This window comes from Camellia sinensis, chromosome 1, assembly GCF_055761805.1.
Source record: "Camellia sinensis isolate YWXY chromosome 1, ASM5576180v1, whole genome shotgun sequence".
Taxonomy (NCBI): domain Eukaryota; kingdom Viridiplantae; phylum Streptophyta; class Magnoliopsida; order Ericales; family Theaceae; genus Camellia; species Camellia sinensis.
This window is the reverse complement of record NC_138961.1, coordinates 228719818-228791906: the sequence shown is the minus strand read 5'-3', so window position 1 is coordinate 228791906 and position 72089 is coordinate 228719818. Positions and strand designations below refer to the sequence as shown.

The 72089-nt window shown below is 37.6% G+C and overlaps 3 protein-coding genes across 3 annotated transcripts; 2 read left to right on the top strand and 1 right to left on the bottom strand.

Moving 5' to 3' along the window:
* Positions 1-11599: 11599 nt before the first annotated feature.
* On the bottom strand, positions 11600-14979 carry LOC114322412 (uncharacterized). Its single transcript, XM_028269713.2, has 4 exons — positions 14884-14979; positions 14076-14265; positions 13915-13978; positions 11600-12316 (listed from the first exon to the last, which is right to left on the bottom strand). Exons 2-4 carry the CDS (start codon positions 14255-14257, stop codon positions 12017-12019), a joined length of 546 nt encoding a protein of 181 aa, XP_028125514.1. The 5' UTR covers positions 14258-14265; positions 14884-14979; the 3' UTR covers positions 11600-12016.
* A 42393-nt stretch (positions 14980-57372) lies between these two features.
* LOC114322411 (alpha/beta-Hydrolases superfamily protein) lies at positions 57373-65316 on the top strand. Its single transcript, XM_028269712.2, has 9 exons — positions 57373-57664; positions 57797-57987; positions 59168-59197; positions 60169-60295; positions 60380-60526; positions 62058-62188; positions 62274-62411; positions 62604-62702; positions 64838-65316. Exons 1-9 carry the CDS (start codon positions 57616-57618, stop codon positions 65063-65065), a joined length of 1140 nt encoding a protein of 379 aa, XP_028125513.2. The 5' UTR covers positions 57373-57615; the 3' UTR covers positions 65066-65316.
* Positions 65317-67900: 2584 nt separating this feature from the next.
* ABA4 (abscisic acid (aba)-deficient 4) lies at positions 67901-71130 on the top strand. Its single transcript, XM_028269711.2, has 6 exons — positions 67901-68319; positions 69001-69217; positions 69805-69905; positions 70338-70466; positions 70597-70685; positions 70828-71130. Exons 1-6 carry the CDS (start codon positions 68275-68277, stop codon positions 70973-70975), a joined length of 729 nt encoding a protein of 242 aa, XP_028125512.2. The 5' UTR covers positions 67901-68274; the 3' UTR covers positions 70976-71130.
* Positions 71131-72089: the final 959 nt, after the last annotated feature.

Sequence of the window (72089 nt, the reverse complement as noted above, 5' to 3'; positions counted from 1 at the left end):
GTTAGCTCTTGTTTTGTCAAAGCCAACCATTATGCCTCACCTCGAGGTTCCAAGTCTGTCCAAGCCACGGCGGTTTTGGGGTGTTGTGACAACCCTCACCACTGATTAGTGCTAATCTATGATTAAGCATGTTAAGTGACTGATTGACTGAAATTCTGACTGATTGATTGAGTGTATTAGTTTAAATGCATTTCTATCCGTTTGTCATTGATTTATCTGCTCATGTTTTAAGTTTCGAACTGTAAATTGAAGGCCTTATCGGCGGCCGAATCTGAAATTGATTAGTGTTTTGTGTTAATTAGAATTAATGTGATTTTATGGTAAATTTAGTTGAAATTTGATTTGGTATGATTAAATTAGATTAAATGAAGTTAAAATGCATCAACTTGAGTTATTTACCAAAATGCCACTTAGTGGGCCACTTTGTTAAACCTTGTCTAGAGCTTGATTTCATGTCATTTGCTCATCTTTGAGAGACCAAAACCGTAGGAGAGAGTGAGAGAAGAGAAGTTTGGTTTCATCTAGAGAATTACTTGGAGAACTTGAAGAATTGAAGTGTAGATTGCACATTTGAGCTTCCATTCTTGAACTTGAATACTTAAGGTAGAGCTTTTACCTTCTTGTTTATGAATTGAGTTGATTCTTGCATGGTTTAGAAGAATGTTGAAGTCTAGAGCCAAGTTATGGCTTTAAATGTGGAATAGTGAGCTTGAATCATGCATGCATGTTTACATTCTTGAATTTTGAGGTTGTTTTCATAGAATCCTCATATGCATGTCCATATTTGGGTTATAGTTCATGAATCCATCATGTTTTTGAGCGAATTGACTCATTTGGTCATGTATTGGAAGCTTTGATTTCATTTGAACACATGCATGTTGCATGTTCATCATGTTCATGAAGTTTTGTTGAAATTGCGTTTTAATTGAACTACCTTTAGGCCTTGATTTTGCAAATTGATCTTTGAAACATGTCATATTATGAGTTTTAAAGTGTTTTCCAAAAAATTAGCTCAAAATGATCGAATTTGATGCTTTAAATGTCGAGTTTCATGCTTGGAGACAAATCTGGAAATTCCAGATTTTGGATCCACGCTCAAGCACGGAACTCCACGCTCGAGCGTACACTCTAAGTTCATGCAGTCCACTAGAGCGGGAAAAGTAACGCTCGAGTGTGAAATGCGTGTATCCAGTACTTTGCATGTGTTTACAGTCCGCTCGAGCAAAGGAATGCACGCTCGAGCGAGGACTTGTGTCTCACGCTCGAGCGGGGGTCGAGCGCCCGTCGAGCGTGAATTTTATGCATCCAGTACTTTTGCAGTCCGCTCGAGCGAGGAAAGTCACGCTCGAGCAAAGCTCCTTTGTCTGCATGTCCGCTCGAGCGTAGAAAGCCACGCTCGAGCGAGACCCCTGTTTTCTGAAAATTTCGAAAAGTGTTTTAAAGTACATCTTTGCATCCTCATTTCATCCTAGGCATTCCTAGACCTTGTTTAAGGCATCTTAATGAGGATAATGCTATAGAACCACACCGAGTCAAGATAGGGACTAAGTCATTGATTCCCAAGTGTGTAACTTAGTGTGTGTTCGTTCTGTAACTGTGTAGGGTTGGCATCCGAGGACGCTCACTAGCCTGTCTATAGCCCAGAACTCTGTGAGTAACAATGTTGTAAAGATATATTCAACCATGAATATTTTCTGAATGATCGACTGTAATTCTTTCTGAAATGATATTTCTTACTGAATGAATACTTGTCCTATTTGCAAATTGTATTCGTGGCATCCATAGCAATTTACTGTTACTGTACTGTACTGCTCCTGTCACAGAGATCTCTGTTGGTTCCCATGTTTAGAACCACTGCTGTTTACTGATATGACGGCCATCAACTGACTGTTCGGTCTGTTAAGACCTACTATACTATTTGCTATTGGATGTACCACTTATGACTGCTATGATCGAATAACTGATGTACTGTTCAAATGACTGTTTTAAATACTGAAAGGACATTCATTCCTAACCTCTTTACACAGATGTTATTCACTGGGCTTTAGCTTATTGTTTATATATATATGCAGGTGTCCAAGCACCGGATCGGAGCTAGGAGCGTTGGGTTTAACTCCCTTTTGTCAAACTAACCACTGTGCCTCACTGAGACGTTCCAAGTCCTTCAAGCTAGGGCTTTTTGGGGTGTTTTAGATTCCCCCTTTCTGTTTCTGTTTTGTATAGACTGTATGAGACTTGTACTGTACTGTTATGGTAGGGATTTGGTCTCTAACCTGAATGCCTGTATATGATGTATGCATATACTGTTATGGTTTGAATGTGAATATGTTATGAAAGTCTTTTTGCATATAGACTGTCGCAGCTCATTGGACATCTTTTATTACTATTTTGGCTTCCGCCAGCCCCTGTACTCTGTATTACTGTCTTTACTGTTAAGCAGGCCTTCGGTAATCACGGATTACTGGCCGGTTACGGTGCTAAACCCATAGGGGCAGGTTTGGGTCGTGACAGAGTGGTATCAGAGCGATACTAAACCACGAGTTATACCGCACACACGTGTCCAAATGAGCTATAGGATGTCCTAGAAAAGTGAATAGAGCATTGCATGAGCATAAAAAAATGTGTGTGGTCATGACATGAATATATATGTTAATGTGCTAATATGTTAAGTATGCAACTGCCTATGTTTATTATTGCCATAATTGCCTATATTGAAATGGAGAATGCGAGAACTACTGATAAAACTGAATCATCTGACGCCAGAATGGCGAGATTGGAAAGAACAGTTGAAATGCTAACTGAGGCCTTAAGGCTACAACAGAACCAACAGCCCCCACCTCCTTCGGTACAGCCGGAACCGAATATGAATGATGATATAATTGCTTTAACGCAGAAGTTCAGTAAAATGAATCCACCGTCATTCTAATAAGGCCTTGAACCATTAAAGGCTGAAGCATGGGTCCTAGAGACCGAGAAATTGTTTGAAGTCTTTCCGTGTTCTGAAGCACACAAAGTGCTACTGGCTACCTTCACCTTACAAAAAGAGGCCAGATGGTGGTGGATGCTAGTCCGCGACACCAATACTGCCATGAATTAGGCTCAGTTTAAGGAAGCCTTCTTTGAGAAATACTTCCCTCAATGTGTCAGGGACCACAAAGTGACTGAGTTTGAACAACTGAAACAAGGCACTATGTCCGTAGCAGAGTACGAATCGAAATTCACTGAACTCGCCAGATATGTACCACCCATGGTGGATACCGATTACAAAAAGGCCAGGAAGTTTGAAGGCGGCCTTAATGTTGAAATCCTTGACAGAATCAATGTTCTGAAACTACTGAAATATGTAGATGTTCTTGATCGAGCGATAATGGCTGAGTCGAACGTCGAGGCATTAAAACAGACTGAAACACCAGTGACTGAATGGCACGGTAAGAGACGAGGCTTCAAGTTTAAGAAAGGCCGGAACAGTTCATTGAATAAAAAGCAAAATACAGGGTCAACAACCAGTTCCAGTCAGGGGAGTGGTTCCATACCGCCCTGTTCTGAATGTGGTAAGAAACATAAAGGGGTTTGTTATAAAATTTCAGGTGCTTGTTATAGGTGTGGCAAGGTGGGCCACATGGTCAAAGATTGCCTTTCTGCTCCTCAGGGCAATAGTAAAGCTGCACCAAGCGTAGCAGTATCAACTGCTCCACCAAAACCCAACCCCAAAGCTACTGGAAAAGAGCCTATGAGGCAAGGCCGAGTGTTTGCACTCGTACCGGGAGATGTACAGAAAACCGAGACCGTTGTGTCAAGTATACTCGCAATTTGTGCTCAAAATGCATATGTTCTGATTGATTCGGGGTCTACACATTCATATGTATCACATGCTTTTTCACGAAAATTAAATAGACCATGGAACCTATGAACTATCTGTTAGCTGTATCTTCACCTGTTAGAGGATCTATGACTTGTGCTTATATGTACCCTGCATATGAAATTATTGTTGAGGATGTTCATTTGTACATTGATTTATTGCCTCTGAATATTGATCACTTTGATGTGATATTAGGAATGGACTGGTTAGCAAAATATCATGTTACCATAGACTGTGTAACGAAACAAGTTGTTTTCCGTCCACCCGGACTGCCTGAATTTGTGTTCAATGGAGTTGGAGTAGTACCTCCCCCATATCTGATTTCGTCTATGAAAGCATTTAAACTGATTAAGAAGGTAAAACTAATGTGAACAGTATTCCTATAGTCAGAGAATTCCCAGATGTTTTTCCAGATTGCCAGGGGATTTGATTGATAGGGAGATTGAGTTCACCATTGATGTGATTCCGGGTACACGGCCAGTATCTAAAGCTTCTTACAGAATGGCACCGACTGAATTGAAAGAGTTGAAAGTTCAGCTGCAAGAACTGTTAGATAAGAAGTTCATCAGGCCCAGTACTTCACCGTTGGGCGCGCCGATCTTATTTGTGAAAAAGAAAGACGGCTCATTGAGACTCTGCATTGACTACCGTGAACTGAACAAGGTAACAGTGAAAAATAAATATTCATTGCCTCGTATTGATGATTTATTTGACCAGTTATAGAGTGCCCAAGTGTTCTCCAAAATTGACCTTAGATCTGGATACCACCAGTTAAAATTCAAGACAGGGGACATTGAAAAGACTGTCTTTCGAACGAGGTATGGACATTATGAATTCTTAGTTATGCCTTTCGGAGTTACCAATGCACCTGCTACATTTATGGACCTTATGAACGGAATTTTCAAACCATACCTTGATGAATTTGTAGTCGTTTTCATAGATGACATTTTGATTTATTCCAAAAGCACGGAAGAATATGAACATCATTTGAGAACTGCCCTACAGACCCTAAGAGAACAGAAACTGTATGCTAAACTGACAAAATGTGAATTTTGGCCTGACAATGTTATGTTTTTGGGACATGTAATCAGAAAGGATGGAATTTCAGTTGATCTGCAGAAAGTTGAAGCAGTAGTGAATTGGCCTAGACCGACAAATGTTACCGAAGTCCAAAGTTTTCTAGGCTTAGCCGGGTATTACAAAAGGTTTGTCAAAGACTTCTCCAAAATTGCCCTATCACTGACTCAATTGACTCAAAAGGGGATATCATTTGACTGGACCGATCAGAGAGAATCAGCTTTTCAAGAATTAAAGACTCGACTTGTGACTGCACCGATTCTTACCCTACCCTCAGGTACAGATGGTTATACTATATTTAGTGATGCTTCTTCTAAGGGTTTGGGATGTGTTTTAATGTAGAATGGTAAAGTTATTACATATGCTTCCCGACAACTGAGACCACATGAAAAGAGCTACCCGACCCATGACTTGAAACTTGCTGCAGTAGTGTTTGCACTGAAAATCTGGCGTCACTACCTTTATGGGGCGACATGTGAGGTGTATACAGACCACAAGAGTTTGAAATACTTCTTCACACAGAAAGAACTGAACATGAGACAACGGAGATGGTTGGAACTGATAAAAGATTATGACTTGCAAATTTTGTACCATCCAGGAAAAGCTAACACCGTTATCGATGCACTGAGTCGGAAATCGATTGAAAATTTAGCCTGTTTACTCACCGAGCAGAAAAAATTGCTATGTGACCTTGAAAAATTTGAAGTTGAGATTGTTTTGCATGAACAAGGTGGAACCTTAGCCGCTATTTCTGCTCAACCGACACTTATCGAAGAAATTAAAGAGAAACAGCAATAGGATGACTTCTTGAAGAAGATCATCGATGAACGAGAATCTAAATCGAGACCGGATTTCAAATTTGAAAACAATGTACTGAAATTTCAGGGAAGATTATGTGTACCGAGTGATTCTGAACTGAAAAGAAGAATTCTGCAAGAGGGCCACAATTCGAAACTGTCTATCCATCCAGGAAATACGAAAATGTACCAAGACTTGAAACTGAATTTCTGGTGGCTGGGAATGAAGAAAGAAATTGCTGATTTTGTATCGAAATGTCTTCATTGCCAACAAGTCAAAGTCGAACATCACCGACCCGCAGGCTTACTGCAACCCTTATCGATACCGGAGTGGAAATGGGAACATATCACTATGGATTTTATTGTTGGTTTACCTCGCTCTAGTAAAAGTATGGATTCAATTTAGGTTATTGTTGATAGACTGACTAAATCTGCTCACTTCTTACCTGTCAAAACAATTTATAATGCGGACAAATTGGCTATAATCTATATTGATGAGATTGTTAGATTGCATGGAGTGCTTGTGTCCATTGTTTTTGATAGGGACTCGAAGTTTACATCGAGATTTTGGCAAAGCCTAAAGACAGCATTGGCTACTGAACTGAGACTGAGTAGTGCATACCATCCTCAGACAGATGGCCAGTCAGAAAGAACTATCCAGACTCTGGAGGATTTACTGAGAATGTGTGTCCTTGATTTTCAGGGAAATTGGGAAAGCCACTTACCGTTGGCTAAATTCACATACAACAACAGTTTTCATTCAAGCATTGGTATGGCGCCTTTCGAGGCTTTATATGGCAGGAAATATCGATCTTCTATCTACTGGGCAGAAGTTGGAGATGGACCTTTGCTTGGGCCTGAGATTGTACAGGAAATCACAGAAAACGTGAAACTGATTCAGCAAAAATTGAAAACCACACAAAGCCGACAGAAAAGTTATGCGGATGTCCGAAGGCGAGACAGAGAATATGAAGTAGGTGATCATGTTTTTGTTAAAGTGACACCGATGAAAGGCCAGACCCATTTTGGGGTCAAAGGCAAGTTAGCGCCGAGATATGTCGGACCGTATGAGATTATTGAAAAGATTAATCCAGTGGCGTATCAAGTAGCGCTTCCTCCTGAAATGGAGCATATGCATAACATGTTCCATATTTCAATGTTAAGGGATTACCTCCGGGATCCCTTTCATGTTATTGAGCCTACCCGTGTAGTGCTAAGTGATGACTACACTTATGAAGAACGGCCTATTCAGATTGTAAACCGACGGATCAAGAAGTTAAGGAACAAAGAGATTCCGTTAGTGAAAGTTGATTGGCAAAACCATGGTAGCGTATATGCCACTTGGGAAAGGGAAGACGATATGATCAAAAGATATCCTGAATTGTTCCCTCTGGATCCGGTATTCTTCCAAAATGAAGGTAATTCGAGCTTGGAGGACCAAACTCTTTGTAAGGAGGGGAGACTGTGACAACCCTCACCACTGATTAGTGCTAATCTATGATTAAGCATGTTAAGTGACTGATTGACTGAAATTCTGACTGATTGATTGAGTGTATTAGTTTAAATGCATTTCTATCTGTTTGTCATTGATTTATCTGTTCATGTTTTAAGTTTCGAACTGTAAATTGAAGGCTTTATCGGCGGCCGAATCTGAAATTGATTAGTGTTTTGTGTTAATTAGAATTAATGTGATTTTATGGTAAATTTAGTTGAAATTTGATTTGGTATGATTAAATTAGATTAAATGAAGTTAAAATGCATCAACTTGAGTTATTTACCAAAATGCAACTTAGTGGGCCACCTTGTTAAACCTTGTCTAGAGCTTGATTTCATGTCATTTGCTCATCTTTGAGAGACCAAAACCGTAGGAGAGAGTGAGAGAAGAGAAGTTTGGTTTCATCTAGAGAATTACTTGGAGAACTTGAAGAATTGAAGTGTAGATTGCACATTTGAGCTTCCATTCTTGAACTTGAATACTTAAGGTAGAGCTTTTACCTTCTTGTTTATGAATTGAGTTGATTCTTGCATGGTTTAGAAGAATGTTGAAGTCTAGAGCCAAGTTATGGCTTTAAATGTGGAATAGTGAGCTTGAATCATGCATGCATGTTTACATTCTTGAATTTTGAGGTTGTTTTCATAGAATCCTCATATGCATGTCCATATTTGGGTTATAGTTCATGAATCCATCATGTTTTTGAGCGAATTGACTCATTTGGTCATGTATTGGAAGCTTTGATTTCATTTGAACACATGCATGTTGCATGTTCATCATGTTCATGAAGTTTTGTTGAAATTGCGTTTTAATTGAACTACCTTTAGGCCTTGATTTTGCAAATTGATCTTTGAAACATGTCATATTATGAGTTTTAAAGTGTTTTCCAAAAAATTAGCTCAAAATGATCGAATTTGATGCTTTAAATGTCGAGTTTCATGCTTGGAGACAAATCTGGAAATTCCAGATTTTGGATCCACGCTCAAGCACGGAACTCCACGCTCGAGCGTACACTCTAAGTTCATGCAGTCCACTAGAGCGGGAAAAGTAACGCTCGAGTGTGAAATGCGTGTATCCAGTACTTTGCATGTGTTTACAGTCCGCTCGAGCAAAGGAATGCACGCTCGAGCGAGGACTTGTGTCTCACGCTCGAGCGGGGGTCGAGCGCCCGTCGAGCGTGAATTTTATGCATCCAGTACTTTTGCAGTCCGCTCGAGCGAGGAAAGTCACGCTCGAGCAAAGCTCCTTTGTCTGCATGTCCGCTCGAGCGTAGAAAGCCACGCTCGAGCGAGACCCCTGTTTTCTGAAAATTTCGAAAAGTGTTTTAAAGTACATCTTTGCATCCTCATTTCATCCTAGGCATTCCTAGACCTTGTTTAAGGCATCTTAATGAGGATAATGCTATAGAACCACACCGAGTCAAGATAGGGACTAAGTCATTGATTCCCAAGTGTGTAACTTAGTGTGTGTTCGTTCTGTAACTGTGTAGGGTTGGCATCCGAGGACGCTCACTAGCCTGTCTATAGCCCAGAACTCTGTGAGTAACAATGTTGTAAAGATATATTCAACCATGAATATTTTCTGAATGATCGACTGTAATTCTTTCTGAAATGATATTTCTTACTGAATGAATACTTGTCCTATTTGCAAATTGTATTCGTGGCATCCATAGCAATTTACTGTTACTGTACTGTACTGCTCCTGTCACAGAGATCTCTGTTGGTTCCCATGTTTAGAACCACTGCTGTTTACTGATATGACGGCCATCAACTGACTGTTCGGTCTGTTAAGACCTACTATACTATTTGCTATTGGATGTACCACTTATGACTGCTATGATCGAATAACTGATGTACTGTTCAAATGACTGTTTTAAATACTGAAAGGACATTCATTCCTAACCTCTTTACACAGATGTTATTCACTGGGCTTTAGCTTATTGTTTATATATATATGCAGGTGTCCAAGCACCGGATCGGAGCTAGGAGCGTTGGGTTTAACTCCCTTTTGTCAAACTAACCAATGTGCCTCACTGAGAGGTTCCAAGTCCTTCAAGCTAGGGCTTTTTGGGGTGTTTTAGATTCCCCCTTTTGGTTTCTGTTTTGTATAGACTGCATGAGACTTGTACTGTACTATTATGGTAGGTATTTGATCCCTAACCTGAATGCTTGTATATGATGTATGTATATACTGTTATGGTTTGAATGTGAATATGTTGTGAAAGTCTTTTTGCATACAGACTGTCACAGCTCATTAGACATCTTTTATTACTGTTTTGGCTTCCGCCAGCCCCTGTACTCTATATTACTGTCTTTACTATTAAGCAGGCCTTCGGTAATCACGGATTACTGTCTTTACTATTAAGATTATCTCGACATCGTCAATGGACACGAGGGACGATAGTTGTTGTCACGTGCGTATGACTTCTCTTTCGGTGGGTCAGGGTCACCAACCCCATAATTTCTGGTAATAGAGATAGAAGGTATCTTCCGTTGGTTCTGGCTACCTGAACGCCGGGGTTGGATGCGCTCACTATGGTTACCCACTCTAGCAACACCTTTCCCCTTGACTTGTCAATTCAGCGCCTTCATCTCTGCCGCCATCCTCCGGATGATGATGTCTTGGTCTCTCAGCTTATGCCCTAGGCACTGAGCGTGAGACTCTCTTCGTTGCCAATGCCCGTCTGGACTTCGTGAATGGTTAGTACTCCTTGCGCGCTTGTCTCGCACATCTTTTGGGGGGTGATGTCGTCAATGGCGGACAATGGAATGTCGTTGTTGTTCATCATGAAAGATGATCGGACGAGCTTGGAGGATAAGGTTTTGCCTGTCGGATTCCCACAGACGGCGCCAATTGTACGGGGAGCAACTATTCTCTTGCTTCCGTACTCTTCGTTGTCCAAGCTCTTCGTTACTCCGAATGATGTTGTTCAACCTAAGAATACAACGACGGTGAGCTACCCGGCGGATGGTTGCCAGAAAACCCCTCCGACGATCAAGTTAGCACACACAAAAAGAAAGAGATGGAGAAAAGAGAGAAAGGGAACAAAGTGGTAGGTGAGCTCTGATCAGAAGATGTCCCAGACCTATGTATGGTGGCGCAGCATCATTTATATAGTTTCTACGCGCGCTTCTGCGTCCATTCCCCTCTGGACGCGTGGACCTGCTCTCCTCTTACGTTTCCCTACGTGTCAGCTAAATACCAAATGACGAAACCGCCAAACGATATTGACGTGTACGAACAGCGGAATCTTCTTCCTGCAGTCCCGTCACACCGTGTAGTATTTCCCACCGAGCTATGCTTAGTGCGACGCCACGCCATCACCTTATGACCATGCTACTTGTCCGGTCTCATCGGTAATTCTTGATTGTGGACTCAACCGAGCTCCTGTTCGGTCGCATCTAGTCTTCCGAGGACAAACTCTGTCCGACTCGCAAGACGCACATTTCTGAGCCGCACTAGTACCTCAAACTTCACAAGACCGGGCTGATATCCCGCCCCAACACAGTCACACACCTGACCGTGCTCAAAACTCGTTCGATCATGTAGGCTTGTTTCTTCCGAGCACGGACTCGATCGAACTACGTCTTCGGTCCTGGATGCTCCCGATATTTGACCGAGTAAAGACCCAAACTCCGGCCCAAATTGGCTCGGCCCATTATCAAGTCATAAATCTCCCTCTCAGGCGTCCTTAATTTCTCGATCATTCTATAATGTTATCCTACCATTTTTCCAGTATTGATATTAGAAACGTGTTCTTAATTTCTCAATTCATTTCGTGATGTCATCCTATCATTTTCCCACTATTGGTTTGGAAACGTGTTTGTAATTTCTGGATTCATTTCGTAATCTCATCCTAACATTTTCTCAGTATTGGTATTGGAAACGTATCCTTAATTTCTCAATTCATTTCATGATATGATCCTTTCATTTTCCCAGTGTTTGAATTAGAAACGTATTTTTTATTTCCCAAATGATTTCGTGATGTTATCCTATCCATTTTTCCATAGATGCGTGTCCTTAATTTCCCGATTCATTCCATTATGGCATCCTACCATTTTTTCAATATCAATATTGGACACGTCTTTAATCTCTCAATGTATTAAATGATCATCCCACCATTTTCCAGCAACCAAAAGTAAGAAAAGCTAAAACCATTTTGATATTGGGAGACTTGTTGTCAAACCACTTTTAGCAAGAAAACACAATTTGGTAAGCCAAAACTTATTTGAAATTTGTCCATTTAAAAACAATTCAGAAAATTTAAGACAAAATTTTGGAGGAAAAATTGAAGCTACTCCCCAATATTGCATCAGATCCATTGACACCGACTATAGCAGAATCTGAACATGACAATATCAGAACACTTGAATATAGGCAAAAACACATCAGGTCCGGACATTGATAAATCACCAAGGTATATTTACATAAAGCCTCTCTATACAGAATTATTTTTCCTGGTGATTGCAAAAAGAAATGTACAGACCGACCCCCTTCTTAATGATCCATCTTATGTTTACAAAATAACCTCTCATCAAGCAACACATGTGACTTTTCTAGATACAAGAGTGTGTGCATTTCTGAACTTCAATTAAACTAATTACAGAGATATAAACAGAGCCCTGAGTCGGTGGCCGAACCATGTCATGTACATTACTAGCTAATAAAACCCCCACCCTCAGTTCCCTTTAAGAGAAGAATGATAACTCCTTTTTCACGTCAAGTTTGCTGTGTTTGTTGAATATAGTGGCATTTAGCTTCCTTATATGTACAGTTTCTTTAATGAAGTTACTATGCCACGGCAGGGATGCTTGAATGTTGGTGGTCCCTATTAAGGCAATCGAAGCCTTCTACTCTAACTGCTGCCGGTTTGAGCCCAAACTTCATTCTTATGCATCCTCCTCCCTTGCAAGCTGAAGATGGAGACGATAAACCAGAAGGAGATCGTGATGCTGATAAAGAAGTAAGTTTTTCATCCCCAAATCGGGCATCTTGGATTAAAGGGTTGGCAGTCCTGCTTGGAGGAGACCCAGAAAAAAATGGGGGGGAAGATGCTAACTGAGTTGCGGATTGTTCTGTACGAAAACCCTCCTGTAAAACCATCAGTGTAAATAAAAGTAGAAATGGAATTTCGATTAAGCCCCAAGATCTAACAATGGGGCTGAAAACAAAAATAAGAGCATATTTGTGTGTTTCATGCCAAATTATGACACTTTAAGATAAAATTTTAGTCTGAGAAACACCAACACTTCTAAAAAAGGAGGCGTGTCATGTCCAATAGTGACACGACATGACACTTGTTGGACACTTCCCAACACCTATCTATCATACACACATCGAAATATGTCTTGCTATTTTTAAAAAACTTATAGATTCAGACCCGCTTTAAACATTTAGGAAATGTGTTTATACAAATTTAAATAAAATATTTTGGAATCCAATAATAAAATAAAAACACTGTAACTTTATACATATTCTCCTCTTTTATAGTTTAAAAATTATTATCTTCGAAATAAATATTCATATATATGATATATAATAAATGTTTATCCTTATATATGTCATATAATGATATAATAAATAAATAAAAAACTACATATTTTACACGTGTTGTGTCCTACATTTTTTTGAAAAAATTTCATGTCAGCATGCCCATGTCCGTGTCATGTTCATGCTGCTTACAATTGAGTCATGAGAATGTTAGAGAAATTCTTATGTTTTGCTAGTATGTGGCTAATTTACTTCGTATATGACAACAAATCCAGCAAGGTGTGTTTTCCAGTGGCAAGAGAGATGGAATGCATGCCAGAAATGATTGAACAAGTGCATGCGTATAGGGTGCGTACATATTTATATATTATACAGCTATGCGCAAGTATAGAAAACTCCTTATCTGTGGTATATACCATCACGAAAGAAAAGCTAGAGGCAATTATTAGGGACAAGACAACTAATGTTTAAGATTTATGAATGAATGCTCAATGTACTAAGTACCTCAGGGGTTGGAGGAACAAGAAATTATTACAATCAAAGTGATAGATAGATAAAATATAACTACTAAACTTTATTTAGCATTAACAATACCAATCCTAAATATCCTCAATCTAGATCAAATGACTCCAAGCAATTCAGTTTCCAATATACAACCAAGCAGCAAATGTGAAGAAATAATAATAATAACAACAATAATAATAATAATAGCATTTGGCTGGAGTTCTAGAAAACTAATAAAAGTAAGCCATAAAACTATTCAGAAAGTCTAAAATGGAAATCACGTCTGCTCTGCTTCATATTCGAACATAAAACATGTCAAACACCCCTCTAAGCAGTTAAACAGCACGCCATCCCTTTCTCAAAACACCTATTAATACGGCCACACCTTTCTTATTATGCAAAAAACAAACTTTTTATGCACACATGCACATATGGCCATGAACAAGGATGTACACAGAGGCAGGCAAGTAGTTCTGCATATAAACCAAACCAAGCCTTAAGTCCCATCAAATGCACATGTTATGAAGTAGTTCTGCATATGTATATAAAAATTTAAAATATAGGATTTTGTCAAAGGCACATGTTATGAAGGATAAAATGATTGTACATTCTATGCTTGTACAATCAAAATCATACAAATATATGTGCACTTAGGACACACATTAACAGCCCTAAAACATAATATGAACTAATACCTTCTTGAGAATGATGTCAAGAAGTTCTGCCCCTGCTTTTGAATCAAATACCTCAGCTTGATGGCTGTTATTCGAAGAAAAAAAATTGAATTCATCTAAACATATAATCAATGTGATTTCAAATAAATGATCATAAAATAGTAAATAAAACATTTAATCACCTCACGTGACATCTTAAAGGCCTCATAGGATTGTTAGTCAAGAGCGCCACTGGCCGAGGTATTGGACAAACAACTGAACCCTTCCAATCAGGAACAGAAACAGAGCCTATAATCTCCTGATTAGGAGACATAAAGGCGTTGCTATGCTGAAAATCACAATAATTCATCTTCAAATACCGCATAAGAACGCCTGTTCATCGTATCAACACAACAGTTTCAGCCATCAAAACCATGGGTGGGTCTATGACCCAAAACCCAAAAATTTCTCCTCACAAAAAGACAATCAATATCACAGAATTAACAAAACCCACCAACTTTCCCAGAAAAAACAAAAACAAGAGAGCTGAAAGGCAACCAAGTAATTATTATATTTTCCCTAGAAAATTTCCTTCCAACCAAACAGGTTCTAATTTAATTAAGCTAAGGAGACAACAAGGGTATAAATAGTGATTTGATTATGGGAAAAAAAAAAATGAATCAAAAGAGTCTCCGTTTATCGAGGGACGAATTGTGAACACAAAACATGAAAGCAAGTTCAGTGGCTATACAATCAGCGAACATACTATTGGAGAGAGAAATGTAGGGCTCTGAGATTTACTAACTATAGGAATTGTGCCAACAAAAAAACAGTATTACCCATATCTACAAGGTCGTATTTACTAACAAAAATTGTCTCTAGAGACCACAATAATCGGACAACAAAGTCGAATTTTACAACTGTTACTTCTCAAATATAGACGATGACAACAATATTATGTATCTATATACAATAGAGAGAGAGAGAGAGAGAGAGAGAGAGAGAGAGAACCTTTTGGCCGGAAATCCTCCGAAGCAAGAAGCGAGTCGGCGCCACAGATAAAAGGGCACGAGATTTCTTGGAGCGAAATTTATTTATTCGGTGGTGCTACCAATTAATTACACCCAATACCCTTTAATTATTTCTACTATTCAATATTTTTTTTATTTCTTTTATTTATTATTTGTATATTTGAATTTTTTTTATTTCTTTTATTTATTTATTTGTATATTTGAATTTTTTTTAACTGTGTAAAAGTAATGTAATTTTATAATCAAAAGGTCTAATGTGTTAATTTATAAATAAAAACGTAAAATAATATTTATTAATAACTTGATATAATTAACTAGAAGAAAAGGTCTAGGAGAGTTTTAAAAAGTCGAAATCAGCCAAACAAGTTTTTTATTTTTAATTTTTAAAATTTTTACAAAAAATATAAGTAAAATATTATAATCATAAATGTTATTAAATAAAAACTTACCAAATAAGATCATAATAATTGACTTCAACCCAACAAGATTACTTTATAAAATCACAATTTCATTTGAGACTAATGTTTAAGTGTGTATGTGCATATTATACATACTTACGTAAATTCAGATAAATATAAATAAGTTATCTTATAAAATCGAGGAAATTTTTATAAATACACGTAAATTAATTCATAAAAATTTAAAAAATTACAATTTACATATATTTGTGAGAACTTACTCAATTCTATAAAACAACTTATATATATTTATAAAAAAAATTATGTAAATACATAGGATATACACCTTAAACACCTAAACAATTCTTACATTTGAACCTTGTTTTGCTAACATAATCATGTAGTCGCAAAAGTCTATGCAAATGCAATGGTAATGTAGCACTGCATTTTCAATTTGATAGTTCCCTCTCCATCTTTTTTTTCTTTTTTCTTTCAATTCTTTTCCTCTGCATCATAATTTTTTTTTCTTCTTATTTAGTAGTATCCCTTTGTGAATATCGACTGCAAATAGAAAACTTGTTGCAAATATGATAACAACCCTTAACAAACATCATAAAATTTTGTTAAAAAATATTGAATTAAAAATAAATGCTTTTTTGTCCTACTTGTATCAATATAGATGACATTAGAAAACTTGTAGCAAGTATAAGGCCTAGCTTGGCATGCAAGTATTTTAGTTAAAAAATCAAAAAAATATTAAAAAAATCAAAAAATTTATAACTTATACCAAAAAGTCAAAAAATTTATTTTTTTCTACTTTTTGCACTTCTTTTTGTAAAAAATCAAAAAGTCATTCAAACATACTAATTTTTTTTATCTCATATTTTAGCCAAAAAGTCAAAAAGTTGCTAAAATATCCATATCCACAAGGTCATTCATAACTTACTGAGAGGGTAATTTATATGAAAATTGGGCCGAGTTGGGCCGTTATGGGCCTCTGTGCGAAGGGCTGAGTAAAAAGGAGATAAAGTTACTCCGGTCTTGAAGAGGTTTAAAGTTACTTCGGTCCCAAGGAGGTTAGCTCGGTTACCATACTAAAACTTATTCCGGTTATGGCGCAGTATGGTTAGCTCGGTCTAAACCTTGCTAAAAGTTAGCTCAGTTTAGACTTACCACGGTTTATACAGGAGGAACTGAGGTAAGGGCAGTAAAAGGACGAACCGAACTAAGGATAGTTCGGTCTGTTCTACGGCTAAGCATAGCCATGCGTACCTCGGCCACATTGGAGTCCGACCATGGTAAAACCATCTCACTTGATTTAAACAGTGAGGAGGGTATTGAAGGATAAGCATTAGCTTTCAGGAGTATGAATCCTAGGAGGACTCTACATGGAGGAGTAAGAGTCCTACTTGGATTGTGCCACACGGAACCTATAAAAGCTCACAAACATCACCTATGGAGAGGTAACACACAACTTTGATTCCTGAATAAACAGAGCTTTTGTCTACTTGTCTATTTTGCTGACTTAGACATCGAAAAGGTTTCCGGCACACACCCGCCGGCTAGCTCACGTTTGTGTTTTCAGGGAGTAAAGCGACGACGTTTGGAGGAGTGCAAACTTGATCAACAGGATTATACGAGAAGGTTTATTTCTTTCTCGTACAATTGGCGCCGTCTGTGGGAATTGCAGACTAGAACAAAACCTCTTGATCAAGCTTTTCCTCTTTAAAAGCAATGGCGCACAACGAAGATTTGCTGCAGTCCGCCATTGACAGACAAACACCAGAGGGGGGTGCAAGGCGCGAAGGCCTACCTTCTATCCCTTCCATGGCAGACTTAGAGCCACAACGACAAAATCCCAGGAGGGATGCAAGGAGGAGGAGGCGGACTAACAACCCCCGTCACTCTCATTCACAAAGTCCTGACAGACAAAGGCGAAGGATTGATCCTTAAGTTTTGGAGGACCGTGTAAAGGAGTAGGACGAATTAATACGACGGATGGCGGCGGACATAGAGATTATGAAACACCAGATGAAGGGAAAAGGAGTGGCGACAGGAGAGGGGCGCAAAAACAAGACGCCCCCTCGCCGCTCAGAAGACCGTGGAAGGCATTCCACACCATCACAAGCAGAGAGTAGAAGTCTCAGGACAGGCGATACTCAGTCCAGAACCTCCAGAACTCGTTACTCCAGGTCTGAGAGAACGAGATCATTGAGGTCTTACACTGAGGGAAGTACCTATCGACCCTCGCACTCGCACCAAACATCATCCAAGCAGACGGAATTGCCAAGATCATCCGATTTGCGGATCATGCTGGAAGAAAAGGCACGATGGAAGGAGGATACTAGGGTGTGCAACCCTCACAGGGTATCTGCCCTTTAGCGGTTGGCTCCTCGGACGCATGGAAGCGTCGAGGTCGGAATGCCGTTACCACGCCCTGTCTACGAACCAACGGACAAAGCGTTAGCAAGGCTGCAGACCTCGCCGTTCGTTCCGGCAATTGAAAGCGCGTCCCTACCTTCAAGTTTCCTTCAGCCCAAATTCACCACGCACGAGGGGAAGACGAACCCCTACATACACCTAAGCCACTTCCGCCAGGTTATGGCGGTATATCGGCGAAACGAGGCTTTGATGTGCATCCTCTTCCCATCAAGCCTTGGTGACCTAGGCTTGACTTGGTTCGAAAAATTTCCAGAAGGCAGTATAGCCTCCTGGGCACAATTGGCGGAGGCGTTCGTCACAAGGTTCAGAACGAACACCAAAACCCCGGTGGAGATTGACCAGATACTCTCCATCGACATGGGCGAAAATGAGACACTAAGATCCTACAATAGTCACTACTGGGAGACATTCAACCAGATTGGGGACTGCCCCACCAATCTCGCCATTGCACAGTACAAAAGAGGCCTTCCAGTCGAGAACAGACTAAGGGACTCAATCACCATGACACCACCCCTCACCATGGAGGCCTTGATGGAAAGAGTGCATCAGCACATCAAGGTGGAAGAGGATGGCGCCCGTGCCAAAACAAAATCTGGCACAACCGCAGTACCAGATAAAAAGACCACAGCAAAGATCAACACGGTAGAACGTCCGAACAAAAACGGACGAGGCAGACGAGACAATGGTGAGGACCAGGATAAAAGATGGCTGAAAGTCCGCACTGCCATAACCACAGTATTCAAGAAACCGATCTACCGGATTCTGAGCGAAATACGCAATGAACCTTTCGTCAGATGGCCAGCTAAGCTAGGAGAAGCACAGAAAGACTACGACGAAAGATCACGATGCACCTTCCACAAAGAAAAGGGGCACCGTACTGAAAATTGCATGCCATTAAGACAGCACCTGGAGGAGTTTGTGGCAGTTGGTCACCTGGATAAATACATTGAAGGAGGGACGCAACCAGCCCCCCAAGACCACAATAACCCCAATGGAATGCCAATTGACGCCCCACCTCAAGGTGTGATCAATGTGATACATGGAGTATTCGAACCTGAGCGTGTATGCAAGCTCAGAGGATCGATCAAGAAGGCTGAGCACTTAAGAAAAGTACTAAGCGCTCAATCTACCACCAAAAAGGGGAGAACAGACCCTACGAACGTCATGTCTTTTTCAGACAAGGACTTGGAAATAATATATTGCCCTCACAACGATGCACTGGTCGTCACCCTCTGCGTCAAGGATTACAACGTCAAGCGAATTTTGATAGACCAAGGTAACTCGTGTGAGATAATGTACTACAACACCTTCAAACAACTGAAATTGGAGAACAAAGACCTGGCACCGGCTGTATCCCCCCTGATCGGATTCAACTCAATGCCAGAATGGCTAGTCGGCAAAATTATCCTGCTAGTCAGGGCAGGAAGTGTGACAAAACAAGTGAAATTTTCGGTGTTAAAGGTCCCTTCCACTTACAACATAATCTTGGGAAGAACATGGCTCCATGCCATGAAATCAGTAGCGTCATCCTATCATCAAGCAATGCGGTTCCCCAATGGAGCCGGAGTAATTGAAGAGGTCTTTGGAGACCAAATTATGTCCAAACAATGCTTTGTCACGGTTAATGGCAGCCGCGCTGCCAAGGGATATGTTCATTCGGTGGAAAAACCTGAGAGCAATGAGTTATTCGCAGATGTTGGCAAAGCAGCTGACCAAAAAGCGGTGGAAGACTTGGTAAAGGTAGGAATAGATGATAAGAACCCGGATAAGTTCTTTTTGCTCGGATCGTCATTGTCCAGCACTGAGAGATTAGAGGTCTTGGAATTCTTGACCTCTAACATCGAAGTGTTCGCCTGGACACCCTACGACATGCCAGGCATTGATCCAAACTTCATCTGTCAGCAACACAATGTCCACCCATCCGCCAGACCAATCATTCAGCGCACTCGCAGATCAGCACTCCACCACGCCGAGATAGTGGCGGAAGAAGTGGGAAATCTGCTAGAGGCAGGAGCTATCAGAGAGGTACACTACCCCAGATGGATTTCCAACACAGTCGTGGTGCCAAAAAAGAATGGCAAATGGCGTGTCTGCGTCGACTATAAGACAGTCAACAAAGCATGCCCAAAGGACAACTTCCTCCTACCACGGATAGATCAATTGGTAGACCTAACGGCGGGGCACAACCGACTTAGCTTTCTGGATGCATACAGAGGCTACCATCAGATTGCCATGTACGAACCAGACCAGGAGGTCACGTCTTTTACCACTCCAAGAGGACTGTATTGCTACAAGGTCATGCCCTTTGGCCTAAAGAATGTAGGGGCAACATTCCAACGGATGGTCACCAAGATGTTTGAACCATTCTTAGGCAAAACAATGGAAGCTTACATCGACGACATGGTGGTCAAGAGCAAGGACAAGAATGACCATCTAAGGGACCTAAGTGAGGTGTTCCAGATTCTGAAGAAACACAAGTTGGGCCTTAATGCATCTAAGTGCGCGTTCGGTGTAGGATCTGGCAAATTTCTGGACTTCCTAGTAACCAACCGGGGTATAGAGGCAGACCCCTCCCAGATCAAAGCTATTCAGGATCTGAAGAGGCCTAACTCAGTAAAAGAGGTACAGCATCTCACCGGCATGGCAGCTGCACTCAACAGATTCATTAGCCGGTCGTCAGACAGACTACGACTATTTTTTCAAGCATTAAAAGCCAAGTTCGAGTGGGACGAAGAATGCGACCGCGCACTGGAAAACTTGAAAGAATACATGTTTTCTCCACCACTGCTTGTCACCCCAATACCTGAAAAAGAACTCTTCTTGTACCTGGCAGTCTCTCAGCACGCAATTAGCGCAGTATTGGTCCGTGCGGAAGGAATCCAACATCTTCCCATCTATTATGTCAGCAAGACATTGCTGGGCGCCGAAACGAGGTACTTGCCACTGGAAAAACTGGCCTTGGCCTTAATGATGGCCTCAAGGAAATTGTCGCACTACTTTCACGCCCACACCATAATCGTCCTCACAACTTTCCCATTAAAAGCTTTGTTTGAGAGGGCGAACTTTTCTAGGCGAATTTTGAAGTGGGCAGTAGAGTTGGGACAATTCGACATTAAGTTTCAACCTAGAACCGCGATAAAGGCCCAAGCTTTGGCAGACTTTGTCGCAGAATTTACCCCGGGAAGTCATCATATCTGCCCAATCGACCTGACTAACATAACCAAACTAGGGGTGGAAGTTGACGCCGGAATAGCACAACCCCTGGTGCAGGATACTCAGTCGGACCCCAAGGCAGACCAGAATAATGAGAGCAAGGAAAAAGCGAACCATGCTACACCCAGCCAAGACTCACCAACAAATAAAGATTTGGTACAGGCAGATAGCAAGGGGCAGATAGTAAGCATGGACCTTAAAGAAAACACCAGCAACATTCTTGACCCCACGACATCATCTGACCCCTTCACTTGCTGGAAGTTATTCGTTGGAGAGATGTGGAAGCTCTTCGTGAACAGAGCATCCAACCGACATGGTGCAGGACTTGGCATAGTCCTCATCTCACCAGACGGCCTGGTTGTGGACCAAGCAATCAACCTTGGCTTCCCAGCATCAAACAACGAAGCGAAGTATGAAGCACTTCTTGCAGGACTCAAATCAGCATTCTACATGCAGGCCACCGAATTAATGGTCTACAGCGACTCACAGCTAGTGGTAAACCAAATTTCTGGCGACTATGAAGCAAAGGATGACAGGATGGCCAAGTACCAAGAATTGGTCAGAACAGAGATCAAGAAATTTGAAGTAGTAAGGATAGAACAGATTGGCAGGAAGGAAAACAGCAGAGCAGACAAACTAATAGGTTTTGCGTCAATGGCAGATACATCCATCCCTCACCCGCTACTAATTGACTACCTACCGAGACCAAGCATTGAGGACCCTGAAGTAGAAGAGGTGTGTTACGCCGAATTAGGCCCCTCATGGATGGATCCCATCATACTGTTCTTAAAAGACGGCGTCTTACCGAAAAAAAAGAAAGAAGCCAACAAAATTAGAGCAAAGTTGCAGCAATTTTGGCTCTCCCCATCTATGGCATTGTACAAAAATCATTCTCAGGGCCTTATCTAAAGTGTGTTCACCCTAGCAAAGTGGAAGCATTCTTGTTCGAAATACACGAAGGGGTGTGCGGAAGCCACCAAGGAGGACGATCGTTAGCTTATAGAGCCATTTCGCAAGGATACTGGTGGCCTTATATGCAAGCAAACTCAGAGAAGTATGTAAAGAAGTGCGAGAAATGTCAAAAGTTCGCACACCAAATACATCAGCCAGCTAGAGAGCTCCTACCACTAACCAGCCCATGGCCCTTCGCAATGTGAGGCTTGGACATAGTAGGACCACTTCCAACAGCACCCGGAAACAGGAAATTCTTTCTCGCAGCAACAGACTACTTCACAAAGTGGGTGGAAGTAGAAGCATTAGCATCAATCAAGGAAAAAGATGTGAAGAAGTTCGTCTGGCAGAATATCATCACACGGTTCGGCATACCTAAAACCCTAATGTCAGACAATGGCACTCAATTCGACGGCAGAATCTTTAAAGGCTTTTGTGAAGAATACAAGATAGAGTTCTATAATTCTACACCGGCATATCCTCAAGCAAGTGGCCAAGCAGAAGCATCAAACAAGGTTGTCTTGGATGGACTGAAGAAAAGGTTAGAGAAGGTAAAAGGCAAGTGGGCGGAGGAACTTCCTCATATTTTATGGGCTTACCGCACCACACCTCGACGATCAACAGGAGAAACACCATTCTCCTTAGCCTACGGCATGGAAGCAGTAATCCCACTGGAAGTTGGCCTCTCCACAATTAGGAGCAAAAATTTTGACCCAGACCTGAATGGAGAAGCCATAGCATTAGAGCTCGACCTCGCCGAAAAAAGAAGAGAAAGAGCACTGGTTCACATTGCCTCATACCAACAAGAGTTATCCAGGAAATACAACAAAACAGTACATCCAAGGAAATTCAAGATCGGAGATTAGGTGCTGCGCAAAGTGATGGGAAACACCTTGGTACTAGGAGATGGCAAGTTAGGGCCTAATTGGGAAGGACCTTACAAAGTGGTCGGATTAGCTGGCGAAGGGGCATACCACCTGGAAGAGGAAGACGGCAAAGCCATTCCTAAGCCATGGAGTACTGCCAACCTCAAACTATTTTATTTTTAGCCTTTTTTTTTTCCTATGTAATTTTCCTTTTTCTCAATAAAGCAAAGTCGATTCTTTTCAGCATAGTTGTTTTTTGTAAGAGATTGTATTAGTGAGTTAGGGACATCAAAAGCAAGGTTGGCCGGAATAACCAACACCCCTACTAAGCCCAGGATAAGGATCCAGGCTGCAGGACGTTTGGTCGGAACAACCAAACACTTTACTCTAGGTTGGCTGGAAAAACCAATCTAGAGGTTAACTGGAAAAACCAACACCCCTCTTAAGCCCAGGATAAGGATCCAGGCTGCAGGACGATTGGTCGGAACAACCAAACACTTTACTCTAGGTTGGCTGGAAAAACCAATCTAGAGGTTGGCTGGAAAAACCAACACCCCTCCTAAACCCAGGATAAGGATCTAGGCTGCAGGACGTTTGGTCGGAATAACCAAACATTTTATTCTAAATTGACAAGAATAACCAATTTAGATGTTGGCTGGATTAAACCAACTCTTGGTACTCTTTAGTCGAAGTAAAGATATCGGCTAAAGAGTGGTTGGCTGGATTAAACCAACTCTTGGTACTCTTTAGCCGAAGAAAAGACATCGGCTAAAGAGTAGTTGGCTGGACTAAACCAACTCTTGGTACTCTTTAGCCGAAGTATAGACATTGGCTAAAGAGTGGTTGGCTGGATTAAACCAACTCTTGGTACTCTTTAGCCGAAGAAAAGACATCGGCTAAAGAGTGGTTGGCTGGACTAAACCAACTCTTGGTATTCTTCAGCCGAAGTAAGGACATCGGCTAAAGAGTGGTTGGCTAGACTAAACCAACTCTTGGTACTCTTTAGCCAAAGAAAAGACATCGGCTAAAGAGTGGTTGACTGGATTAAACCAACTCTTGTACTCTTTAGCCGAAGTAAAGGACATCGGCTAAAGAGTGGTTGGCTGGACTAAACCAACTCTTAGTACTCTTTAGCCGAAGCAAGGACATTGGCTAAAGAGTGGTTAGCTGGACTAAACTAACTCTTAGTACTCTTTAGCCGAAGTAAGGACATCGGCTAAAGAGTAGTTGGCTGGACTAAACCAACTCTTAGTACTCTTTAGCCGAAGTAAGGACATCGGCTAAAGAGTGGTTAGCTGGAAAAAACCAACTTCGAGGTTGGCTGGATTAAACCCTTATTACTCTTCAACCGAAGTAAGGATATCGGCCGAAGTATGGTTGGCTAGATTAAACCAACTCTTATTAATCTTCAGCCGACGTAAGGGTATAAGCTGAAGAGTGGTTGACTGGATTAAACCAACTCTTGGTACTTTTCAGCCGAAGTAAGTGTATCAGCTAAAGAGTGGTTGGCTAGTAAGCTCAGTCAGATTGCTCAGCTAAGACTGGAATAAAGTATCTCGGCCGAAAAATATTGTGTTTCGTTCAAGTTGCAGTTAGAAAGCAAGCACATACAGGAAAGTAAACCGAGATAACAGTTGGAGCAAAAGAATTCATTGAAAAACTCATTACAAGTGCAAGCATACAGATCAAACCGAAATAAGTGTTGAATACAAAAGATGATTTTCATTGATCAAATTCAAAAGCAAGTACAAAAGGGTGGGGCCTCAGCCCGGTTACAATTTGTTCCCAACAAGAAGAGAAAATACTGAATCAGTTAAAAAGATCATCTATTTCAGCGTCAAGATCAGCATCAACATCAACCCGAAGACCGGTTTCAGACGGGATCTCGGCTTCGATCGGAAGTATGTCTCTGTTGGAAGCACGATATCAGTTGGTTGCTCAGTAGTCAAGTCTTCCACTGTAGGCTCCACCCGAGCTAACTGATCGGCAGGATCATTGACAACCGGGGTGTCGTTAGGCTCGGTTTCATCATCATCTAAACCTCAAGGAATTGTTGCTAAAGGGTAGCAGCGTACTCCTCTAGTGAGCTCGGTATAAAGTATGAAGGAGGATTGAATACCTCGGCTTCAGGGCCATGATCGAGCTGCACCACGGCCCCCCTCCAACTGCATTTGAAGAACAAATCCTTAGCTGCCTCACATTGTTGCATATAAAGGGCCTCCCCTTCCTTGAAACCTGCAGCATTCGCATTATCCGCCTTCTTTTTTAGCTCGGCGATCTCTGCATTTTTCTTTCCTTCGAGCTTGGCCAGCTCACGCAGGTACTTGTCCTTCATCACGGTCAGTGCCTTCTGTTTGTCAGCATTAGCCGAGGTAACTAGTCCGGTCAGACGAGCTACCTCGGCCTCTAGCTCGGCTGTCCTTTGTTGGGAGTCTTTTAGCTCGGTGGTTTTTGCTTCAACTTCGGCCATGGCTTGCCTTGCTGTCTTACGAAGCTCCAACACACGCTTGTGCGCAATTTGACTCTTTTGCATGGCCTGAAAAAGAATACAAAGAAACTAATGACAAAACCGAACAGAAAGTTTGAAAAATTAGAGAGACAAGAGGAGCTACTGACCAGGATCATTGATTTTGTTGCCGACCGAATGGCTTTGAGCTCGGTCAACTGCTTGTGATGCTCCATGTCAGGGGGCAGACATATGCTCTTAGCTAGGTTGAAAGCCAGCATATGGTCTTTATCAGCCACCACAGAGTCAGTATCACAAATAGCACGGTTTTGGAAAGTCATTTTTGGAGACCATTTGGAGGAGCTAGCTCGGTCAGTACACTCCAGTTGCAGACTTGGTGGAGGGCTTGGTGGAAGACTGACTTCATCTTCATCAGCAAGGCGTTGCTCGGTTTGGGTAGTCCGGGCGCGTTTGCTGGGGCGTGATGAAGAGGGTTGTTGAGATGGGAGGGCCACTACGGTTTCCTGAATTTGGTTCGGTGGTGGTACCTCGGCTCGGTTTGTTTCGGTAAGAAGGGCCCTTACTCTGTTCCTTTTGGCCATCTCTTGTTCGGCAGTCAAACGGACAAGATTGATCTGGAGCAAAGTGGGGTCCGGTTCAGGGGCGTCCTCTAGCAAAAAGTCTGTTACTCTGGCTTTGCGTCGGCTACTATATCGGTATGTCGGCTCAAAATCCAGAAGCTTGGCCCAACTTCTTTCAGGGTATCGTAGTGCGGCGTGAAGTGTGTCTAGGTTGGGGTAACTGTATAATGACTTAAGGTGGGCTGAATCTGCATAAAGAAGACAACTGTTAGTTCGGTTCAGAAATAGGAAACCGAAATAAAAGAGAAGCAGTCAAAGAAACCGAAGTAATTATACCGGGGGTTCCTTTTTTCCAATTTATACTACGGCCAAGGATCTAGGCTTCGTGATCTTCAAAATTTCCAGATACCCAGAAGAAGTCATCGTTGTTCAAGTCTTTATCCGGTGTGTCCTTTATTATTTTCTCTCGGCGGCGACGTATTCTAAGATAATAAACCCAACCATCTTCTTTCGAGCCTATGGAGTATTGATGGAAGATCTCGGCTAGACCGAGGTTAATGCCAGCACGGCGGTTTAGTTCGGCTATACCATATATTATACGATATGAGTTTGTGGAAAGCTGGGTTGGGCAAATTCTGGTTTGCCTAAGGAATTCACAAAGCAAGGGGTTGAACAGGAAATCTTAGTCTGGTTTCTACTATGGACAGAAGGGTAAAGGGTACAAAACCTTGGTTCCCCCATGGAGTAATATCTTGCTTGGCCAAGGTGAGGTGGACATCGTCAGGGATGTTGTACTCCCTTCGGAATTCGGCCAAACCGCCAAGTGTCTCTACTAAGAATCTATACTTCCCCATTTATGTCTTAAGTTATAAATAAATTAAAGCCGAGTGTTAGATCGGTCAAAGATTTGTGCTGAGTAGCTCAGTTGAGCGCTCAAAGGAGTGCCTGGGCAACCTAGGTCTGCAAAAGTGAAAAAAAAAAAAGAGAACAAAAGTGTTAAGCACAGACCGTTGGACCGTGCTAAAGAGAAATAAAGGCAAGATGCATCAAGTCCTAGCTCGGCTATGTGAAACGCTACGTGTCTTAGCTCGGTTTGTGCGAAGTGCTTTGTTATCCCAGTTTAGGCAAGGTACTCAATAGTTCGGTATGTTCAAAGGGATTTATTATCTCGGTTTGCGCAAGGATTTGTTAGCCCGGTTGAGCTTCTAAGGGCAGCTTTCTTAGTTCGATTTAAAAATTAAGAATGTTGGTTTAGCCCGGTCGGAATTAAGGTTTCCCAGTACACTATTGTACAGCCCAAGTCCAGTTCATTAGCTCGGTTAAGGTGAATATTGTACTTTGGCTTGTTGAGACTATTAGGGTAGCATGAAGTATTAGTTCAGTTGGATAGTCTGCCTAATTCAGCATTAACTACAAACAACTTTCTAGTCCGGTTGCATCATGATTTTGGATCAGTGTTCTACAGGATATTACATGTATTTGAGTGTTCTATTGCTAAGTTTTTCCAGAAATATACAAATCAAGTAGAAAGAAAGTGTTTCGCAAAAACACAAACCTAAAGCTGTGGATTAAACAAATGCGAAAAACAAGGAAAGCAAGGCAAGTTTGAGTAGCTTACCAGGACAAGAGAAGATAAGAGAAACGGCAGCAAAACCACGAAGCTTCTTCGAATACAGATCAAAGAACTCAGCAAGCTCAGAAGCTCAAGAACGAGAGGGAGAGAAGAGGAAGTGAATAGTGCAGTGTTTGATCCAAATAAAGAGTTTTTGTTTTGATGCAAGGGACAAAGGCGGGAACTGTTCAAATTACGCGAGGTACGAGGGCGGCGTGACAGCTGCCTTTAGCCAATTAGAGCATGCCACGTGTCATTAAAATGAGAATCGATTCAGTCACTGTGATTGAAGGGACGTTTTTGACCGGACAAGCTGAGCCCGGTCTGGAATTTAGTTCGGCTGGAAAGGCTTAAGAGTTTTAGCTCGGCTGGAAAGACTAAAGGGGTTTAGTTCAGCTAAAAAGGCTGAAACTTTTTTAGCTCGGCTAGGGACAGGTAATCCCTATCATGCTTTGCAGATGAAATTAAGGGGCAATTGAGAGGGTAATTTATATGAAAATTGGGCCGAGCTGGGCCGTTATGGGCCTCAGTGCGAAGGGCTGAGTAAAAAGGGGATAAAGTTACTCCGGTCTTGAAGAGATTTAAAGTTACTCCGGTCCCAAGAAGGTTAGCTCGGTTACCATACTAAAACTTATACCGGTTATGGCGCAGTATGGTTAGCTCTGTCTAAACCTTGCTAAAAGTTAGCTCGGTTTAGACTTACCACGGTTTGTACAGGAGGAACTGAGGTAAGTGTAGACACCCCATTTTTGACCGACCTTGAGACTCAGACGTCACCAGTTGAGCACTTGGTGATATTGCATAACGTGCTCGTTCAGAAGTTTCAGAGTCTTGGCTGCGAGCCCCGCCTCCGGATTTCCGAACCCTCTTCTGTGCCTTGTCTCGGTTTGCGAACCAGACTCGGTTTTCTCTGTTTCTTTTCCTGAGGGAAGGGAGAGGTCCCGTAGACTATCTCTCAATGCCCGTGGGCTACATTTGGTGGCCGTAGGCCATTTTTCCCATTTCGGAGCCCGGTTTCCGGTTTTCGGAGCCGTCAGGCCGTGTGCCTCGGTTCGGGACCGCCTAACCATCTCCGTTTGCTCTGATTTTTGGAATACATCTTATTTTCTCCCTTTTGAGGGACACTGGGGTCTGAGAAACCCACTTCGTGGCCGAACGCCACTTTCGGTGTTTAACGGGCAGTTTTCGGGGCCCCGAACTGCGTGTTTTGGCCCCCGAACATTCGTTTTGCATCGGTTTTCGTTCATTTTTGGCAGGTACCTCTGTTTTATCACCAGGAAGGTCACTGAAGGGTGGGAGGCTAGTAATTGTTGCAGCAACCAGTTATCTCTCCTCCGGAGCCTCCCGGCGCCCGTTTTTCTGACTTCCGGGCCAATGTTGAACACCCTGGGGTTAGTGTTGTCAACTTTCAACCACATATTTGTGATGTACACACATGGGAGGCCACTAAAAAGTGGTGGCCGGCCATTAATTCAATTTGACCCTTTTGAACCCCTCCTTCCAGGCTAATGTTGAACACCTTGGAGCCATTTTCTTCAAACCCAAACCACATATTTGTGATGTACACACATGGGAGGCCACTAAAAAGTGGTGGCCGGCCATTAATTCAACTTGACCCTTTTGACCCCTAGCTGGCCGGCTAGGGGGGGTGGCTGGCCGGCCACCTGCAGAAAAAGTGATAGGCCGGCCGTGTTCCTTGCATTGTGCACTTTACAGCTGTGGGGCAATATCCCCCAGATATTTTCTGTGTCCGGGGGATATTTTGTGGGGGAGTTTTACCCTCCTTTTCCCCCACCTTTACACCCCTTCTTTGGCCTATATAGCAAGCAAACCTTGTTCTTTGTTGGGGTTAGAAAATTTACTCTTCAAGCTTCCATAGCCAACTCCATCTTCTTCCTCCTCAATTCTTCAAAAAACCCTAACTCCCTAACCATCATTCCTTCTACACCACCAAGCTCTACCACCACCATCTCATTTCCAGCAGCAAGGAAGGATTCTTGAAGGCTAAAGAAGCTGCAAATCCATCCAAGAAGCAACAAAAGTTTGAATCTTCAAGGGTAAGTAACACTTTTACCCTTTTGAACCTTTTTCTTGATCTATTTCTAAGTCCCACTTATTTTTGGTTTCAAGCTCCGGCCCTAACTGAAAAGGGCCATGTTTTGAGCTCATCTTCACTTTTCATTAAGGGCTCAACCCTGTTTGAGCCCTCCATAATATACTTGCTTCATTGATCATCTTGTATGTCATGATTTTGCATGCTATTTTTGGCCCATGAGCAATCTGTTTTTGAGCATGTTATAAACTGATATAAGGCTTATTTTGAGCCCCCCTTTAACATTGGAGAAGGGCTCAACATTGTTTGGTGTCTCTATGTGTCACTTATAGTTATATTCCTTGTTTGGCCCCATTTTTGCATAAATTGGTAGCCCTCTTTTCTTCTGTTTTTGGACCTTGGTCCGAACTGAAAGTGGCCTTGTTTTGGCCTATAATTCATGTTTCATTCACACTTTTTTTCTGTTTGGTGATTATTTTGTATACTTCATGTTTTAGCACCTTTTGAGCCTCATTTTGCATCATATTTTTAGCATGTTTGTATACTGATTTTGAGGCTGCCATATACTGTAAATGTTCATATTTTTGGTCCCTCTTCAATGTTGTAGAAGGAAATTTTTCAGTTTGGGTTTTGCTTATACCACTTGCTTCATTACCCCTCTTTTGGCCCCTATTCTTGCATGCTATTTTTGCCATACCTATACTTGCTGTTTGGCCATGTTTATAACTGTGAAAGTGCATCTTTTGGGACTGTCTAGCTTCTGTCTTTGCATTGCATGTCCATATTGTGCATGTTTGGCATGGCTATAGGCCATTTCGGATGCCTAATGTTGCATTTCGGGACATTTCCTTGCATTTCATGTCATTTCGCTTCATTTCGGGACTGTTTTCCCCCATATTTTGTTGCTGAAATTCCATTGGCATGCTTGCATATCATTTTTGCCATGTTTCATTACATTTTATCATTGCCTCGGTTTGCGTGCCCGTGTGCACGCATTTCGAGGCACTCCGTTTTTATCCGCCGGCATCTTATGTGAGTGTGGCTGAGGCTCTCTCATATTGGTATAAGCCCATTTGTCATTTCCATGTCATTTCATTACATTTTATCATTGCCTCGGTTTGCGTGCCCGTGTGCACGCATTTCGAGGCACTCCATTTTTATCCGCCGGCATCTTATGTGAGTGTGGCTGAGGCTCACTCATGTTAGTATAAGCCCATTTGTCATTTCCATGTCATTTCATTACATTTTATCATTGCCTCGGTTTGCGTGCCCGTGTGCACGCATTTCGAGGCACTCTGTTTTTATCCGCCGGCATCCGATGTGAGTGTGGCTGAGGCTCACTCATGTTGGTATAAGCCCATTTGTCATTTCCATGTCATTTCATTACATTTTATCATTGCCTCGGTTTGCGTGCCCGTGTGCACGCATTTCAAGGCACTTCATTTTCTACCATCGGCATCTTATGTGAGTGTGGCTGAGGCTCTCTCATATTAGTATAAGTCCATGTTGCATTTTCCATGTCATTTTCACCACATTCTGCCATTGCCTCGGTTTGCGTGCCCGCGTGCACGTATTTCGAGACACATATCATTGCCTCGGTTTGCGTGCCCGCGTGCACGTATTTCGAGACACATATCATCGCCTCGGTTTGCGTGCCCGCGTGCACGTATTTCGAGACACATATCATTGCCTCGGTTTGCGTGCCCGCGTGCACATATTTCGAGACACATATCATTGCCTCGGTTTGCATGCCCGCATGCACGCATTTCGAGACACCTCTTTTTCATTACATTCTGCCATTTTCTCAGTTTGCGTGCTCGTGTGCACGCACTTCAAGGTATCTCATTTTCATAACATAGTACATACTAGGTTATATCTTAGATTGCATTCTGTCACTTTCTCGGTTTGCGTGCCTGTGTGCACGCATTTCAAGGCATGTCATTTCCATAGCGTTGTGTATGTCAGGATTGTATATTAGTTGCATTTCATGCATATCATGCATATTGCATTGTGTCCGGAATAGGAGTTAGCCCGGACACGGGAAACGAGGTACATTTCGTACTCCGAGTGACAGAATGTGTCTCAATTCCCCAGTCACCGACACTCCGGATTATCCATGATGGAGTTAGGTTTTAGTCGTAGTTTCATGTGCATTCATCCTATATTGAGTTGTGCATTTCGACTCCTCGGCCATCATGCCTCGGTATGCGTGATTGGTGGCACGAGGATCGAGACATGCATATATCTGTGCAAATACATTGCTATGCCCCTTTCCTGCTCTCTGTTGCAGCAAACCAGGAATCAACAACTTTTTGGGACTTGGCACGTATTTCGAGAACAGGTGTAAACAGAGGCTAATTGGGGCATTCCGGTGGATTTCCGCGCAAGACAATCCGGACATGCATCATCCATCAGAAGCAAGGCAGTCCCTGGCTTGCATGCCAGTTTTATTTGCTTTCTTAGTTAATTCTTTAATTAATTAGGATTTTGTAATATTTTGGACTGTAATATTCTTCTATTCGGGACTGTAATATTGGGACTGTATATTTATTCGGACCCTCTGCGCGAGGGCACAACTGTAATAAGTGTGGGTGAGTGTGATGTATGTCTTCCAACCCCACGTCTTTCTCCCTTTTATTTACCCGCTTACGATGGTTAGATTAGGGCATATTTAAATTAGCATACAGTATGACAGCATGTTTGCATTCATTCATCTGTATTGCATGCACCGGGCTCGGCACATCATACTAACTGCATTGTACTTTCAATTTCAAAATTGAATACATGTTAGTTGCCGCATTCCATATGCCATGTTTAGAATAGCCGAGCCTGCTATAGTTTGTATTCTTGCATGTGTTGCATTAGGCATTTCTGTATACTTAGGATCATGCATGATTTCTAATGTAGTTTCTATTTTGGCTTGGAGTACTCGGTGAGTTTTATGCTTTAGCACATGCGTGTGAGTGAATGCCATGATAGCATGCTTACCATGAGGCAATATGCTTATATGATATAACTGCCTGAATGCCTGTGGGTGAAGGTCGGGTTGTTTAAATTGGAACAAATCATTGACTGTGAGTTTTAAGCCCACTAGATAGTGGCAAAATCATATTTTTCTAAGCCCACCTGAGGGTGGCAAATCCACGTCTTAGTCTACTTGCGGGTAGCACCATCAAACCACTTTCAAATAAACAAAACATGAAATGTTTTGTTCCAATTCGGGCGACCCGGTCTATACTTATATGCTGTGCGTATCACATAGTAACATAGGCTAATAAACCGGAATAAGAACTCACAATGTTTTCAAAAATTGATATCATGGTTAGTAGAGGCCGGTCTATGACCGGGCGAGCGGGGGTGCTCACGAAGTGACCTTCCCCAATCGTACCCAAGTTCCCGAGCCGAGGCAACTTTGGTGATGACGGACACGTGGCCTTTTGGCACCGAGTCAGGGTTTCCTAAATCTCCCAAAATAAAATATTTAGGTGGCGACTCTGTATCTGGCAAAGCAGTCCATGTTTGACGCTTCTTTCAAAAAAATCTGTTTTTCTCAAAACGATTTGCCGGATTTGGACTCTTTGGTTCAGACTTAGAACCGTGACAAATTTGAGAGTCCTGAGCTGTAGTGACCCCAATATGAACGGAACGGGAGCTCACCCTCCCGGGGCGTTCGGGGACGTCTACAGTAAGGGCAGTAAAAGGACGAACCGAACTAATGATAGTTCGGTCTATTCTACAGCTAAGCATAGCCATGCGTACCTCGGCCACATTGGAGTTCGACCATGGTAAAACCATCTCACTTGGTTTAAACAGTGAGGGGAGTGTTGAAGGATAAGCATTATCTTTCAGGAGTATGAATCCTAGAAGGACTCTACATGGAGGAGTAAGAGTCCTACTTGGATTGTGCCACACGGAACCTATAAAAGCTCACAAACATCACCTATGGAGAGGTAAAACACAACTTTGATTCCTGAATACACAGAGCTTTTGTCTACTTGTCTATTTTGCTGACTTAGACATCAGAGAGGTTTCCGGCACACACCCGCTGGCTAGCTCACGTTTGTGTTTTCAGGGAGTAAAGCGACGACGTTTGGAGGAGCGTAGACTTGATCAACAGGATTATACGAGAAGGTTTATTTCTTTCCCATACAATTGGTGCCGTTTGTGGGAATTGCAGACTAGAACAAAACCTCTTGATCAAGCTTTTCCTTTTTAAAAACAATGGCGCACAACGAAGATTTGCCACAGTCCGCCATCGACGGAAAAACACCAGAGGGGGGTGCAAGGCGCGAAGGCCTACCTTCTATCCCTCCCATGGCGGATTTAGAGCCACAACGACAAAATCCCAGGAGGGATGCAAGGGGGAGGAGGCGGACTAACAACCCCCGTCACTTTCATTCACAAAGTCCTGACAGAGAAAGGCGAAGGATTGATCCTCAAGTTTTGGAGGACTGTGTAAAGGAGCAAGACCAATTAATACGACGGATGGCGGCGGACATAGAGATTATGAAACGCCAGATGAAAGGAAAAGGAGTGGCGACAGGAGAGGGGTGCAAAAACAAGACGCCCCCTCGCTGCTCAGAAGACTGTGGAAGGCATTCCACACTATCACAAGCAGAGAGTAGAAGTCTCAGGATAGGCGATACTCAGTTCAGAACCTCCAGAACTCGTTACTCCAGGTCTGAGAAAACGAGATCATTGAGGTCTTACACTGAGGGAAGTACCTATCGACCCTCGCACTCCGTTACTCCAGACTGCAAATAGAAAACTTGTTGCAAATATGATAACAACCCTTAACAAACATCATAAAATTTTGTTAAAAAATATTGAATTAAAAATAAATGCTTTTTTGTCCTACTTGTATCAATATAGATGACATTAGAAAACTTGTAGCAAGTATAAGGCGTCGCTTGGCATGCAAGTATTTTAGCTAAAAAATCAAAAAGTTATTAAAAAAATTAAAAAACTTATAATTTATACCAAAAAGTCAAAGATTTATTTTTCTCTACTTTTTGCACCTCTTTTTGTGAAAAATCAAAAAAGTCATTCAAACATACTAATTTTTTTTATCTCATATTTTAGCCAAAAAGTCAAAAAATTGCTAAAACGTCCATATCCACAAGGTCATTCATAACTAACTGAATTCAAAATAAATGTTCTTTTCTTACTTGGATGGCATTAGAAAACTTGTAGCCACTATGATAACAACCCTTAACAAACATCATAAATTTTTTCCAAAGAATAGTGAATTCAAAATCAATGTTTGTTTGTTAGCAAGTTGATCAACTAATTCATTAATCAATGAAAGTCATGATAAATTTCTTAGTAATGGGAAAATGTAAAAAATAAATAAATAATGAAACAAAGAAATAAAAAATATATATATATAAAAGGTGCAAGTAAGATTTGTGTTATAATACAAGTAAGGCCCTCAAATTTTACTTGCACTGAAACACAAATTCACTTATTCATTGTTGGAGAAATTTTAAGGGTAAAACTTAAAAAATGATTACAAATAAGTGATAAAGTTTATAAATATTAATAATTAAAATTATGTATTTTTTCATTAATATGTAATATTTTTTTCAACTTCTCACTGATGGTTAATTTCCCCTTCGTTATTTATACTTTACTTTTTTGTTTTTTTTTTAATTATACATTGACAATTTGCTGTTGTGACTGTTTGTTTGTTTACTTATTTGTCTTGAAAGTGATGGCGGTGAATATGTTTATTTATTTGTTTTGAAAGTGATGGTGATGAATATATTAGCACCAACTGATGGAAGGAATAGATGTAAGCTCGAATTTGGAGAATTAGTCATAAATGTGACGTACCAATTCCCCCAAATTCAAACTTACTTTAATGTAAGTTCATAAGGAGAGGCAAGGCTTTTGGGAAAATCGACTATTTCTAAAGGTATTGTTATGTCTTCGTGGTTACCATAGAGAATTCTATATCAATATTTGAATTGTCCATATTAAAAAATCCATTAAAAAAATTATCATTCTAAAAAATTAAATTAATCAAAATAGTGTAGATGTATTATTAGATTGTATTTATTTTTAAAATAATAAATGGTTTATAATTAAAATTATAATTATCGTTAATTTTTTTATAACAAATGTGATCTAAACATATAATTATATTTGTCCATTTGTCCAAATAATATCATTTTGCACGAGGACAATCATCTCCACTAATAATTTGATATGAACAATTCAAATCATTAACCTGAGCCTCTTGATGGGTCAATGGAAACCAACAATACCTCAAGATGATTTTCACAAGGGAAGGGAGGGCCAATCTCCAAAAAGAATAATCTTTTTTGTAGAAGTTATAATACAATGGGCAAATTACACTAACGATTCTTATAATTTGAATCTTGTATTATTTTGATCCTTAACATTTCAATTATGATATATTTGACCATAAATTTTGAATTTTGTTTTAAATAAGAACAATTGAAGATATCATTGGTCAATTTCAAGGGTAAAGTTGTCAATTTAATAAAATATACACTAATTTGACAAAAATAAATGTCAATTTTTTTTTTTTTTGAATTTTTAAAAATTGTTTCTATCCACTAAAGCTAAAATTATGTAAAATTAATAAATCTTTTATTTATTTTTATTCTTTACTAAATTAATTTTTATCATATGCTTTGATGATGATCATGTAATGGGTGGTTGTTTTTATTTTCATTAAATTAGTTTCTATTTTTTTAAAAGTCAAATATAGCGACAATTTTGATATATCATTATTAAACCAACCCATTAAATTAAAAAATCTAAAACTAAAAATATTTCATATATTAAATATATCGATTACACATTAAAAGTTTAACAATCACCTATTACATGATCATCATCCAAACACACAATAAAAATTAATTTGGTAAAAAAAATAATAAATATCTAAAAGATTTGTCAAATTTATGTAATTTTATCTTTGGTGGGTAAAATTAATTTTTAAAAATTAAAAAATATTTTTTTAACATTTATTTTTGTCAAATTAGTTTATATTTTATCAAATTGATGGCTTTGTCTTTGAAATTGAGCAATAATATCTTCAATTGTTCTTATTTGAAACAATATTCAAAATTTATGGTCAAATGTGTCACAATTGAAAAGTCAAGAATCAAAGTGAGACGAGCTCCAAATTATAGGAATTGTTATTGTAATTTGCCCTAATACAATTATATTAAAATAAAAGTAAACAACACATAAAGCCTATTTTGACTTTTTTAATAACTTTTTGACTTTTTTATAACATGCCAAACCAACCCTTAACCACAAAAAAGGCAAAATAGACTTTTTAATCCAATAAGACAAAACATCACATCCAATCTATAATCATTACATTCTTTTTCTCACAAAAAGTCCAAAAAGTCATTCCCAAATAAGACTTTTTAGCCCCAGGCTAGGGGTTGTTTGAGATGACCTAAATAAGTGTACTTTTTGTTTTTTTACGAAAAGATGTGCAGAAAAGTAGAGAGATAATGTAATGAAAAAAAGATAAAAAGATAAAAAGTGTGTACTTATTTAGGATAGCCAAACTTGACCTAAAATAAGGACACGGGATCCCAGCTGTATTTTCTCCTTGTCGTGCCTGCTGTGTGTCTCAAAACGGCACCATTTTATCACTTGCTTTTGGTACTCGTACCAGCTGCTGCCATTTCTACCCTCCAAGCAAGAGTAGAATAGTTAGTTTTATTTATTTATTTATTTTGTTCTACATTCCAAGCAAAAGTGTGTTTTGAAGTAGAAAAGTTAGTTTTATTTATTTATTTTTTGTTTCTACACTCCAAGCAAAAGTGTCTACTGTGTTGGAGTAGAAAAGTTAGGCTCTATCTGTCACGACCCGCTCCCCGTACTCAAGGATTAAGTATTGTGATGGCCAGTAACCGAGGTTAGGCCAAATCTTAAACAAATCAATAAACGCAAGCGGAAGAAATATTTAAATAAGGGTACTAAAATAATTATTGGAGTTTCTATTTTTATTACAAAATGTATTGACCAAGAAGGCCGATATTTACATAAAAAAATACATCAATAAAAGGCCGATATTGACATGTCACCTGAAAGTGGTAAAAACCTATAAGCTCATGGCAGAGTGAGAAATATTATACTAAGAGTATAAGGCATAAAATTCACCATGGATAATTAGTTGGGCCAAAAAGAGCTTGATACATAACATACATAATACGAAAATCATTTGACGTATAATACGTAATACGGAAATCACTATACAACCATAACCACGGGTACATCACTAAGTGCCAAGCACTACACTGGTCAATGAATCCACGACAAACACTAGATCACAAAGTGGTCAATCACTAAGCCAATGGTTATTTAAGTCCCCCAAGGCATGAGACTCACTAGCCAATGGTTATTTAAGTCCCCCAAGGCATGAGACTCCCGTGGTGGTACAAAACATATTTTCATATAAGATCATAGCCATATATTCTTTAAAAGCAAAATAAACATATCCATGGATTTCACTTTTAAGCAAATAGGGTTCAGAAATAAAACCACGTAGCTGAAACTTTTATAAAACATAACTTTTATTAATATATTAATAAAACATAACTTGCGTAAAACAGATTTTGGTAAGTCAAAACATAAGTAAAATACATTTTGGTAACTTAAGGTATAATATAACACACCTTAACTTTAATACCTTACTATTCTTTTCCACTATCAAAAACCTTCTTAGCTTCCACTACTTTTCCTTTCCTTTCTCTTCTTTTCTTTTCTCTCCTTTCTCTTCTTTTTTCTTTTTCTTTTCTTTCTTTCCTGGTCTTCTCTTCTTTTCCCTTTTTACTGAGTCAACTTCTCCCCCATTTATACAAATTCAATTCGTGATGCCCAAGCAAACTGTCACGTGTCGCACCCCTATTAATCTTCATTACTTCAAGTTTATCTAAACTAAATCAAGCTTCTCAAGACTTATTTATTTACACTTTGACTAATAAATTATATTATTTTACAAAATAATAATATATAATAAATTATATATTTTCCCTAACTATGATTAAATAATATTAGTATAAATTCTATAAAATAATTAAAAATTTGGATTGTTACAATCTTCCCTCCTTTTAAAATTTCGTCCTCAAAATTTGTTATATGTACAAACTATCCGCTGTGCACTCTGATAAATATGTATTAGATGATTAATCTGATAGAAATAGTACCTCAAAAAAAAATTTTTACCAAAAACCACTCACTGTTTACTTGTCAAAAATTAGTTTGGGCCAAAATGAGAAATAATAGGTGACTTTAAAAAATATTTCACTCGTATTGTTCACGATAAAAATAAATAAATGAAAATAAAATGAGACCACAATGACATAATCATATGTGAGAGTTGAAAAAAATTTGAGATGAACTTTTCATTTATTGAAAATAATTTCAAAATTAGTATTTTTAAAATTGAAACCCACTTTTAAAAAATCGATTTTTTTTTTTTGAATACTAAATTAAAATTTTTGTATATTTAATTATATTATAATTTTTTTTTGTGGGTGTTTGACATATTTTGTTTCTTTTTCATTCGTAAATTATATCTAATATCCTTCACAAATTCGGCACACAAATATATATATATATATATATATAGAAAATCATAGAAAATTATAATATAATTAAATCAACGAACTAAATATAATATTTAGGTACTAATTACCCGCTATCTCACTTCTTAAATGTGCATGTGTCCTATGCTCCAATAATGTTTTTTTTTTTTTTTTTTAATAAACCATTGCTCTGATACCATTTGTCACGACCCGCTCCCCGTACCCAAGGGTTAAGCATCGTGATGGTCAGTAACCGAGGTTACCTCCGGCCAAATCTTAAACAAATTAATAAACGCAAGCGGAATAAATATTTAAATAAGAGTACTAAAATAATTATTGGAGTTTCTATTTTTATTACAAAATGTATTGACCAAGAAGGCCGATATTTACATAAAAAAATACATCAATAAAAGTGCTTTGTGCCTACCCCACACACTGGCCCGACATGTCACCTGAAAGTGGTAAAAAACTATAAGCTCATGGCAGAGTGAGAAATATTATACTAAGAGTATAAGGCATAAAATTCACCATGGATAATTAGTTGGGCCAAAAAAGAAATATTTAAATAAAGATACTAAAATAATCATTGGAGTTTCTATTTTTATTACAAAATATATTGACCAAAAAGGCCGATATTTACATAAAAAGAAAATACATCAATAAAAGTGCTTTGTGCCTACCACACACGCTGGTCCCGACATGTCACTTGAAAGTGGTAAAAAAACTATAAGCTCATGGCAGAGTGAGAAATATTATACTAAGAGTATAAGGCATAAAATTCACCATGGATAATTAGTTAGGCCAAAAAGAGCTTAATACATAACATACATAATACGAAAATCATTTGACGTATAATACGTAATACGAAAATCACTATACAATCATAACCATGGTACATCACTAAGTGTCAAGCACTACACTGGTCAATGGATCCACGACAAACACTGGACCACAAAGTGGTCAATCACTAAGCCAATAGTTATTTAAGTCCCCCAAGGCATGGGACTCACTAGCCAATGGTTATTTAAGTCCCCCAAGGCATGGGACTCCCGTGGTGGTACAAAACATATTTTCATATAAGGTCGTAGCCAAATATTCTTTAAAAGTAAAACAAACATATCCATTGGTTTCACTTTTAAACAAATAACGTTCAGAAATAAAACCACGTAACTGGAACTTTTATAAAACATAACTTTTATTAATATATTAATAAAACATAACTTACGTAAAACAGATTTTGGTAAGTTAAAACATAAGTAAAATGCATTTTAGTAACTCAAGGTATAATATAATTCACCTTAACTTTAATACCTTACTATTCTTTTCCACTATCAAAGACCCTCTTAACTTCCACTACGTTTCCTTTCCTTTATCTTCCTTTCTTTTCTCTCCTTTCTCTTCTTTTTTCTTTTTCTTTTCTTTCTTTCCTGGTCTTCTCTTCTTTTCCCTTCTTACTGAGTCAACTCCTCCCCCATTTATACAAATTCAATTCGTGATGCCCAAGCAAACTGCCACGTGTCGCACCCCTATTAATCTTCATTACTTCAAATTTATCTAAACTAATTCAAGCTTCTCAAGACTTATTTATTTACACTTTGATTAATAAATTATATTATTTTACAAAATCATAATATATAATAAATTATATATTTTCCCTAACTGTGATTAAATAATATTAATATAAATTCTATAGAATAATTAAAAATCTGGGTTGCTACACCACCACTGATTTGAGTGTAGTATTTGGTTGCAGCTTTTAAATCATAATTCTACATTCAATTTTCAAAACTCATTTCAAATCATAATCATTACTTTTCAAAACTCATAACCAAACACATAACTCAAAACTCAAAAACAACTTAATTTTTATTTTAAATATTTTTTATTTTATTATTTTAAATATTTTATTTTATTTTATAGGAATATTTTTAATATTTTAATTTTCATAAAAATATTTTGATATTTTAATTGTAAATATTTTGATTTTGGGAATATTTTTAGTATTTTATTTTTCGGAATATTTTTAATATTTTAATTTTCTAAATAATTTTAAAATATTTTTAATATTTTTAATGTTTATATAGGTCTAAAAAATGAATTGACAGAAAAATTAATTGACATAGAAGCTATTTGAAAAAAAAAAATTATTCAAAAAAATTAGTACTTAAAAACAATTAATTGAAAAAAAAAATTTTATTTGAGTATTTTAAAAATAATTTGGTTATGACTGTTGATCAAAAATACGGATATCGAGTTATGAGTTGTGTATTTGATTATCAATTATAGGTTAAATTAAGTTTTGAAAATTATTTTAAAAACTCATCACCAAACAAAATTTTTTATTTCACATGTCACATCAAACTTTCAAAACTCAATTTCACATACAATTCAACACTCTATTCAAAAATCATAACCAAACAAATTTTCTACACTCAAATCATAATTCTACAACTCACAAACTCAAAATACAACTCATACTCTCAAATTATATTTACAAAACTCTACCAAACGCAACCTTAGCTTCTTTTTTTTTTAATTTTTTTTATATATGTAAAAGTCTCATTAATTCTTATTTTATTATAATAAAACAATAAATCTATCAAACTAAATTGTATTTTTTTTAAAAGATTAATTTTAAAATTAAAATCAAACAAACAATATGTTTTGACTTTTTCAAAACTGGCTTAAATGCATCAAAAATAAAATTGCAAGGGAAAAAAATTGTAATTGGACAAATCAATTTATCAAACCATAAGCAAAAAAATGTAACTTAAAAAAAAAAAAGTAGTTGTATCCAAAAAAAAAAAAAAAAAAAACCAACTTAAGGCCAAAATATATTAACTTTTCTACTCCAACATAGCACACTTTTGCTTGGAGTGTAGAAAAAGAAAAATAAATAAATAAAGCTAACTATTCTACTCTTGCTTGGACTATAGAAATGGCGGCAGCTGGCAAGGGTACCAAGAGCAAGTGATAAAACGGTGCTATTTTGAGACACACAGCAAGCACGGCAGGGAGAAAACATGGCAGGGACCCCGTGTCCCTAAAATAACTAAAAAGTCAACCCACTTTCCAAATGAACAGATAGTTTGAAAAAAATAAGATGTGGCAAAACAAAGTCCAATATCGCAGTCCCCATCACCACCGTCGTTGTCTTTGTTACCGTTGCCCAACTCTACCGCTCTGGCCACTACCTTGTTGAATTGTGGTCATTGACGAAAGTTAGAGTTGGAGAAGAAAACATTTACAAGAGAATAATTTTCCTGAATAAACCCTGGTTTAGCATTTGTATTGGAGTTAAATTAATCACAAAAAGACAAAATTGACTATAAAAGTCAATAAGACAAAATACTACTTTTTACCTATAATCATTATACTTTTTTTCTCGCAAAAATAAAAAAAGTCTCAATACAAAAACCAAGTCAGGCTAAAAAAATCCCAACACAAAAAGTTAGCTAAAAAAGCCAATGTCAAACGGTACGAACCCTAATGCTATGGTACATGTCCATATGCAAGTTATGTCATTTGTGAGTTTAATTATCACAAATTGTATAGCTCAATACTTTGAGAGTAATAAAAAAAAAAAAAGTTTTACCAAATATCACATAAGGTATAACTAAATAATTATAAAATTATAACAAAAAAAAATATCATAACAACATCACAATATGTTATAATCCCTCCATTTCAAAATATTCTCTTTTGAGAAATTTAATTTTTTTTAGTAGTATAATTATTACACTTCAAAAATATTAATTTTTAAAAATTATACTTTGATTTTTTTTTAAGAATATCAATTGTCATAATTAATAAATTTAAAAAATGACAAAATATAAAATTTATGTCATTTTAATCATTAATTTTTTTTAAAAAAATAATATTTTGAGATAATAAAAATTAAAATAAAAAAACAATATTTTAAAATAGAAAGAATAATTAATAAAATAATAAATCATAATAAAAAATAAAAATATCATAATCAAATTCACATGGTTTATTTTTAAAAATAGATTAAAAATCACTTTTCAACTTTTAATTCAATTCTCTCTCCCACAAAAAAAAATTCAAAAAAATCAAAAAAATAACTTTTAATCATTTTTTTAAAATACGCTTATATAATTTTCAAGTCCTCTAATCTAAAAGTCGCTTTTCTTTCCGTGGGTCCCTTGTGAACGTTGTTGAATGTTGATTACTCTTTGAACTTTTATCAGTCATTCATTTTAGTCTTCGATTTGATGTGGTGCAAGGTTTTCAAAACTGGACAGTGAACTGAAAAGAGATTGGACAGACCGGTTCAATCGTGAAATTGAATTGGATTGAATCTTAACGTAATAATTATATTATAAATATTTTTTTTAAAATTAAAAATTAAAAATTAACAATATAGATCTTAAATTTTCAATTTTTTTAAAAGAATTTTTTTAAATATATTTAGTAATGTTTCTCTATATTTAAAAAAAAAATTATAAATATAAGTTATAACGCTTCACATAACAACAAATAAAAAGGAAAATAATCATAATTATTTATGGGTATCCAAAAGCAAGAAAAAAGAAATCAAACAATTACGGTGTGTTTAGTTTGGTTTTTGGAGATAAATTTGTAAAAAAATCTTGAGAAAAGAGTTTAGAATATTTTTTGATTTGTTTGGTTATATATTTTGAAAATAGTTTTGGAGTATGAGAGTTTAAGATGATTTGATATTTTATTATAGTTGAGTAGATGTGTGTGATAGAAAAAATGATTGACAAGAAAAGAGGAGAAAGAAAAAGTGATTGATTGATGTGTAGGAGAGAGGAAGTGATTTTGGAAAAGGGTTCAGCTTGTCTCAAGTTGAGATCAAGACTAGACCTGTCCAATTCGGTCCATGGGGCCCATTTTTTGGGCCCGTTTTAACAATCCGAACCGTTCAATGTATAGAACTCGTCAAATACTACATGTCTGTAAAAAATCACGTTGATCGAATATCAATAGTTATGTGATCAAATTAGTTTTGTATAAAAAAAAAATGGACGGTGAAACAATTAACGGTTGATAAAAAACTGTTTTATTCACATAGCTATCGATATCCGATCAACGTGATTTTTTACAAGCATATAGTACTTGATGAGTTCTACACATTGAACGGTTCGGATTATCAAAACGGGACCCGTGGTGGGCCTCCACGGCACCAACAGCACGGTCCAGTCCGATCTTGGACTGGACCAAAGCCACTGCCTTTGGAAAAAAATTCAAAAAAATTTCAACCAAACAAAATTTTGAAATTGTTTTTTAAAAATTGTGTTTTGAGAGATAAATCAAAGAAGGCCTTAGTTTATTATGAAGAAAGAAAAAATAGAACTGAAACTGTAACACATACCAGAGGCAGATTTGAGGAATTTTTTTTTTGGCCCAAACAAATATATAGATTTATAATAAGGAAAATGCGTGAGAGCTCGAAATTGCAAAGGCTCAAATCCCCCGAATGCTAAAACGATGTCGTTTTGGCAATTTTTTTTTATTTTTATTTTTTCTTTTCTTTTTCCTTCTTCCTCGAAATTTGTTTGAGGGAAAAAGAGAGAAACTGAGAGGCCAGAGAGAGAGAAACAGAGAGGCCAGAGAAAGAGAGGAGAAGAGAGGAAGAGGAGAGAAGAGGCAATGGCGGTGATGGCGGAGAAGGAAGAGAAGGAAAATCAATGGTGATGGCGGCGTAAGATCGACGGTGGGTATCGTCGATCGACTGTTTTCTCTACTTCTTTTTTTTTTTTCTTTTTCTAGCAGATCTGGATTTGAAGATGAAAAAATTTGTTGATGATGATGATGTGTTGATGATGATGTTGATGAAGATGTTGTTGATGATGATGTACTAATGAAGATGTTGCTGATGATGATGATGATGTTAATGAAGATACTGATTCCTCTCTTTCTGTGTTGACGTAGTTGAAGATGATGATGTTGATTTTCTTCCTCTTCTTTCTTTTTCTTCTTCTTCTTCTTCTTCTTCTTCTTCTTCCTCTTCTGAAACTGTTGTGTGTTGTGTGTTTGAGAGAGAGGGGCAAGGAAGAGAAAGGAAAAAGAAAAGAAAAAAAAAATTCAGGCTATTCGAGCCCCATATTTTCGGGCGACGTAGCACGACTCTTATAATAATAATGTATTAGGCTTCTTCAAGTAGGCCCTTTTGTTTCCTATGTTGCTTAAAGGAGAGGAGGGGGTGTTTGTTCCTTTACCCAATTTTTTTGAAATCTCACAGCAAGGGCATGAAGATTGTAGTAAAAATTAATCAAAGATTTAGCAGCAGATTGACGCCATATGATGGAAATCCTCTCAAACCAAATCAAAGATTACTACAACTTACACAAAAGTAGTACCTGAGATTCTTTGACAGTGCAGCAGTAGTGGTGATATTTGTGAAGTTGAGAACTTCAATTCAGTTTCAGTGATTCATTAATGGTGGTGTGGTGATGAACGAACAATTGAAGAAGCCCTAGGCTATTGAAGAGAGAGAGAGAGAAACCTGCGGTTGTGCAAACCAAAGAGAGACGGATCTAATTTTTTTTTTTTTAATATTCATTAGCAAACTATCTCAGTTTAATTGACTTGTGAACGGATCGATTGGTTCGCCGGTTAAACCACCGGTTCTTTGTAAAAACAACGGTTTTTATTATTAAATGGGTTATGAGGGTCAATTGGACTGGAATCTCTTCCGGTCACCGGTTCAACTGATTGAATCGGCCGGTCCGCTCCAAGTTTCAAAACTTTGATATGACGGTCTCCGAGGCAAAACCACATTATAATTGGAGAATTACATCATATTGTATTCTTAAAAAAATATATATTAAATTTATAAATATTAGTAATTAAATTTTAATTTTTCACTAATCTATAAATATTTTGTAAACAACCAACATGTGTTTAATTTTCCTATTATGATTCGCTGGTTATAAATCAAACTCCCATAAGCCATTCTACACTAGAATGGTTTTACCAAAATGCCCATTATTTAAACAATGATTAATATTATTTATATTCTTTAAATTATCATTATTTATTTATTTTATTTTTAAAATTTTTAGATTTATTTATTTTGATAATTTATTTAATTATGTTTTTAATTCATTTGGAAGAGAAAAATATAATCAAAATTTATTTTAATGATTTATTTGAAAAAGAAAAATAGAATCCAAAATTTATTTTGATTATTTATTTAATTATGTTTGAAAGAGAAAAATAGAATTAAAATTTATTTTGTCTCATTATTTCTTATCTAAACTTTTATCCTAAATATTGTTTGAATGTATTTAATATTTGATTAAATCAGGAGTTCAAATAGCCCAAAACAGAGGTTCAAATAACCAAGCATAGCAGCAGGCCAAAAGGTTCAAACAGCCCAGCACAGCAGCAGGCCAAAAGGTTCAAGTGGAAGATATTCAAATTAGTAATGATGAAGTGGAAGATATTCAAATTAGTAATGATGGAGTATAACGGCTATAAATTCAAATGAATATAACGGCTATAAATTCAAATGAATACAACAGCTATAAACGGGTATATATTCAAATGAATTACAACGGCTATAAACGGCTATAAGTTTCATTATATATACCAAAGCCTCTAATGTAAACAAGTAACAAAAAAAATTAGAAAATATTCTTTGATCTATAATCACTAACATCTATTCTCTGAAAAATTCTCTGAGGAGTGTTCTTCAATTTTTGTTTACATCCTCTTTCAGAAATTATACACTGAGACGTATAGCTTTAAGCCCATCTTTCCTGTGTGAGGTTTACAGAAAAACCAGAGCTTCATTTTTATATCTATATTTGAGAAATAATTCTTGTAGCTTTCTGTGAAAGTAAAAACACATTCTTTTCAACATTGTAAGAGTGTAGTACACTCAGTGTTCTTGATTTAGAAAGTCTGTGTAAAATCCGTGGAGGATTGCACCATTTGTAAAGAGGTTGCTAGCACCCCGTGAAACTAAAGTATAGTGGAAAATCTCAAGTGAAGTTTGAGGAGTGGATGTAGGCCGAGTTGAAGCCGAACCACTATAAATTTATTTGTCTCTCTCTCCCTTATCTCTTTATTTTATTTAAATTGCTGTAGGTATATTTTACATTTTCACTGTGCTAAAATCATTAACTGACATAGTTGTTAGAACATTTATTTTAAATATTTTTATTTCATTAACTATATTTATCTACTGTGCTAGTCATAATTTTTATTAGGGTATTATTAATTTTTAATTGTAAAAATTTAATTCACCACCTCTCTTAGGTTGTCTTTTGGGTAACAAAAATTTTAATTTCATTCACTTAATTCTTAATTTTTTTTATAATTTTAGACGATTGTCCAAATTAAATAATTTATCTTTGAATGATGAACTCTTTAATTTTTTTCATTTTAATAAATGATTTAAAACAAAATGCTACAAAATCATGAGATTGTCATAATGATAATCTTATTTCACTAAAACTTTATTATGATGCATCATTTTGACCAAAATTCTCATAGTTTCCAATTGTACACTCACATCTCGTGTTAGGTGAAGAACGTGTGGGGATATATTTTCTCAGTACCAGCACGTGGTCAGGTGACGCCGACGTGTCAGCCGAGGTGCCACGTGTCCTGGTTATGACGCCGAGGTTATCTCAGCAAGGCCGAGGTTATCTTTGAAGATATCGGAATCCGAGATAAGCGGATAAGACACAAGAGTCCTAGAATGAGGAAGAACTTTAGCATGGATAAGGATAACACTCTTAGGGAGTTTATCTTTATCTCTTGGAGGGTCTAGGATAAGCACTGAGCAGAAGTCCATTGAAACTAGGCTTCTATGGGGACTAAGATTGAGTTAACTATAAAGAAAGGCACCCCCGATGGGTCTAAGATATACAATTTATACTCAGAATAGTGAGTTTAGCAATTGATTATCTTTGACTGATATACTGACTTAATCGTCGGAGTGCCCCCGGGTGGACGAACCACCACCGGAGTCTTCTCTTTCTGTTGCAGGTCAACCAGGTGTCATCTATTCTGCCAGTACTCTCCAACTGAATACTGAGTTGGCAGCGTGATCGGAAATTCACTCACACAATTTGGCGCCGTCTGTGGAAAAGAAAAAAAGAATAGATGGCTAGTGACGGACAAAAGGATAAGATTGGGGACGAAATCCCTGCTGGGAGTGGTAAACACGTTGACTCAAACGTAGAGGAAGATGAACGCAATGAGGAGACTCAAAACCAGAATCACGGCAGGAAAGACGTCGGCCAGGATGGCGACGTGCCAAAGAAACTAGATCGAAGCAGATACTACAACGAGGACGACCTCCAGGTATAGAAGGATAGATACCTGCGGAGGGACGAAGAGATGAAAGAGATGGCCAACAAGTTGGCAGACCTGCAATCGGTCGTCAATTTTATGATGCAAAATAACGTCATGCAGCCACCATTCCCGCTGCTGGACACGCCGATTCCAGCGGCTAATGCCTAGAAGTGAGGGCATAAACCAATCCCAATAGTCCCTCAGCACACCAGAAGCGAAAAACACTCTCACCGGCCTTCCAGGGAGGTCGGACGAGGAGAGTCGAGGAGAGAAGAGTCACGAAGGACACATTGCACTAAAGAAGCAGACCCCAGAGAACATCGGCACGTTCAAAGGCAGGAGCTATGCTTCGACATAACTCATGGAGAAATGTCGAAAAGGGTCCACAACGAAGCTGAGAGTAGTATGCCGAAAAGACTAAAATCGGGAGATAGCCGAGCTCCTGGGCCAACAAAGGAGGACTTGAGGGATTACCTCAAGAGGAAGCAACAAAATGCCGATGCCGAAGTAACCTCCCCAGATAAGCCGAGAACACCATTCTCAGTGGAGTTAGACAAATTTGAGGCGCTGAAGAGATTCAGTATGCCGAGGTTTCAAATATACGATGGTAAGTCAGACCCCAACTTCCACGTTGGATTATACTTGAACTCAATGGCATTGTATAGTGGGAACGAGTCGTTGCTCTGCAAAGTGTTCCCCTCATCCTTCGAGAAGATTGCATCAGATTGGTTTCACAAACTACCAAAGGGAAGTGTGAAGACTTGGGAAGGCCTAGCTGAGATGTTTGTGGCCAGGTTCGTGATAAATAAATTACAGCCATTAAGGGTGGACGCATTGATGGCTCTGAGAATCAGTAAGGATGAAGGCCTTAGGGCCTATGCAAAAAGATACTATGAGGTGTTCAACCGAATACCTGAATGCATCAAAGAGGTCGCGGTCGTGTCTTTTAAGAACGACCTGAAAGATGATTGCGCTCTACGGAAGTCATTGGTAAAGACATTGCCAAAAAGCATGGAAGCGCTCATGGCTAGAATTGAGAAGTATGCCAGAGCTGAGGAAGATACGTCGGGGACAAATGAGACAAAGCAAGAAAAAAGAAGCAGCTCGCCGAAGCGAGGCCAAGGTAACAATGGATCCAGCAAGCAAGAGGTAGGACTGGGGGCTACACAGGCAGTTACAACTGTGTTCCGAATCCCGATTCACAAAGTCCTAGACAAAATTCGGAGCCAACCCTATTTCAGAGCACCAGCGAGGGCACGAAGAAAGTTTATGGGAATAAACCTTGGTAGACATTGTGCTTACCACAATGAAAATGGGCACATGACTCAGGGTTGTAGAATCCTGAAAACACGCTTAGAAGATCCTTCACTGGACCCCTTTTGAGGTTCGTACATCCTTCACAAGTTGAAATTTTTTTATATGAAATATATGAAGGAATTTGCGGAAGCCACGCTAGGGGCAGATCACTAACTCATAGGGTCATTACCCAGGGGTATTGGTGGCCCTACATGCAGAAAGATGCAGAGGCCTATGTCAAGAAGTGTGAAAAATGTCAAAGGTTTGCACCTATGATACACCAACCAGCAGCGGACCTAAACCCAGTATCTAGTCCTTGGCCGTTTGCCCAATGGGGCATGGATCTCGTTGGGAAACTGCCCCAAGCAACTAGACAAAGAAAATACCTGCTGGTGGCAACAAATTACTTCACCAATTGGATAGAAGCTGAACCCCTTGCCAAAATCTGAGATGTTGATGTAAAGAATTTCATATGGAAGAACATCATCACCCGGTTTGGGATTCCAAGAGCAATAGTTGCAGACAATGGAACACAATTTGACAATAAGCTAATCAAGAGCTTCTGTGCAAAGTTCAAAATCAAGAATTACTTTTCCACCCCAAGTTTTCCTCAAAGCAATGGACAAGCAGAAGTATCCAACAAAGTCATATTGGATGGGATTAAGAAGAGGCTGCAAGCAGCAAAGGGAAAGTGGGTGGATGAACTGCCAAGCGTACTCTAGGCATATCGGACTACGCCGAGAAGATCAACGGGGAAATCCCCATTTGCCATGGCTTATGGCACAAAAGCAGTCATTCCTTTGGAAGTCGGCATCCCAGGGATCAGAACCCAGGGAGTAGAGAATGGGACCAATGACTTATTATTAGCCTGAGATCTGGATCTACTAGAAGAAAGAAGGGAGAGAGCTGCAATACAGCTCGCAGCATACTAGCAGCAGCATACCAACAGTAGCTTACCAGAGCTTATAATAAGAAGGTCAACCCAAGCGAGTTTCAAATCGGTGACCTCGTCTTGAGAAAAGTTGTCGGCAACAAGAAGGATCCCAAGGAGGGCAAGCTTGGCCCAAATTGGGAAGGACCCTACAGAATCACTTCGGTATTGGGAAATGGGGCATATCGGCTCGAAGATAATGAGGGCAAAGAGTTTCCAAGACCCTGGAATACTTGTAATTTGAAATTTTTCTATCATTAGATTTTTCTTGTTTTTTGCCGACGTAATGAATAAAATTTTAGCAGAATTCTTCTACGTTTATGACTGATAAGATACTTGCCGATGTTTCTAGAATACATGCATAATAAGAACCCAAGTGGAACTTAAGTTCACATTAGGGGGCAGAGAGTTGGAAAACGGTTCTAACACTTGTTGAAACTTGAGAAAAGTTTACAAGTTGAAGTTAAACCAAGATCATGTTTAACACTTGTTGAAACTTGAGAAAAGTTTACAAGTTGAAGTTAAACCGAGATTATGTTTAACACTTGTTGAAACTTAAAAAGTTTATAAGTTGAAGTTAAACCGAGATCATGTTTAAAACTTGTTGAAACTTGAGAAAAGTTTACAAGTTGAAGTTAGACCGAGATTATGTTTAACACTTGTTGAAACTTAAAAAGTTTACAAGTTGAAGTTAAACCAAGGTTAAACACTTGTTGAAATTTTATGAAAAAATTTACAAAGTTGAAACCAAGGTTGTGCCAAGAAAGGTACTTGGGTACTTACCGAGGTAAATCATCAGTTTGTATAACCGAGGTGTGTCACCCCGAGAAGGTTGCACAAGATTGAAGTGTATATTAAAGATATGCAAAATATTCTAAGTATGGAATCATACAAGAGTAGTAAAGAGAAGGCAAACATACAAACGTTCAAAACAAAGAAGTTGTATTTATAAGAAGACACTTCGACCATATGAAGAGCTTACACTGTTTCAAAAGAAAAACAAAAGTACAGAGCACATAAGAAAGAAAAAAACATAAAATTAAGATTCTTCAGCATCATTAGCAGGCTGGGTTTGGACTTCGGAAGACTGCTGAGAAGACATCTCGGCGGCCTTCTCAGCCGCAAGCTCAGCGCCAATTTCTTGAAGGGTTAAATCGAGGACCTTGTCGGCAAGAGGCATGTCCGATGACGCCTTCTCAGGAGTGGCATCCTTGGGATTTCCTCACCCTCCTCATCTTGAGTCAAGTCCAGGACTTGTTCATTCAGAGAAGGGGACTTAGTCCCAGCAGCCTCCTTTGATTTCCTCACCAAGGTCTCCTCCTCAGACTCAGATTCGTCGTCGGATCAACTTGGAGTTGAAGGGAATGGAAGAGGAATGCCGTTGGTGTTCCTGAGGGGCGAGTCCTTGGGAACTTCAAGCTTTTTTAGAAAAAACATCCAACCAAGGGTGAAACCCTTGTTGCATGCCTGCTTCACCTGCTTTTCATAGTCTGCCATGACATCGGTCACCCCCTCGTTATAGCCCTTCTCATCGGCAGCCTTGACTTCGGCCTCTTTTGTGGCCAGAGCTTCTTGAAGTTCCTTCTGGGCCTGGGTCATCTTTTTCTCGGCCTCTCTCTTTTCGGCCTCAAGAACCTTCTTGATGGCCTCGGCAAATTCTGCTTTTTCCTCGGCATCATCCTTAGCTTTGATAGCAGCCTCGGCTTGATCTTCCAAGGTCTTCATCTTTGATTGCAAATTTTCATTAGTCTTCTGAAGACTGGCAGCCTTCCTCTTCTTGTCGGCTAGCTCCTTCCGATTCTCAAAAGTTTGCAGTGAGAAAGAATGAGCATGTTGGATGGCTTGATAGTGAACAGAGCAGAAGTTATTAGAAAAAATTTCTAAGTACAAGAAAAGAAAGAAAGATACCAAGTATGAAGACTTACTTGAATAGAGTGCTGGAGCATCAGCGCAAAATTTTCATACTCGCTCATATCGGCGTTTCGGTTTAGATCACTGGGAAGAAGCAGTGCGGTACTAAGGGCGACGCCAACATTAACATCGTCGGCGCTATCGCCAGCTCTGACTGGCCTGTGTTCCAAAGTGATCTGGGGGGCCTAGGGGGAATCATGCTTTAAAGATCCCGAGGTGGTTGCAGAGGATGACCTCGGCCTCTTTGATCTAGCAGACTTGGATAGTGGGGTCTCGGCAGGCCTCTTTTTAGCAGTAGAATTGGACTTATCACTCTCAGCCAGTTTAGAGATTGGCAAGGTGTCCTCAGTGTCAATCTGAGTCACTTTTGCCTTTGGCTGAGTCTTCTTAATTCTTTTTTATTTTGGATTTGGAGGCTGGGTTTGTACTGGCTGATCACCAGCTTCATTAGGAATATTGGCCAAGAGGTCCTTTGCAACTGCTTTTTAATGGCCCATCTCGGCAGTTGGCGCTGGGATATTGGGATCAGATATGGAGCCGAAGTTGACGACTGCTCTGCTTGATCAGAAGTTAATCCTTGGTCTGGCCGAGATGTGGAGGCAGCTTGAGGAGTTGTGGCGGAAGGAGGAGACAGACTCTTTTTTTTCTTCTTTGGAACGTTGGGAAGATCCGAGTTATAGGTCGGGATAAAGTTGAGTAGCATGGGAGCTTTGTGCTTGTGGACTGGAAGGTCCAGCAGCTTCTTTAGACCCTTGCTGAGGTAAAAGGACTTGCGGAAGCCTTTTTCTGGTTTTGGAAGAGCTGCAACAAAAAACAGACATTAGAACAAACAAAATATTGAAGAAATTAAAAACAAGTAAGTATGAACACAGGGTTCTTACCATTACCCTCTACAAAAACTGTACGAGAAAGAGGATAGAGATGGAGGTCCTCATCTGGAGCGAACTCTCAGTTTCCCGAGGTGATGAAGTAATCATCCCCAGATCCTTTGTTAGAGTCAGGGAGGTCGGCAATAATTTTGTACTCCGTGGACCTCAACTTGAGGTAGTAAACGTAGCCCATATCTTTTTTGAGGCCACACATAGTGTAGCAGTATTGGATATCGGATAAGGTAACCCTAGTGTTTTCTTGTTTGGCTAAGACTATTATGCCATTGATAACTCGGTAGGAGTTGATGGCAAGCTGCATTGGGTTCAACTTATAATAATGGATTATCTCAGGAAAAAGGATATCGAGTGGGAGCCGAAGTCCGCACTCGATGAAAGCTACAACTGGGAGGGGCATAGAATCAGCTGTGGGCATGATAGAGTCATCCTCCCTAGCCAACCTCAGATTTACGTCGGCAGGGATAGAAAACTCTCACCTAAAGTATTCTAGCTTGGTCGGGGTGTCTACCCTATGCCTCCACATACCTATAATATCGGCTTAAGTGAAAGGTGTGAAACTTCGGAAGGGAATGTTTTGTGATGATTTTGAATGACCTCGGCTAAAATTGACGACTTGTGGGTTCTACAAACAAATCCCAAACCTAAATCTACGGAAACAAAGATTGAAGGCAGGAATCTGGAAAAGACACAGAAAACAGAAAAGCAAGAATGCGCTTCAGAATCAAGAACAAAGATGGACTATCAAGAACATTGTAAGTACAAAGGGTATAAGGTCAAGAACAGTGGCAAAAGTGCAGAAAAGTTGTGAGCAGTGCCTATATTCAAGACATGGGCAAAGAGCAAAGTCGTGAAATAAACACACTCAGATACATGACTCATTAATCAAATACTTGAGTAAAACAGCAATAGCGATTAATAATGAAGCAAAACTTCTTAGAGAGCAACAAGAAATAAAACTAGGAGGAACAGTGCCTTACCAGAAAGAGGGAAGCCGGAATGGGGATTGCCGAAGTCTGACGACAGTTGCAAAGGCGGAAGATCGGTGAAAATTACGCTAGAAGGGGTAAACAGAGCAAGTTGCAGAGCTATGGAAGTTTGAACAATGGAGGATTTGAGAAAGCTAGAGAGAAAGAGCTTCAGAAACGATGTAAAGTGAAGAGACGGAAGGAGAAAGAGGTTTTGTTAAAGCTTGAAACGGCGGCAAAAAGAAAGCAATTAATGCGCCTAAAATGATGTATGCGCCAGACGGCGCACGCAGGCGCGAGATGACTTACAAGCGCGTACGGAGTACGATCTAATAAGGGGAAAACGCGTGGTTAAGATGGTTGATGTATTATGGTTGACAACTCATACGCATGAGGGAGCTCTTGAAATTTTTGAGACATGTCGGCTGGGAATCTCTAAGCCGATGTACTGGCAGGAAGTACCGATATAGGTCCCATCACCTCAGAATGCCGAGGTAATAGAACCTAGGAGGCAGTTGTGGGGATATATTTTCTGAGTACTAACACATGGCCAAGGTGACACCAACGTGTCAGCCGAAGTGCCACGTGTCCTGGTCATGACGCCGAGGTTATCTCAGCAAGGCCGAGGTTATCTCCGAAGATATCGGAATCCGAGATAAGCGGATAAGACACAAGAGTCCTAGAATGAGGAAGGACTTTAGCATGGATAAGGATAACACTCTTAGGGAGTTTATCTTTGTCTCTTGGAGAGTTCAGGATAAACACTGAACAGAAGTCCATTGAAGCTAGGCTTCTATGGGGACTAGAATTGAGTTAACTATAAAAGAAAGGCATCCCCGATGGGTCTAAAGTACGCAATTTATATTCAGAACAGTGAGTTTAGCAATTGATTATCTTTGAGAAATATACTGACTTGATCGTCGAAGTGTCCCGGATGGACGAAGCACCACTGGAATCTTCTCTTTCTGTTGCAGATCAGACACCTGGTGTCATCTATTCTGCCAGTACTCTCCAGCTGAATACTGAGTTGCCAGTGTGATCGGAAATTCACTCACACAGAAAGTATATATTTGTTAAAAAGTGAAAAGAAGAAATGTAAGACAGTAACTATTATTTAACAATCAGAGTTCTAGAGTAAAGTTGAAGACTCAAGAAAATTGAATGAAATTTAGATAATTTTACTCTGTCAACGTCTATTTTTTTTAATTGTGTATTAAAAAGACGACTTTAATTTGAATTTTTGGTTTGAAAGTGTTTGGAATTGCTTTTGGATGAGGAAAGTGTTTGGGTTGAAAATAATATTTTGAATATCATAGATTTAATAGAGTTGTTTATAATTGTTTTTAGTAAAAAACAAAATATGTGTGTTGGTACAATTTATTTTTAAAATAAGTGAAGAGAATGTTTAGCAAGGATTAGTGATTGAAAATTGTTGCTGCTAATTGAAAATACGACTAGGGATGATTCTTAGGCTTTGTTTGGAAAGTTGGTTAACTTTTTGATTTTTTGACTTTTTAAATTATTTTTGGGAAATGTTTTTGATTTTTTTGACTTTTTTGTTAAAGAAAAATTGTAATAATTATGGGTTGAATGTGATAATTTGTCTTATTAGATTAAAAAACCTATTTTATTTTTTGTGATTATTTTAACCAAAAAATCCTCAAACCCAACTTCCCAACCATAGGCTTAATAAGTGATAAGTGAAGGTGATTATTACTAGAGGAGGTTGTTGGTGATAAACAAATGTGGCTTTTTAGGCCTTGTTTGGTAAGTGTTTTAATTAAAAAGTTAAAAAGTTATTAAAAAAATCAAAAAATCAACAACTCATATAAAAAAAGTCAAAGATTCTATTTTCTCTCTATTTTTTTGCACATATTTTCATAAAAAGTCGAAAAGTCATCTCAAATATACTAATTTTTTTATATTATATTTTAGTTATAAAATTAAAAAATTATTAAAAAAATTTATTTCCCAACGAGAACTAACATGAATTGGTATTCTAAGATGATCAACAATGATTAAAGATAATCGTTCGTCATGAAAGTTAGTGGCTGTAACAAGTAGCTATGGAATCCCTAGTAATGATGGTAGGAGACGAGGATGGCTAGAGATGGTAATGAATATAGTGCATCTCTAACTCATTAAGTATGTAATGTTTATTTAGATATATAGGGTTGGTTTGGTTTGTATTTCTGAAAAATTTTTGAGAAATTTTTTCTAGAAATAAGTTTTTAAAAGTAATCAAACTAAACAAATTTTTCTAAAAAATTTTCTCAAAACTTGTAAACGAAACAAGTTTTCCAAACAAATCTCTTTCTCACACACATCAAATCAATCACTTTTTCCAAAATTCTCTCTCAAAATAATTTTCCAAAACATCTTTTGAAAAAAACCAAACCAAACAACTTTTCATACTTTTTATCTCTAAAACATATCTCTCAAACACAAACCAAACATACCCATAATGTTTTTTAGTTAAAATATTTAGTATAATTTTTTTTATAAATTTTAATGTACTAAATATATGATTAGATATTTTAATTCAATTCAATTCATATTTACTAGTTACATGTAGTTAACCTTTAAAAATTAAGTAAAATATATTTAATCATTAAGATTATTTCTCTTCATCTTTATTATTGATGTAATATTATACAAAATTAATAGTATTTAGATGAATAATTAAAATAAAGAGCATAATTACAGTAAAAATATGAAATAATTGATAGACAAAATAAAATATATATTTTATAGTAATGTTTAAATAGATAAATTATTTACAATAATTTAGTAAATCCTATAAATTAGTATTTATGAATGTTTTGAAAATAATGATAGAAATCAAATTTTGTTTGTTTACGATTTTAATTTTTTTTAAATAAATAAAATAATAAAAAAGGATTGCATATTGTACGCGTGTCAAACGTTGAGTTGCCTGTCATTCCCCTACGCAACATCACCACATCTAGTTCGCGGACTCTCGTCAACTGGACGTGTTTGACTACTCCTATTAAAAATCAAATTGCACACGCAAACATTATAAAACGACCCGACATTACACCATAACAATAACTATTATACATCTCACTCACAAAAATTAAAAAAACAATCCACTCTCCAAATCATACAGTTGTATTTTTCATTATAAAAATTTCGTAAAATGTCATCCACCTCCCACTGAGATCGCATCTTCATCTCATTCTCTCTCTCTGTCTGTCTGTCTGTCTGTCTCTCTCTCTCTGACTTCCGTTGCCTTCGCTTCCGGGACTCCCCATCTCTTTAATGGCTACTTTGAAACCGGCAAAGCCTTACAGACGCCACCCATTCAACGGTATATATATATATATATATAATACTTTTTATATATGCGTAGATTCTACGACGACAACCAGTGTAGAAGTTTTTTTTTGGTTTCTGGTTTTGTGTTTCTGAGCTCTGAAAGCATTCGAATTTTGACTGTTAGAATTTAGGGCTAGGGTTTGCTGCAACAAGATGGATGATACAAAACAAGTGGGGAAGCCACCCAAGTTCAAAGGCATCAGTCACGAAGTTCAGGAGATCTTGGAGGCTGACTTAGACGATGCTCAAGCCAGGCGTCGCGCTCGTGAGGCCTTCAAACAAGTTCAACTCTCAATTGATCATTACTTGTTCAAAGTATTCTTGCTCTTCTCTTTCTGGCATTGTGTTCTTCGGAAACAAAAAACTTGTTTATTTGCTTTAAATTTGACTGTGTTTCTTAGTGATTATTATTACTATTATTTCTCTGAACTATTAATGGTTAATTGAGGATTTGAGGAGATTTCCTACCCTAGGATTGCTATTGTTAGTGAATTGACTAGAGATAAACACATGTGGGGTATGTGGGGAAGTGTTACCCAAGAAGCAGGGAGGTCCAACGCGCGTTTAATTGTTTGGGTTCGGATGCGATTTTGAAGACAAGTTGGGGTGGAGCAAGTAGAAAGTAGGGTGGGCATTTATTTTAAAAAATTCAGCAAAAATGGAAAAGAGAAAGGAGAACCATAAAATTACGTACGAGGTTGGAAGTTCAGATGCGGCCACATTTTATTGTCTCGAATCTTGATTATTGAATTACGAAAAAAATAAAATAAAGGAAAAAGGATTAGATTGGCCTCATCGAACTCAGAGAGCTTCATAATGATTGTTTTAAGTTGTAGTCGGTAGATAGCTTATTCTCCATGTGCCTTTGTATCGTAGTCAAGAAGAAAGGTTATGAAAGGACTGGAGAATTTTAAGCTGATGATATCTTTCTTCAGTAATGATCAAGCTACTTTGATGTGTAGTTCACAGATTGCACATAACACTTGCACTTCAAAAACTTCATACCCGTCACCCAAATTGTGTTCCTCTTAAATAATGTGTCATGAAAGTTTATTAGTTTGTGCAAATACCCTGCATTGGCTCTTGGAAACAACAACGAAAATAACTGGAATTAATTGACAGTGGTTAGCACAGAAAGACTTGGGTGTTTTCCATTATTTTCCCTCAATCTGTTGAAGAAGCAAACAGTTGTTTTTCTTTCTCTGTTCTTTCTGTTTTAAGCATGTATTTCCTACTCTATGAATTGGTTAATTTTTTGGGCTATGCATGTTCTCTTTATTTTCCCTTATGGGATTTTTCATCGTAGTGTTATTCATTTCATTGGTCCTTTTATTTTATTTGTTTCTTTATTTTTACCCTCTTGTTACCTTGGTTGAAATAAATTATGATGAAATTTTAAATCTCACAGGTCTGAGCTACTTTCTTTATGTGGTTACTTTTGCAGGCTATTAATATTTAGTTGTAATAATGATTCTTTGTTTTAATTCTATTACAGTTGCCATGTGATGGGGTGAAGATGAACGAGGTAAACACTTTTGATTTTAATATGTTATTTTTTTTCTTTTTAACACTGAATGGAGGTACCTAGTGTTGGGCCTAAAATGATTATCCTAATTGCTGCAATTTACAACTGACTATGTGATGAAGGACAAGCCATGCATGCTTACTAAAATACTTATATCTCTATTATTAACCCCATTCATATTGCTTAATTGCTATGAAGCACGGACACTTCAAAATAGGCATCGTAGTGGTGTCGGACACGGCTGGGACACGCCAAATGGCATGTCACTTTAATTTTACTTTCTTTTTTTGCTGGGACACTTCAGGGACACGCGTGTCCAAATATGGATAATCTATTAATTTATTTAAATATAATGGTTTATATATATATATTTATATAGTTAATTAATGTTAGTTTTTATTAATTTTGATTGTTTGGTAACATAATATTGATCTACATAGCAAATATATGTAAAAAAAAATTAAAATTTTTTTTGCAGTGTCTTCGCCGTATCCGTATTCCCTTTTTTTTGGAATCACCGTGTCCCGTGTTCATATCCGTGTCTGTGCTTCATAGCTTAACTACTTGGAGCCAAAAAATAAATAAATAAAATTAAATAAGAAAGAAATTTTGTAATGACAGCTTGTGAAAATCATTTGAATGTGCGGCCTGCATTGGCTACTGTATATCCGGTAAATCCCAGAAGCCTAATTTTCATTTTGATGGTCAATAGACTTTCCTTCTAACCAAGTTTTTAATTCTTCATTCACAGTATTAGATATTTAAAAACATCGATGAGTTTTAGTTATATTATTTCTGGAATTATGTTTGGATGACTTTTAACTTTGACTCGTCTTGCTTCTACAGTAACCCATAGAGCTTTCTTGGTTAATCATAAATCTATACAGAAGGGCAACTGAAACTGAGTCCTTTTTGAGTTTATATACACGAATATTTATGCAGTGATGATCATTTGAGATTCTATGGTGCAGTCATATGAAGTGAACTCTAGAGGCGTGGAAATTTTCACAAAAAGTTGGCTTCCAAAAACCTGCCCCCCCAAAGCAATTATTTATTACTGTCATGGTTACGGAGATACTTGCACATTCTTGGCTGAAGGCATGTACTTCGTAACATATATTAGAAAGTAGATTCATATTGTGAGACAAATGGAATGTAACTGTTTTACGGAATTGTCTACAGGAATTGCCAGGAAGTTAGTATTTTCTGGATATGGAGTTTTTGCGATGGATTATCCAGGATTTGGTCTTTCAGAAGGTCTTCATGGATATATTCCAAGCTTTGATATCCTGGTTGATGATGTCATTGAGCAGTACTCAAAAACCAAAGGTATAGTACCTAATGATTTGCTTTTCTTTGCTACTATATTGGGATTTCTTTGTGGGAACTCTGTAGTTAGAAGCTAGAACATTTGCATTGAGAGATAGGATTGACTCCTTTACACACTAAACTTCTTATTATGTTCGTTTGGTCATTGTCATGTTTCAAAGAAAAGAAAAGATGAAAGAAGCAAGAATAACATTGGAAGATTGTTAAAAAGCCCAACCAGCTAGCTCTTTGGAGCTCCAAAGAGTGGAAAGAGCTATGGGATTAATGATGTTGCAAAGTTAATGTCTCCTTGTAACTAAAACAAACTTTTTCAGTTTGCGTCGTAACTCCAACTCAAATAAACTTCCTAGTTTGATCAGGACAATAATTGACCAATTTTAAATATGCTAATTTTTCTTTTCTAGAAGGTTCTTACTCGTCATTTGGCAGCTACTCTGATAGATCCTATCAGCAAGTTCCAATCCTTTTGTTTGAAATTTCTTCATTCAATGCTAAAGCTCCAACCTTGAGAAATCCAAATGCATCCAAATCCTCAAAAGATAATTGAAGGTTAAAATTTAATAAATAAGCCATTATAATTTTTGTTTTATGCCTAATTGATTATTAGAGAGGTGATTGAGCATCTCTTATAAGGTAAGTTGAAGTATAAGCAGATGTCACTGGCAAATAGAAAACATGAAGGACATTTGTAGCATGTGCTTGTTTACCCTAACTCTGAATCTGATTATCTGTTTATTATTATTAATATTAGTATTTAGGGAGCAATTTACGTTTAGGTGTTGATTGGCATACACATTCTTATATATTTCTTTTGGGATGTGTTGTATATTGAAATTGCCCCCTTTGCTGGACTTTTGACTTGGCTGGTTAGAGAGACAGATTAGCCACATGTTGCATGGTTCCCTATCTTCTGGGCAGACATGTCATGATGGTGCATCTTCCGTGAGTACATCTCACTTTTGGTGAGGTTGTTCCACTAACAGGATTTCAAACTTGGCATAGGCTACCATTTGTCATGCCTATGAACCAGCCTCATAATTAGCAATCTCCTCTACCTTCATCAGTATTTTATTCCTATTGCCTACCCTACCAACATTACCCCAGAAAGATTTTGACACACCCTGGGGATTCCGAGAATCCTTTTATGCACCCATACCCACATTCACTGAAGTTGGCTTCCAGGCTATCCTTGCTGCAGTCAATATTACCAGAGGCTTTATCCCCCATTGCATTCAGTATTTATAAAAAATAAGAAATATGAAATCCTCTTTTGCCCTCCGTGTTTATACCTTGGCATTGTAACAGAAAGTTGCAAGATTCTTCATTTTATTCCTGAATGGAAACTGGAATCCATACTTTATTTCTTCCAATCCAGACAATGGCATATTCCTGAAGCATATTCTCCTTATTATTCTTTGTTTATATTCCGGAAAGAAATAGAAAAAGTTCGTAAACCATAGGAAATTTGAGGCGATCAAGTATTTTTGTGACATTTTTTTCTAACTGGATAGTTTTGTTATTTTGGATGCAGAGAACCCTGAGTTTGGCAGTCTCCCAAGATTCCTGTTCGGACAGTCAATGGGTGGAGCTGTAGTTTTGAAGGTCCATCTGAAACAGCCACATGCGTGGAATGGAGCCATTCTCGTTGCACCTATGTGCAAAGTATTATTTTGAACTTGCTTCTCATAGACACTCCTCCGTTCTCTGATTTAGATTTTTTTTATTGACTAAAAAGCTTTTTGTGTAGATTGCAGATGACATGGTTCCACCACGGTTATTGACACAAATCCTTATTGGTGTAGCTAAATTTCTTCCAAAGCAGAAGCTAGTTCCTCAAAAAGACTTAGCTGAGTTGGCATTCAGAGACTTGCATAAGAGAGAACTGGTTTGCTTCTCTCCTTTTCTTGAACAAATTATTTATCAGGTCTTGGGTTATGGGTTTTGAGATGGTACAAAATATTAGCTTCTCAATGTTGTAAATAGTGCCATTTTTTTCCTCTACACCTGCCTCTCGCCATTATTTAGTCCCTGCATCCTATGTGATTATGGCTCAAATGGTTCTGTTCTTTGAATGCAGGCAGCCTATAATGTCGTTGCTTACAAGCATAAACCACGTTTGCAGACTGCCGTAGAGCTTCTAAGAACCACCCAAGAGATAGAACGTCGTTTAGAAGAAGTATGTCACTTCCTGCTTCTCTATTATTATACCATATGGGAATACACTACTGGAACATCCCCCACCCCCTTCCTTATTTTTGGGATAAGTAAGACATGCACAAGCACATGCGCACACACAACATACACATGTCACAACTGCAACTCGAATTCTACACCTCCTGGTCTGCTCCTTATATTATCTGTGCTTGTTGTCTATTATGCAATCTATTGTTAACGGTTTTCTAAGTGTATTTAAATTTTTCAAGAAGCTACTATATAAATTGCTGATGTTGACTTAAGGAGCATGTGCACTTGGAAATAGTGACAATATTGTGACAGAGGTAGATATTGTTGGGGCACGGTTTTTACTAATGTCAGTGCTTATCTTAGACGACTGTGATTTGATGACACTGCCAATGAGATACACTGTTGCTCCACATAAGTCAAATCTTCAATAAAGCTTTGCTCACTTTTCCTCTATATGATCAAGTACAATGCATTGCAGTAAATCTACAAAAAAAGTACAATGCATTGCCTATTTAAGAACAAGGAAATAGTACAAAGAAAGGCTTTGAACACCGATATTGGACAAAGTAAGAAATATGTGCTTTTCGAGTTATGAAGAGCTTTACACTGATATTTTGGCTCTGTTTGGTATAGCTGTTAAAACAACTTATAGATTATAGCTTAACAGATTATAGATTATGACTTTAATTAGAAGTTGTTAATCTGTTTGGTGTAGTTGTTGGATTATAGATTTAAGTTGCTGGGTAGTGTTTGTTAAATAAGCTGTAAAATAGTTTTTTCAATTAATTTTTATTTTTTGTTTGTCTACATTTCTCATAAAAAATAATAATAATAATCTATAGTCCATTTGAGTCTTTTTCTATTTTTAAAAAAATAAAAAATAAAAAAATTTAAGAGTATAATCATAAATTAACATGTCCACAGCAGAAGCTGATAATCAGAAGCAATGGGTGAGCAGCTTCTCAGAATCAGCTTTTTTGAGTTAAAATAAGCTGTTAGAATCAGAAGCTGTTTGAAATAAGTTTAACCAAACAGTCCAAAATAACTTTTTCAAAACTAAAAGCCTGAAAAGCTGAAACAAACACCCCCTTTATACTCTCTCTCTCTCTCTATGGTTTTGAAAACCGAACTGGACGGTTCGACCAGTTGAACCGTTGACCGGTCCGGATATACCCTCTAAACCGTTCGAAACTAAAAACCGGCTTATTTAGAGAGAACCGGGAAAACCGGCGGTTGAACTGGCGAACCGGTCGACCCGGAGACGGTTTGCCGGGTCATTGAAATTGAAAATTTTGATTTTTTTTTTTATTTCTTCTGACTTTTTTTTTATTCTTTCTTTCTTATTATTATATATATATATATATATATATAAAAGAATATAAGAAAATTTTAATTGAAAACTCTCTTTCAAGGGTCTCCTCTTGTGAGGAATCTCAGTAAGAGTTTGAAATTATTGTGAAAGTCTCTACCTATTTATAAGAAAAAAAATTTCTAAAAAAACTCAAGAAATTCATGTGGGATTCAATCAAATGTATTGGAGGGAGACTTGAAATTTTAATATCCCTTCAAAATTTTTATTCTTCTTTCAATTAAATTATTTGAATTAAAATCATATGGAGGGAATATTAAATATTTGATTTTCTCTTCCAAAATTAAAATTAATAATATTTTAAAATATATTATTATATTTTTCAGTAAAAAATATATTAGGAGAAATATTTAAGATAATTTAATATTTTTAATATATAATTTTATTACTTATATTTTTATTTAAATATAATTTTAATATGTTTATTACGTCACAGTTTGATTCCAGTTCAACCCGATGGTTGAACTGGTGAACCATCCACCCGATCCCTTTTCTGGTTCGCTCACCGGTCCAATTTTTAAGACATTCATTTGTGTGCTTGATTGTTTGTGTATTGTTTAAGTTGGGTATTTAAGCATTTTGAGAACTTAGATTGGGGTAACCTTTTGAAGTTATTTGATTGCAAAGGTGTTGAGCAGAGAATTGTTCAGGTTTATTGTAATCCCAAAATTAATTGTTACAAACAGAGAAAAAATAGTTTTGGAATAGCATTGTGCATATATTAGATGACCTAAAAAAGTGTCTTATGGCTTTTGTAGGTCTCTCTGCCACTATTGATTCTGCATGGGGAGGCTGATATTGTGACTGATGTATCAGTGAGCAAGTCTTTGTATGAGAAGGCCAGCAGTTCAGACAAGAAACTAAACTTATATAAAGAAGCTTATCATTCCCTCCTTGATGGCGAACCAGATGATATGATAATTCGCGTATTTGATGATATTATTTCTTGGCTTGATGAGCGCTGCGTAAAAACTACTGATTGTTGATGGCAGACAGTTGATCCTCTTGTTCATGTACCCATCATGGAAAGAAAAACATAAAGAAAAAATAGAGAATGAATGGAATGGAAAAGGAAGTAAAAAAAAGAAAGAAAATGAAAAAAGAAAAGAAAAAAAAGAGGTGGATATTGCATATAAAATCATTTTGTGCATTGCATCTGAACTATGAACTATGTATTTGAATTTTGAAACAGAAAAGTTAATTTACAAAATAGGTTCGAAGATATTTTATTTGTCAATTCCTTATTCTTCAAATGTTGCGTGTGGGTTCCTGAATGCACAAGCATTTGCATCAGCAATGAAAGAGGCAATTGGAGGGCAGAAATTGGGGGTTAAATCTGTTGAATGGGTTTATTTTGCTGTTCCTGTCCAGAAAAATCATAAAAAAGATTAGGTAAATTATCAAATAGGTCCTAATAATTGAACTTAATTCTTATCAAGTTATGTTGAAAATAAGTTCTCGTGACTAAAAGTATTTTTTGTGATAATTTTTTTGCATTTTGCTAAAAATTGACAATTAATGGACTTTTTTTGTCACAATTTTTATAAATTGTTGTTAAAATTTACAATCAGTATCTTTTTTTATAATGAATTTCTGTAAATTGTCACTAAAAATTAAAAATTAAAAATTAAAAATTTTTTTGTGACGATTTTTTAAAATTGTCGCTTAGTGACATTTTTGTAAGTGACAATTTTCAAACTGTTGTTAAAAATTAACAATTAGTGACTTTTTTTAATAGTATTTGATGAAAAACATCATTAATTATCATAGGGCCTATTGGATAATAAGTTTACTTATTAGGACTTATACGTAAGTCCCTCAAAAATATTTGGGTAGAGAAGTCCTGTTTGTTTATTATTGGTTTCCCTCATCTCTCAAGCCTTCTCTGAAACCATTGTAGGTATATTTCCTTCTTAACTCTAACTTTTGGCGGTGTCCGAGCTCTCGACGATTGTGGTGACGGAGTTCGGCAGCGACGATAGAGACAACGTCGACGAAGATGACGGGCTTTCAAGTAGATTTTACTTTCCATATCACATATTTAAAATCGATAATTTTTTCTGAATTGTAATTAATTTTTTTTATGAATTTGTTTTTTTGTTGTTCGTTTTGTTGTTTGGTTGGAATAACTCATTAGGCTCTTGTTGATGTATATCGTTATTTATTAATATAAATATTTTCTCAATATATATAGATAAAGAAAGATAAAGAAATGCTCAACCAATCTTTATGTGAACAACCAAAGCTTTCCTTACTGTAAGTTATTATAGTCATTATAAAATAGTTTGACCAAGTTAATGTGACTTGCCTAAAAAAAAAAATCAAATGGCTTGTGCTCCATAAAAAAAACAAAAGCAAAGTCAATTCTCAATGAGGGTGGTTTTTTATGAATAGTTTTATTACACTAAATATTAAAGGAAAATCACATTTACTAGCTCGCTTACCTCTTGCATCTTTTTTATATCACTATCATTACAAACTCTTGCTTCTTTTTATTTATTTATTTATTAAAAGATAGCATATGGCATACTATTTTATGAAAATGTCGAGGAGTGCCCCCAACAACATGAAATAACCTCTCATTTCATAAATAGTGTCATATATGCCAAATAATATGAAAACACCACCAACCTATCCCAATAATTTGAATTGATCTAGAGATCCAGACTAATTCACTCAAAAAAATTGTAATCAGTGAATATGTGATGAAAATTAATTTATATAATATAAAATTTATATATATAATAAATCTAAATCAAAATAAAAAATTTGAATAATTTCTAAATTAATAAGGACGGATAGTAAATAATTTTCTGCTAAAAATGGTGAGTCTCCCATGATCTAAAAAAAATTATTGGTTAGTCTTGGCACGTTATATGGTCATATTTCACATCAATTACAATTCACTATATCTCTTCATATTTTTCAATTATCTAATACAAATTTATAAGTCTCATCCTCTTCACTAATTATAATACTATTAAAACATCACATGACGGTACCCCAAAACCAATCAATAACTGGGTTGGGAGTTGCTGCAACGAGGGCTTGTAGAGATATTTACCGAGTGTATTTTGATGATCTGAACCGTTTACATTGTAAGGTTTGTCGAGTATATCATCCATATAAAAAAAATCAAATTAATCGAAAATCTATAACTTCATGATCAAGTCCTAATTGTTTTTAAAAAAATTATTAAAATTATGGTAACCGTTTATTTTTTAAAAAACAAATATACTCTTATTATGAGATTATAAATATCTAATTTATTTGATTTTTTATATTTAATTTTTTATATGAATAATTCAGTTTACCAATAATATAAATAATTTAAATCTTAAAAAAAATAAAAAAAATAAAAAGACTCGAAACACACTCTCTCAATGAATGAGCCTCACAACAGGCTGCTGCTGTGACATAAGCCACAGCATGATCCAATTCCCGAATAACTTGTCTTCTGCATGACCCAACCCACAAACAAAAGTAGATGTGATGTTAAATTAGACCAATACCAGCTAGCCAACTAACTGCATGTGCGCCACATGTACAACCACTGATGGCTTATATTTAGGGCAAATTACAAACATTCTCGAGATTTGATAAAAATATAAATTTTTTTTAAAGTTTGAAAAATTATAAATTATCTCTTGAGAGTTAAATTTTCATAACAAATTAAAAGAAATTAAAGAGAAATTTCTATGAAAATAAAAATTTCAGAAGACAATTTATTATAAAAATATAAATCTCAGAGGTGAGATGTAATTTTTCAAACTTCAGAAAAATTTATATTTTTACCAAATTTGAAGGGGAGTTCGTAATTTGCCCTTATATTTAAGAGATGAGAATATAATTTATCGTCGGCCGGGTTTTGTTTTTCAAAAGTGAGTTATCGTAATGCGGGTCTTGAGGCTGAGGCGACCCCTCCATGACCAGTGAGTGACCACCACCACCACCACCTCCTCCTCCACCACCGCCCACTTTTTCCATTTTATAGTTCGATGATGAATGAAGCTGCATGTGAGCGTGTCGTGTCTGTATTTGCTGCCTTGTGCACAAATTCCTATTTTAGCTCGGCATTACTTTTACTTTTCTCGATTACCCACTTGTTCATAGCTCTCCCTTGAGAAGCTGGAGAGCCCCTATAATTGATGTTGTTGACACAATTGTTGTTTAGTTTCTTATCTTCCCATTAATCATGACCTTCTCGTCTTGCTTATTCCATTCTCAAATCTCACTCAAGGTACGTTTTTTGCTATGCACTTTGTGTTTTTTTTTTTTTTTTGGTTTAATTCTTCAGGCTCTTTGTTTCTTTACGGATTTGATGAATTTCTGATTGATTGGAATTGGGTATTTGGTATTTGGTATAGTAGTTCCATTTCAGTTAATTCTTTGGTAGATCTGAGAGATGGGTTTCTTTTGGATTGATAATTTGGATAGCTGTAACTAATGGCAATTTGGGTTTGATCAATGATTGATCTCTTCTTGCGTGTCTAATTGGAACCTGTGCTGGGTTCAGGTCTTCTTAACTCTTGTACTGCATCTACACTTTTTCCATGAGCACTGTAAAGTTAACCGTCTAATCAACACCTGTGTCATTGGTTCTGTTTCTAATGACTGAAACTTTGATTGAAACTGAAAAGTTTATTTGTGTTCAATTGGATTGCTTGTAAGTGAAAGTGAAATTTTTGTTAACTTCTCTGTAACCAAACAGTCAAACATGCATTGCGAAATTCCACTTGAGTTTTGTTAATTTAGTTCAGCTTTTCACTGATGATTGGTAATTGTACAAAAATGACTAGGTTTTTCACTTGGAACCTTATGGATACTTCTCAAAACGACGTAATAGTGATTGGGTCTCATTGCCATTGTAGGTTTACTAACCCTTATTTATCTCATATTGTCCAAATACTTGTCATTGTAGATCGACCGCTCAGAGTTGATCTCTAGACCTTCATTTAATCAGAGATCCACTTTCTCTCTCCAATGTATGAACACCAAACTATATGGCCAACACATTGCGGCAATGGGATCCAAGCTAAGCAGTGACTGGAGTTTTATGGGAGGATCAAGAATTATCATTAGACCAAACCTTCAAAGATTCAATCTTTACAGAAAACCATCTGGAGTGTTTGCTTCATGTAATTGTTTCATGTCTCTTATCCTTCTTCCATTTACAAATAATTTCGTTATGGTATTATATGTCTGCTTGGTTTTACCATGCTGTGTTCTTAGTCTGGATTAATTCATTAGCTTGGACTTGCATCCGAGCCTCTGCATGGTTTCCTTGAAGTTGATGCTTCTACTCTACTCTCTCATGCTCACCAAACTTTGATATTATTAAAGATTAAAAAGAAATGGAGAGTAAATGCCTTAGCTGTATTAACCTTTTCCGCTGTTGGATGGTCAGTCCTATCCTTACCATGATGTGTTGTGGGAGATGGAAGGATTAAGTACTGCCTTGATCTTTCCACACTTGTTAGTATCTATCCTGTAGGCAGCACACTAGTTTGGATGTTTAAATGAGTTTAGTATGTGTCTTCTCAGAATAAAGAAAATCCCCCTTTTCCACTTAATATTTTTCATTCATCAAAACGCTAACAATGCGGGCCCTTTATGCCTCAACTCTACCACACCTACAATGAAGATTTATACCGTGCTCAGAGTTTCCTCTCGGTATTTCATTGTTCTAAAAACTACTATGTCTCTACTTTCTGTTCCCCTGCAGGGTTGGCAAGTCCTCAAATTGCTAGTAATGTTTTTACGCTGGGAACGGCAGCTGTTCTTCCATTCTACACCCTCATGGTTGTGGCTCCAAAAGCTGAACTGGTAACGTTTCTTTCTCTATCTTGGATTCTAATTCATCGTGGCAATGGAAACTTCCTTTTAATGTTCTGTAAACTTTTTTTTTTGGTTGTATACATTGTTTAAACACACAACAAATGGTTCCTTCTAATATTTGTTATCTGTCTTTGTTTCTTTTTTCGTTCCTCTTTCTGTTTCACTAAATTCTTGTCGGCTTTTGACTTTTATTTCTTATATTTACGACTTAGTTCACAATAATAAAATAATTAATTTTACATTAGTTTTGCTTGCTAATAGTTGCTGAATCTTGTATTAGCCACCAGATTCTAATCCAATTAAGTTAATTTTCGTAACGTAGAGATTTGCATTATATTCAAACAATGTTTCTGAATGGTTGGGATTACTCCAAATGCAGACTAAGAAGTCTATTTTTTTTTTTTTTTTTGATAAATACAGACTAAGAAGTCTATGGAAAGTAGCATACCGTATGTAGTGCTCGGGCTTTTGTATGCTTATCTATTGTACCTCTCTTGGACACCAGACACAATAAAGCTAATGTTTGCGAGTAAATATTGGCTGCCGGAGGTGTGTATTCCACTAGAACATATAGATTCAATATTTGTACCATCATTTTGTAAATTTACTATAGAATTCAAATATTGGTTGTGATAAGAAACAAAAATGATTCTTATCCCTGATCTTATTTACTCTTCAGCTGCCTGGTATAGCAAAGATGTTCTCCAATGAAATGACATTAGCTTCTGCATGGATTCACTTGTTGGCTGTAGATCTCTTTGCTGCTAGGTCTCTCTCCCTCTCCCTCTCCCTCTCCCTCTCCCTCTCTCTCTCTCTCTTTCACATACACACACACACTATATATATATATATGTATATGTTTGTGTGCTTGTATAGCATTTTTAACACCTTGTATTATGTGATTAACCAGGCAGGTTTTCCATGATGGACTAGAGAATGAAATCGAAACCCGACATTCAGTTTCTCTCTGCCTGCTTTTCTGTCCTGTAGGAATTGTTACTCATGTCATCACCAAAGCACTAGCCAAAAGTTCCAGAAATGCCAAACACGGTGTGTAATAACAACTGATTTATGCCAAAAAGATGGATCTGTAGGAAGATGAACGACATTGAGAACAGTAGATTTTCATTGAAATTAACATTTCAAGAGAATTTTCAATTGCTTTCATTTGCAAGTATTCTTTTTTAAATAAAAAATTCTTCTTTAATTGTCACATGACTGGTCATTGGTCTTTGTTTGGGTTCAAACCATTACAATATGTATGAACATACAATACTTGTTCCTTGAGTTGTACTCCAAACTTCTGATAACCATTTTTTTAACCAAGATAATGAGATCCAACATGTCTTGAGACGTTGAACCACCGGAATTAATGAAGAAGTTTGCATCGATATTTGAAACCATTGCCCGATCTTTCCATCAGCTCTGTCAATCAACTCTGTTGCTAAAACCTCCGAGTTGGATGGAAAGTGAAAGACTGAGTTGGTGCTTCTCTCTCCCACTGGCTGAGATATTCTCCTTCTGTTAACAAAACAATTAAAACATTAGCATTTATTTCCTGGAATCATTACGACCCTCAAAATGGTCCCCTTTTTCAAGTATTCTAGTTCCCGTCTTGCTGATTCTGCATACTTCAGTCAGAAGATGGCAATTATTAAAGATCAAATTGGAGGATCATTTAGGAATTAGAAGGTTCAAAAAAAATTAACTGCATGCTTCAAGTTGGTAGTGAAGACATCTGCATATGGTCTGCAAATATCCCATTTGACAGGTCTGAATTCTGCAAAGAATCCTTCCTAACAAGTTCCAAAGATGTTGCTTGATATATCCCTAGAATATTTATTCAAATAAAATTGTAAATCAATAAGCCATGTGAAATTAACCAACAAAGGTAACAATCTACAATTGCACCTGGAGACTGTTATATCCAATACATCCGTTGAGCTCTAATGACAAGTTGAGCTCTAATGACAAAAATTGAAACGGGAAATTGTTAATTAAAATAGTGACAAGAAGGTTGTTCTACATACCAAAGCCCAAAATTGTGGAGTAGATCAGAAAGCCCAGTACAGAAAAATCCATTTTGTACACAATCTCCATAATAATGATGCATCCTCCAGCAACCATTAAATGCTTTGGAGAAGAGAAAACCATATGCAATCTGAAATTACA

Excerpts from the sequence above, each read along its gene's own strand:
- LOC114322412 (XM_028269713.2), bottom strand. The coding sequence starts at position 14,257 with ATGCGGTATTTGAAGATGAATTATTGTGATTTTCAGCATAGCAACGCC. Across the intron at positions 13,979-14,075 it reads CCTTTAAGATGTCACGTGAG|CCATCAAGCTGAGGTATTTG; the intron begins GTGATTAAATGT and ends TTCGAATAACAG. Across the intron at positions 12,317-13,914 it reads TTGACATCATTCTCAAGAAG|GAGGGTTTTCGTACAGAACA; the intron begins GTATTAGTTCAT and ends ATGGTTTTACAG.
- LOC114322411 (XM_028269712.2), top strand. The coding sequence starts at position 57,616 with ATGGCTACTTTGAAACCGGCAAAGCCTTACAGACGCCACCCATTCAAC. Across the intron at positions 57,988-59,167 it reads TTGATCATTACTTGTTCAAA|TTGCCATGTGATGGGGTGAA; the intron begins GTATTCTTGCTC and ends ATTCTATTACAG. Across the intron at positions 59,198-60,168 it reads ATGGGGTGAAGATGAACGAG|TCATATGAAGTGAACTCTAG; the intron begins GTAAACACTTTT and ends TCTATGGTGCAG.
- ABA4 (XM_028269711.2), top strand. The coding sequence starts at position 68,275 with ATGACCTTCTCGTCTTGCTTATTCCATTCTCAAATCTCACTCAAG. Across the intron at positions 69,218-69,804 it reads ATCTGGAGTGTTTGCTTCAT|GGTTGGCAAGTCCTCAAATT; the intron begins GTAATTGTTTCA and ends GTTCCCCTGCAG. Across the intron at positions 69,906-70,337 it reads TGGCTCCAAAAGCTGAACTG|ACTAAGAAGTCTATGGAAAG; the intron begins GTAACGTTTCTT and ends TGATAAATACAG.